Source organism: Electrophorus electricus, chromosome 17 (assembly GCF_041902795.1).
Source record: "Electrophorus electricus isolate QZ-2024a chromosome 17, ASM4190279v1, whole genome shotgun sequence".
Lineage (NCBI taxonomy): Eukaryota > Metazoa > Chordata > Actinopteri > Gymnotiformes > Gymnotidae > Electrophorus > Electrophorus electricus.
In genome coordinates, this window is record NC_137513.1 from 20703041 (window position 1) to 20768959 (window position 65919).

At 37.4% G+C, this 65919-nt stretch overlaps 7 protein-coding genes and 1 long non-coding RNA gene across 9 annotated transcripts; 6 read left to right on the top strand and 2 right to left on the bottom strand.

The window, feature by feature from the left end:
* The first annotated feature begins 4330 nt into the window (after nucleotides 1-4330).
* Nucleotides 4331-6916, top strand: LOC145651799 (olfactory receptor 52E8-like). The gene is made up of 2 exons (XM_081699716.1): nucleotides 4331-5258; nucleotides 6864-6916. Exons 1-2 carry the CDS (start codon nucleotides 4331-4333, stop codon nucleotides 6914-6916), a joined length of 981 nt encoding a protein of 326 aa, XP_081555842.1.
* A 4564-nt stretch (nucleotides 6917-11480) lies between these two features.
* Nucleotides 11481-12736, top strand: LOC145651853 (olfactory receptor 52K1-like). Its single transcript, XM_081700381.1, has one exon. The coding sequence runs from the start codon at nucleotides 11515-11517 to the stop codon at nucleotides 12478-12480; it is 966 nt and encodes a 321-aa protein (XP_081556507.1). The 5' UTR covers nucleotides 11481-11514; the 3' UTR covers nucleotides 12481-12736.
* Nucleotides 12737-31664: 18928 nt separating this feature from the next.
* Nucleotides 31665-33311, top strand: LOC145651860 (olfactory receptor 1E16-like). Of its 2 annotated transcripts, none has more exons than XM_081700406.1 (2): nucleotides 31665-31766; nucleotides 31990-33311. In XM_081700406.1, the coding sequence occupies exon 2, from the start codon at nucleotides 32038-32040 to the stop codon at nucleotides 32995-32997; it is 960 nt and encodes a 319-aa protein (XP_081556532.1). In that variant the 5' UTR covers nucleotides 31665-31766; nucleotides 31990-32037; the 3' UTR covers nucleotides 32998-33311. The 2 variants fall into 2 exon arrangements, with proteins under 2 accessions (XP_081556532.1, XP_081556533.1); XM_081700407.1 differs by having other exon boundaries at nucleotides 31670-31766; nucleotides 32013-33311.
* Nucleotides 33312-37715: 4404 nt separating this feature from the next.
* Nucleotides 37716-39451, top strand: LOC145651849 (olfactory receptor 2AT4-like). Its single transcript, XM_081700340.1, has one exon. The coding sequence runs from the start codon at nucleotides 37751-37753 to the stop codon at nucleotides 38708-38710; it is 960 nt and encodes a 319-aa protein (XP_081556466.1). The 5' UTR covers nucleotides 37716-37750; the 3' UTR covers nucleotides 38711-39451.
* Nucleotides 39452-42002: 2551 nt separating this feature from the next.
* Nucleotides 42003-43521, top strand: LOC145651863 (olfactory receptor 2AT4-like). The gene has a single exon (XM_081700417.1). The coding sequence runs from the start codon at nucleotides 42034-42036 to the stop codon at nucleotides 42970-42972; it is 939 nt and encodes a 312-aa protein (XP_081556543.1). The 5' UTR covers nucleotides 42003-42033; the 3' UTR covers nucleotides 42973-43521.
* A 5105-nt stretch (nucleotides 43522-48626) lies between these two features.
* LOC145651785 (uncharacterized) lies at nucleotides 48627-49486 on the bottom strand. Its single transcript, XR_014117761.1, has 3 exons — nucleotides 49418-49486; nucleotides 49124-49209; nucleotides 48627-48950 (listed from the first exon to the last, which is right to left on the bottom strand). It is a non-coding gene; the product is annotated as an uncharacterized LOC145651785 (long non-coding RNA).
* An 8426-nt stretch (nucleotides 49487-57912) lies between these two features.
* LOC118242563 (olfactory receptor 1M1-like) lies at nucleotides 57913-59773 on the bottom strand. The gene has a single exon (XM_081700470.1). The coding sequence runs from the start codon at nucleotides 59590-59592 to the stop codon at nucleotides 58648-58650; it is 945 nt and encodes a 314-aa protein (XP_081556596.1). The 5' UTR covers nucleotides 59593-59773; the 3' UTR covers nucleotides 57913-58647.
* A 3169-nt stretch (nucleotides 59774-62942) lies between these two features.
* Nucleotides 62943-64240, top strand: LOC118242532 (olfactory receptor 2AT4-like). The gene is made up of 2 exons (XM_035534100.2): nucleotides 62943-63059; nucleotides 63228-64240. Exon 2 carries the CDS (start codon nucleotides 63254-63256, stop codon nucleotides 64238-64240), a length of 987 nt encoding a protein of 328 aa, XP_035389993.1. The 5' UTR covers nucleotides 62943-63059; nucleotides 63228-63253.
* Nucleotides 64241-65919: the final 1679 nt, after the last annotated feature.

The window sequence follows — 65919 nt, forward strand, 5'->3', positions numbered from 1 at the left end:
ATACCCAAAGAAGACTTGTAACCTTCTCTTCAAAGAAGTTGATGAAATCCTCTGAAGTAAGAGAGGAGGGAGAAGGGGAAGGGGGCGGTTTGAGGAGAAATGAGAAAATAGCAAAATAGTGAAGAGCTCTGCAGAAGAATGATTTTGCAGATATTACTTCCAGTGAGAAGTTGGAAGGATTGGTATGAGTGGAGGTCTGAATCTAGGTGAGAATTTTCCCCTACCATTGCTCAGCAGTTTACAGTTCTCCCCTGTTACAGTGCATTACTTCTGAGAGAGGGCACAGGATGTTAACTGATGAGGAGAGTGGGGAGAGGAAAGTTTTAGTAGCTGTATCCAGGGAGAGAGAAGAAAAAGATCCAGCATGAGGAAGGGTAATCAAGACAGTAGAAGCAAAAGGGTAGAGGGAGGAATGGAGCACAGGTTGCAGCAGAAGGAGGAAGAACAAGTAGTAGAGGTGTCAACATGGAGAGTCAGGAGAGAGAGATGAAAGTGATGTTTTGAGAGGTGGGGGAGGGTGACTGTGATGTCCAGTACTGGAGTGGTCCAGCTGAATGTCCAGAATGTTGCCTATTATGTAGGTTGGTGGAAACTGCTTGCAGGTGAGGTCAAATGAGAATAAGTTGAAGGAAGCAAAATGACTGGTTTGTCTGATGACTGGTTTGTCTGGTGTAATGTTGGAGTCACCATGGAGAATGAGTGGGTTTCCACTGATGTGGAGTTGACTCATAAGAGTGTCAAGCTGACTAGTAAACTGATTAATAATGATCTTGTTTACCTTAACATTGGACATACTTCTTCATTAAAACACTCATTTTAGAGAATTATATGGGTTAATTTGGATGTAGAAATATAATACCATAACTTTTCAGATCCTTATAAAATTGCAGTTAACATGCTGGGGTCTGTCTAGGTCTGTCTTTGGGACTTTTTACACTACATTTTTACATTTGATATATATATATATATATATATATATATATATATGAAACATTTGTAGTTAGTTTGTAATAGTCTTAGTGTCTTTCTTATAAGGGCAGGTTTGGCACCTCTTTCATTTGTTTCCCTTTGCTGTGCCCTCAGCAGAGTAGGCCTAGATTCTTCCATCTCAAATGCGCTCACAACGGTCGCAAAGGATAGGGAAGGTTCTGTCTCCTCTATGTATGGGGGATATCAAGATATTTTCCCAGGTTCTCAAGGAATATTCTCCTCCTGTGAAGCTTCCTACTGTTCTTTCCTGGATCTTTCTTAGTGCAAATAGCTAAGTCATTGTATGCCAACACAGAGCTGATGTGTTGAGAGAAAAGTCTGTACATAAAATTCGAACCTTGATCAGACTGAATTAGACTGAATTTGTTTGGTCAGCCCAAACAGAGTACAACATTTGATGAGAGGCTTAGTTGCTGATTTTGATTTCAAGGAATTTGAGTGGCTTCAGGAAGCCTTGGGGCAGATCACATAAGAGTCAGTATAGTACAGCTTTGGACAAGGTATCCTTAGTTCCTATGGGAACACAAAGAGTTTCAAACAGTTCTCTTATTGCAACTATGGAACAAAGAGGAGCAGAAGGAATGACCTAGTTTGCCTTTCCAACAAGCTGACAGGTGCAACACAAATCAGACTTAATGGAAGGCCACAATTTTTAAGACATGCTGAAGTGTCTTTCTAATCCCCAGTTGGCTATATAATCAGTGTTCTTGAGCTAATGATAAATGTGAGACCTCTACAAACAGGAAACAGAGTAATTCTTCATTGGGAGCATAAGCAGAATTCACTGTGTTCATTTACAATGTCTGGCAGTGTAAACATCTCTCCACCAGCAAGGTCATTGCCTAAAATAAACAATACCCTGCTAATAGGTATATTAGCTCAATCCACACCTGTCACAATCCAAGTAATATTATCTGAACTCAGAAATACACAGTATCATTTAAGTCAGGTGTTTCATTCAAGCTCATTGCAACAGTGGTATAAAATAAAACAGCTAGCCACGTAGTCTTTACAAACATTTGTGAAAGAATGGGTCAATCTAAAGAGCTCACTAAATTTGACCATGGTACTGTAACAGGATGCTACCATTACAAGCCAGTTTGTGAAATTTCTTCCCTCTTAGATATTCCATAATCAACTGAAATTTGTATTATTTAAAATTTTGCAGCTTTTTGGAACCTGGGCAACTCAGCCATGAAATGCAGGCCACATAAAGTTACAGAGCAAGGTCTGAGGCACAAGTCACCAACATTCCACTGACTCAATATATGCAGAGTTCCAAACCTCCTCCGGTATTAACATCAGCAGAAGAACAGGAGCTTCATGGTATAGGTTTCCATGAAAAGCTGAATGCAAGCCTTACATCACTAGTACAATGCCAAGCATCAGATGGAGTTGTATAAAGCATTTGGCCACTGAACTCTGGAGCAGAAGAACTGTATTCTGTGGAGTGATGAATCATGATTCTCTATCTGGTAGTTTGATGGATGAGTCTGGGTTTAGCGAATGCCATGAGAATGTTACCTGCCTGATTGCATTGTGCCAACTGTAAAGTTTGGTGGAGGAGGAATAATGCTATAGGGATGTTTTTCAAAAGTTGGCCAAGGCACCTTAGTTCCAGTGAAGGGAAACCTGGATGCTTCAGCATACCAAGACATTTTGGATAACTGTATGCTTCCAACTTTGTAGGAATTATATGGGGAAGGCCCTTTTCAGTTCTAGCATGACTTTGCCCCAGTGCACAAAGCAAGGTCCATAAAGGCATGGTCGGGTGAGTTTAGTGTGGAATAACTTGACTGGCCCACACAGAACCCTGACATCGACTATATCAAACATGTTTGGGATGAACAAGAATGGAGACTGTGAGCAAGGACATCTCAATCAACATTGGTGTGTAACCTCACAAATGCTCTTCTGGATGAATGGACAAAAATTGTCACAGGCATAGAGTCCTAAATCTTGTGGAAAACTTTCTCAGAAGAATGGAACCTGTTATAGATGCAAAAGGGAGACAAACTCCATATTAATGCATATGGATTTTGAATGCAATGTCACAAGGTGTAGGTGTAATGTATTTTGGTCATATAGCATGCACTGGGTAAATGAACTCTGAGTGCATCAAGTTCAATTCCCTGCACCAAAATGTCACTGCTGCAATAGAAGTCACTGGAGAATGGCTGCAGACTATCCGAGATAAACTACAGAAAAGTTTATCTCACTGAAAACAAGTCTTAAAAACAAACTCGACTGTAGATAAGATTGAAAAAATCAGATTTAAAATATATTTAGAAAGGAGTCCACACAAAGCATTAAACTGAGTCAAGAACATTCCAGTGTCTCAGTATATGTCACTGCAGAACTCATGAGAATTCAATATGTCTAGATTTGCATTTAGCAAATGCAAATCTAGAAATTTTAGAAAAGCCATTTAGCAAGTAAATACACTATGTAATAACTGAATGAGCATCTAACATTACCATGCACTAGGGCCTTTTATTGATCCAGTGTGTTGCTTGTAGATTTCAGTGTGCTATTGACTCAGCAGGTATGGAATATGATATGGCGAATCAAAACTAAAATTAATTACAAATATAAAAGATTGTTGGAAGTTTGTTGAAAGCTTGTTTAAAACAACTTGCAAAGTCTTTGTATGATAACTAATAGAGGAAGATTAATTGTTACACATTCCTATATTTTATGGTATTTTATGGTAGAGAAGAAGAAGAACTATGGTGTTTGGTAAAAAAAAAAAAAAAAAAAAAAAAAAGCTTATCTTTCAAGCAACATATTTGGGAGTTGACAACTTGGCACTGAAAGTGCAAGAACTCTCAGTTTTAGTATTCAGTTAGCTGCTATGTTAAAAAATAGTGTGGCTGATCTATAAGGAAATGGATAATATTTGTAAAAACACAAAGTGACATTTCTCAGCCAGAGATTTTAACAAATAAATGTTGCTTCTTATATACGTTTCTGGAGATGTTGTGCAAAATTGTTTTTATTTTCCCTTCTTGGTCATATGAGATAATGTGACCAATATAAATGAACTGTGAGACACCATAAACCCAGCAGTTCATTCCACCATTCCACTATGCCAGTTCATTCCACCATTGCTAAGGAGTGATCTAGGTAAAGAGGGAGCATATACTGTCTGAACATTTTTATGTCAATGACAAGTAATTTGTAATTATTATGATCTATTTTGAATTAAGAAAGTAACATAATGAACTCTAACTAACAACAGGCAATGTTTTAATACAGTATGCATTAAATTCCATTGTTTTGCTCTACTTTTGATCCTGTAGACCTGAAGTTGCATTTTTTACTTTAAAGACATCAACCCATGATGTTGGAGGAAAACATGACTTTTGTGAAGGATTTTTTAATTGTTGGTTTTCCTGGACTTCACCCTAACTACTATGGCCTTGTTTCTGTAGTTATGTTCTTTGTTTATATGTGCACCTTGATAGGGAATGGAATATTTGTTGTTTTGTTTTCAACAGAAAAAACTCACCATAAACCTATGTATTATATTTTTATAAATCTTGTTATATCTGATGTTCTGTTCAGTACAACCACATTACCAAAGATAATTGCCAAGTACTGGTTTCAAGCTGGGACTATTTCATTTGTAGGTTGTTTTATTCAAATGTATTTAGTGCATTATTTCAGCACAGTCGATTCACACATACTGGCATTAATGGCTATAGATCGATATGTAGCGGTTTGTTACCCACTTCGGTACCACAGTATTATGACAAACAGAAATGTATTAATTCTGAGCCTAGTGGCTTGGGTAGTGGCTCATACTAGCATTCTAAGGATGGTTATTCGAGCTTTCCCCCTCCCTTACTGTGGAGCCAACACTATTTTACACTGCTATTGTGATCATATATCTGTTACAAGACTCGCATGCACTGACAGGGCTCCATATAGTTTTCCAGCATTTGTTTTTGCCATGGTAATACTGCTGGGATCTCTCGGCATCATTGTGTTTTCTTATGGCTGCATTATTGTTACAGTTCTGCAAATCTCAAGCACTCGGGGTCGGCTGAAGACTCTCTCCACCTGTAGCTCTCAGCTCATCATAATCTCCCTCTTCTTCATTCCTAGGTGTTTTACTTATTTGTCTGCCAATATTGGTATCAGTTTTAATGCTGATTTGCAAATATCCATTATCATGTTGTACAGCCTCCTACCTCCAATGTTCAACCCTCTAATTTATAGTTTGAAAACAACAGAGGTAAAGAAAATTTTGATAAGAAATTTCCTAACGAATCAGGAACATACAAATTTTTAAATATATATATAGTGTGTGTGTGTGTGTGTGTGTGTGTGTGTGTGTGTGTGTGTATGTGTGTGTGTGTGCGTGTGTGTGTGTGTGTGTGTGTGTGCGCGTGTGTGTGTGTGTGTGTGTGTGTGTGTGTGTGAAGAAGATTCCTGGTGAGTAATTTATGTGTACTTTAGTAAGATATTCAAAATTACAGGGAAGTACACAGGTTTCCAGAGAAAAAGGATGCTTCCAACAGATGTCTTTTATCAGCTGTGCAAAGAAAGTACTTCGATATTTCTAGGAGAAAGCAGTTTATTTTAGAGAAAAAAAAACAGATGTTTAAAACATAATATTCATTCTACACAAGTTCTGAACCTTTAGATTAGTTATTTTCTTCGAGTTTCCTAACTTTATTTGCAAGCAGATATGTCACTGAATGCTACGTCTCTTAGACCTGAGTCTGAAACATGAAACATCCTATATATTATATGCCTGGCAGTTAAATTTATGCATCCTGTTAAAACGTGCACTGTGATGTGATCAGATCTCAGCGTAGTGTTGAAAAAAATCTATACTTAGAGTTCATAAGTCATAATACTGTTGAGGAAATCCAAAAACTATAAAAGAGATCTTAGTGCAGAGGCTGCTCTGAATTAACAGAAATATCACTGAGGATTTGTTGCCATGATCAGATTACAGAGGATCAGATTAGATGATGGATCTTCACACAAGATATATTCAGATCCTAGGACATTTTCATGCTTTAACACAGCTTGTTATCTCAATCAAGAACTAAAGAATTGCCTGTCAGGTTGCATCAACTGTATATCATTTTATCCTGCAGGAAAACAGCTGAAATTGCTGAAAAGAAAAAGCAACAAACTCCCTTCAATTCCAGTATGCATTTTAAGAGTTCAGACATATATCATGTTTATCTATGATGGAAGTATGTTATATAAGATGAACAGATACCTACACGTTTGAGCAATAAAATGTATTTAAATAATATAAGCACTTTAATGTGCTGTCATCAAAGAGATGTACTTAGGCAGAATATCCCAATAAAACCACTCACAGTTTCAGAATGAAGAACTTGTTCTGATCATTGCCAAAACTAACTACATGTGTTTGGGATGTTTACACTTGTGGAGGGATTGGTCATTCTGCATGAAAGGGCCTTGTCAATGATATAGTATAGGTTACCTAGCAGGTAAGTGGTTTTATTAGACGTGGTCTAATTTATACCACTAATTTTCACAATTGTAATGTTGGCAGCCATACAGGGTGGCATGACTCATTCTCCCATATACAGACAAGAGGAAGCCTGAGTCCTATTTACATCAGTGTAGATTTCTGGGCATTTCACCAAACATTAGCAATTATTTTCCTGCGTAGGTCGTTAGAGAGCACTTTGGTGGTTTGATGGTTACAGTCATTCCTGTGTTGGCACAAGAGTTTGTAATCAGACTGAAACTGACCTGCTCAAAGGGTCATGGTATGTTTATTTAGTATATTTGAATGGAGCATACCAACAGGCCATTCACACAAGGGTTCGTTTTAAAACTACCAAAACTTTACATGACCCTACCGTCCATGACTGGTGGAAGAACAGAAGTGGGGGTGGAAAACCGACAGTTGACCTACTGGTACCTATAATTGACCCATACCTATCTCTTGCCCTGTGGTCTGTTGGAAATGTTTTTGAGATATTGACTGGGACCAATCAGTACATATGGTCTGCTTCAGTGCAAGTTAAAGTGAGGCCTTACTTTCGATGTGTGAGCAGTTTGACAACCTTCCCAAACTTGAGGACAAAGATAAACACTGCTGGACTTTCTCATCGTATAGAACAACTTTGAAAAGTACAATTTCAAAAATGTATTTTAAAAGCAATTTAATTATTCTTCTTCATTCCTAGGTGTTTGAATTATTTGTCTGCCAATGTTGCTATCAGTTTTAATGCTAAAATTGTCATGTTATATAGCCTCCTACCTCTGATGTTCAACCCTCTAATTTATACTTTGAGAGCAATAGAGTTAAAGAAAATTTTGATAAGAAAAAAAAGAGTCATGTGCATACAAATCTTTAAATATATAAACAGCTGTATATGTATACAGTACTGTGAAAACATCTTAGGCCACTATTAGATTTGTTGTTTTATCAGTGGTATAATGACCATATATAATTATTTATCATATGTTACAAACAGAAAATACCAGAAATATGTACACAAAATGTGGTCTTGTATATACTTATATATACTTATATACTAAGCTTCCAATTAATTAAACTCAAATAACATGTATGTAATGCTGAAGCATGTCTTGCATAAACCTGGTGCAATAGATCTAATAGGTCTATTACAATGATTAGGGTTCCAATGCATTCAGATTTAAAAGACCCAGGTTCCTGCTGTTGCTCAAGTGCAGTAGGAGGTCACACTAAATACTTACCACTGTAGCCTACAGAAGCTGTTTTTAAGATGTTTTTTTTTAATTAAATTTAATATACACTTCTTGTACTTTCCTGTACTTGCATTCTAATAAAGAGACTGAAATTATACCATTGCTTATACAAAAATCTAAAGGTGGCCTAAAGACATTTGAACAGTAGTAAAAGATGTAGAGATATTCAAAATTGTAGTGAAGTACACGAGGTTTCCTGACAAACAGCACATTTCGAATTGACGTCCTTCATCAGCTATGCAAGCAAAGTGCTTCTGAAATCTAGGAGCAGAAACCAGTTTATATTAGGAAAAAAAAGTATATGCTTAAAATCTGGCATTCATTCAATGGTATTTTACAGTTCCAAAAGTGTAGATCAGTTCTTTTTCTTTGGGTTTCCTAACTTCATTTGCAAACAGAAATGCCATTGAGGCAATGTCCATCAATATAAAATGAAGTTAGGAAACTCATTTGCTTGTACTTTGTCCCAACATGAAACATCATGATCTGATCAGGTGTGGAAAAAAGTTTACACTTACAGTTCATAAGTTTGAATACCGTGGAGGACCTCCAAAGACAATAAAAGAGAGCTCAGTTCAGAGGTTGGTCTGATATGAGCTGGAATATCATTGTAATTCTATTACCATAATTAGATTACAGAGGATCAGACGAGAGGATTAATGTTCACACAGGATTTCTTCAGCTCATTTTCATGATTTAAAACAGCTAGTTATTCTCAATCAAAAACTAAACAATTACCTGCCAAGTTGAGTCAACTGTATATAATAGTATCCTTCAGGCAAACAGCTAAAACATTTCTGAAATTAAAAAGGAACAAACACCCTTCAATTCCAGTATGTATTTGGAGAGCTCAGTCACATATCATGTTTATTTATGGACAAATATGATGTATAAGCGAAATAATTACCTATATATTTGAGCAACAAAATGTAACTTTCCATGTTCTATCGCAAAAGAGATGTTTTTAGGCAGTAAATGCCAACAAACTGCCCATAGGTTCAGTATGAAGAACTTGTTCTGATCGATGCCAAAAACAGAGGGGATCTGGCTTTCTTAGACAATGTTTCATTTATACCATTAATTTTCACAATGTTGGCATCCATACAGGGTGGGGTGACTCATTCCCTCTATATACAGACAAGAAGAAGCCTGAGTCTTATTTACATCAGTATAGAATTCTGGGCATTTCACCAAACATTAGTAATTATTTTCCTACTTTGGTGGTTAGAGAGCACTTTGGTGGTTTGATGGTTGCAGTCATTTTTGTGATCGCACCAGAGTCTGTCTGTAAACAAACTAAAAATGTCTTGCTCATAGGGTCAGGGTAAGTTTATCTAGTATATTTGAACGGAGCGTACCAACAGGGCGTTTGTGATTGCCTACCAAGTCTGAACACACCCTAAGGTATTTTGAATACCAAATCACTGTTATCTATTCTATAATTGACCCTTAACTATCTCCTGCCCTGTGACCTGTTCAAACTGTTTTTGAGATATTATCTGTGACTAATCAGTAGAGTCTGCTTCAGCAAAAATTAAAGTGAGGATTACCTAGCCCTAATTAGCTCCTCTAGCACTAGAATGTCTAAAGGTAATACAATTTTCCTAAGGCAAACCAACCATCTATTAGCCCACTGCCCCGGTGTGAAGAAATTAGTGTCTATTGTCTTGCTGATGACACATATTTTGTTGAAAGCACCAACCCTCACATGAACACAAAACTCATACATTACCAAAAATAACCAATGTGATGGCTGCAAGGCAAGATAATCTGTTTATCATGTTTCATATGCAATGTTTTATATGCAAATTTGCTGCATCATTTTGGTGGATATTAAATCTTTGGTTGGAATCCCGCAGAGTACGAAACATTCTTTGCTCTTATTATAAAATAAATATGTATTGTACAACCATGTTTTATTAAACACTTACACTTATATATTTATTTTTTGCATGACTCGCATATTATTACACACTGCAGAAAACATTAAGTGCTTCAAGTTATAATTTGTGCATGCACGATTTCTACTAATAACCCTGATAAAAAAACTGCTGCTGTAATATTATTTCACACACACACACACACACACACACACACACACACACACACACACACACACACAAACACACACGCACACACACGACTTTGTATTTATGAAGAAATTATACTAACAACAATAAAGTACTATAGAGAGAGATTGATACAGCTGCAGCCTCGATGCCGCTCACTCACACATTTACGTAACAAAAGTTGTCTAATGGTGCACTAATGGTTGCCAAGGAGGAGGGGTGATGTCCTCAGGATCAAGAAATTTCAGTCAGGCTAGAGCAAGGTTGGTCAAATCCGCTTGAACACATGCAAACCTTTCACCTAGACCGGATGTATTCTTTCTCAGGCACCCATTCATTTTGTCAATAAACAACCTTGCCGACTGAAGTTGGGCTAAGCACTCATCCTCTGTATTGGCAGGCCTGATAATCCATGTGGAAGCCTCTTCAACTATCACAGCCAGGTCTACTTGCTGCATCCTTTTATTTGGGTCGGTTATTGTGTTACAGTGAAGGCGAGGTGTGAGGCAGAATCCATGTGGACATTTTATTCAAACAAAAGAAAACAGTAACAACAGACATGCAGGGAAAACAAACTGAAAGAAAACAAACCAAAACCAAAGACATAAACTCAATAAAGTGAGACATGAGAAACTTAACATGAATACTCCATGAACAGGATGACAAACAATAACTGACAACAACAAGAGTGCAAAGGATATAAACCTGGACCTCTTCTTCCTCTTCTTCTTCCTCTTCTTCTTCTTCTTCTTCTTCTGGTGGTGATGATAATGATGATTTTTATTATTATTATTATTATTATTACAGATGTTATATTACTTCTGATTTTTTTTTATCAGTGCATTATGTCTTATGCATATATGTAATGTTTGTAATGTAATACACTAAACATTTTATTAAAACCCGTGGTTATAATAAAATAAAATTTAGAATATAATTATTTACTAGAGTTCTTGCTATATTGTATATTATTTAAAGGAATATTATATAAATATTTAAATGATATGCATACTTAATTAAAACTTTCTTAAGATAAGCCACAAGATGTATTAATATGTCTTCACAAGTGTGTCTTCAGACACCCCAAGACATGGAGATAGCTGGATATGTATGCTTTAGTGTCCTTTAGGGAAAACTACCGCTATGCTTGATTTTAAATGAGGGCAAGCCACAAAAACAAAACAAAAAACATCAGATCATATGACATCAAGTATTGCTGCATTAGCATATATTAAGATTACATCAACTAGCTGGACTCAGGTGTAATGGAAAACCATATATAAACTGATGCTTATGTGATTCATCTTTTGTTGGGTATTGTGAGGGTGGCTTTGAGAATTTTGTATGTCTAAGACTTCTAAAAGATGACAAATACTGTTGAACAAACAAAGGCAAGACAATACTTAGCATCTGATTACTTCTGACTACTCTTAGTTCTATATTACTGGGCATATACTATGGCTTTATAATGACTATTAATTTGTGCTTTGAAAAATAAAAGTTGTGTATTAAATAGTAAATAGTAATGTATGTACAGTAATTATAGATGAGCTCTTACACTTGAATTAGCAATTTTATCTGTATGTGTATGTTCAATGTTCTTCGAAGATATAATTTATCATTCTGTTTCTCACTTTATATTGCAGAGAGTAAACACCCCAGTGTTTCATTTGTTTCATCAGGTGTATTATCAGGTGGATTTGAAGCACTGACAAAAGTTATGGATCAACGTGCCAATTCTACATCAATTACAGAATTCTTCCTCCTTGGATTTCCAGGACTCCTTCCAGAATATTATGCAGCAGTTGGAACCCTTCTTCTCTTCATTTATCTCACACTTGTAGTGGGAAACATTTTCATTATTGCATTTGTGTCTTATGAAAAGAGCCTTCAAAAACCATGCTACCTGATCTTCTGCAATCTTGCTGCAGTGGACTTTGCTTTTGGAACCACAACAATGCCTAAAATCATTGCAAAATATTTGCTTAAAGATGAAACAATACCATTCCATGCTTGCTTTATACAAATGTTTTTTGTCCATTATCTGGGGTCTGTCACATCTTTCACTTTGCTGCTAATGGCCGCTGATCGATTGATTGCTATATGTAAACCCTTTAAATACCCTGCACTTGTTACAAACCATTCCACAGCAATTGCATGTCTAGTGACCTGGGTGCTTCCAATCCCACTGCTGACAGCTATAGTTCTAAAGACAATAGCTGAGCACTACTGTGACTCCAATGTAATAGCACAGTGTTTTTGTGACCATAATTCTATAATTAAGATAGCCTGTGGTGATGTTAAGCATGTAATGCTACTTAATTTTACTGTGGCTATGACAGTGCTGATGGGTCCCCTCGCTTTCATCATATTCTCCTACATAGCAATCATCGTAACAGTTTTAAAAATAACCAGTGTTCAAGCAATGTACAAAACATTCTCCACATGTAGCCTTCAGCTTCTTGTTATATGCATTTATTATTTGCCCCGGTGTGCCGCTTATATTACTGACCAAAAGGTTCAAATGAACATCAGTGCTCGTATTATGATTTGTATGTGGTATAGTCTGTTTCCCCCTCTTGTCAATCCAGTGATATTTTGCTTTCAAACTAAGCAAATCCGAGATGTTTTCATGATGAAATTAAGAAAGATCATAACCAATCATCAACTGAAATCTTCAGGCTGAAAAAAAGGATTTGGGACACGACTGTAGTGGACATACATTATGTGCACATGGAAATTTTCATAAAAATCTTGGTTAAATACTTTCCTTCATAGTTCTCAGATGTTTGCACAGTCAGTACTAAAAGCATATTCAGTTGAGTGATCAACTAAAAGTACACCCAGACTGAAAAAAGAAAATGTTTTCAGTACCCCACTTCAGTACACTGTAAAAAATAAAAAACAAAGTACTTAAAATTCTACTGCAAATTACTTCACAGTTTTTAAGACATAAAACTTCAAAGTGTACTTTAACAAAGGTAATGTCCATTAAAAACAGGCAAGCTTATTGTAACACAACGCAGCATGAGTTGTTGTTTTGGTGGTATTACAGCGGACTTTAGCATGAACACTTGGTCTCACCTTGATGGTAAGTGAAAGTGCTCAACATTACATTAATTGGTGGCTAGAAATGTTGCATATATGTCTATGTAGGACCAGCCAGTCAAAGGGTCAGTATAATGTGTCTTCCTTAATTTGGAACTCAGAACCATGATACCATCTAGTATGTGCCACTCTCTGAATATCTTTAAATCATTAAGTCATTAAACGCTGAACTTTTTAACTGTTATTGATTTTCCTTGTTATTAAAGCTATTGAAAATTGTAATTAAAAATAATACTTTTCCCTGTTAATTGAGATTACATCAACTGCTAACTGCATATTTAGCAGATGCTATTATCACTATCCAAGTTTAATATTACCATTAACATTAGATAAGTGATAAGCGTTTGGTAATTTTGTAGACTAGTTATACACCACGATGTATTTTCACATAACCACATACCTCACAAATGAATGTGTTGAAATAGTACAATTCTTTATATATTGAGCATTCAGATTTTGTAAACTTACCATAATGAGCAAACATTACCATAGGGAGTAAATTAAATTCTTTACTGTTGCAATGACATATTATTTTGAATAATATTGCTCTTTGCCCAACCAGCATTATTTCATACCCTTACTCCAAACCTAGCAGGTGGTGGGCATACATAGGCTACATGTATGGCATTTAGCTGACCTTATATCCAAAGTGACTAACAATTATGACTGAATACATCTTCAGCAATTGAGGGTTAAGGGCCCTGTTCTGGGACCAAACAGTGGCAACTTGGAAGTAGCAGGGTTTGAACTGTCAACTTTCCAATTACAAGTCCAATTACAAGGTTAAGTACCTTAACCTTAACCACTGAGTTACCACTGTGACGTGGTGAGTGTAGCCTCCCACAGTGCCCCTTTGGGTTGAGCCAGACCGGGATGTGTGATGTGTCCAGCCACCAGCCACTCACAGACAATCACTACAGGTCTGACTCCAGGGGTTGGTCCTTGTAACCCCCTCCCAGGCTGTGTACCCTGTCTTTTCTGGTTGTCTACTTCATAAGAGTGTTTTTTTTAATGGATGGAATTTCCTGAGAATTGAACTACAGGTACAGAGAGAAGACAGTTGACATTCTACATAACTAGTACATGAAATATGCACTTAAGTTATAATGAAAAGACAATTTTGATTTGTAGATTATACTCTAAGGACACATGTAATATGTACTTTCTATATTAGTAAGGGTTAAGGTTATAACTCAGCCTAACAGTGACTAATCCTATTCAAGCCCCAACTCTGATATATAACTGGCCACACACTCTGAAAAAGACCTCAGAGTCAAAAAAAGCTAAAATGACAATGCTATAAGGAAAATGGCAAACATGACATGTTGGAATAGTGAGAAGGCAAGGTTTATATGGTTTATACCACAGACTATAGAAACAACAAAAACCAGTATGACAAGAAAAACAGTTGGATAAAGCACATGAATTGCCCACAAGTCCATATGCTCCACAAACCTCTCTCAGCATGAAAGATGGCACATGGCGAATGGAACAGGTCCAAAAAGGTTCAGCTGTCCATATAGTTGACATGGGAAAAATGTACCTGTGACAGGGTGTGCAAGGCATATTAGTATAGAGAATTTGGATGTGGGCTCATCACTGTTTGTCGTGACAGCAGACAGGACAATACACAATATCTGGAATGTTCCGAGCATGAACAGAGACAGAATCGAAAGCAGTGTAATGAATGAAGTTTAATAGAGAACACATGTAGTCCACATTCATAATCCAAATATACTTGCACAGGTCAAAATCCAGAAGAGCAGTACATGAAGCAACCAAAACTGACAGGGAACAGGCAAAGAGGGTCATGGAATGAAATGTGGAGTTCCAATAAACCTGAAGAAACTGACACGATAACAAGCAGCTCAGAACTATAACCTGAGTTGATGAGACTTTCCATGAGTTGATGAGACATTGGGGTTTAAATACAGAGATTAATGAAGACTAACAAAATACAGGTGAAGGCAATAACATGAATAGATACTAACAAGGGGGTGTAACAGAATGAAACCAAAACAAGGAAACACAAGGAAGCAAAGTCAGGAAGTAAATAAACATACTGGCAGTGCTGTGAGAACCACGATGTCAGGTAAGGGTGAACGTGATAGTAGTCAAGTAGAAACAAAAATGTATATTCATCTGTGTCTACTAGCTTGTAAAAATCTAGAGAAAAAATACTACCATTCTATTTTACAAATACAGAGTAGTCTGTGATATCAAGAACAAGTTTAATTTTATTACTAATATGGCAGCCTTTCATGAAACAATTTTTATTTCAGTGATAATAAGATCAAGGATCAGTTTCTATATATATAAACATAATCAGGGCAATGTATTCAAAAGTTTACTTGGTCATTTATCACATATAAAGGGCTTTTAACTGGTTTGTGGGATTGGAGTAATAACTTAAAAAATGTAAAAATATATAACATTATATATTGAGTATATGAACACCAAGAGGGTTCCTTTACTTTGTGAATTACAGAGCTTCTTTAATTTTGGTTTGTGAAATAGTTGCATGATGTGGAGATTTAGAATCTGTATAAATTGTGAATGAAATAATAATTTTGTTTCAGAAAATTATTTTAAACAGATTCAAATAATTTTTCATAGAATATGGAGAGGACTTAATTAATTAATTTAGTGGCATTATACTTTCACTACTGATGTCAAGGTATGGCTAAGAGTTTATTTTGTAACTTTCTGTCTTTAAGGCGAGAGATCTATCTGGTAGTTTTCTTTTGCCTTCTTTGAGCCTTTTGGTAACTGTTCAAAATAAATGCACCTTTTATTAATATAAATACATTTGGTCATAAATACAAATACCTTAAGCTCAAAATGCACAAATGGCACATTTGAGAAAGAGATGAATCCTGACCAAGTACCGGATCAGTGACCACCACCTGGCCATAGAGACAGTTGGGTATAAACAGTTCTGGTCCACAGAGAGAGAAGAGTGTGTGCTCACCGAGAGAGCAGCGAGGTGGAAAGTGAGATGCACTTCCTCCTTCACAGCCAAAAATTCTAAGCTTTTTTATTGCTCTTTTCTTGTTATTGTGGTAATGCTTTGGCAATATTGTACTCTTTACAATTATGTCAATAAAGTTACGTTGAATTTTGACTCTTGAATGTATCTGAATTTGCTGTCCATTCAAGAGATTATTGTATGAATGAAACTTGTCTGGATTTCTCTCTATGGTTTCCTCTTTGTCATCAGTTATTTACAATAGCAAAAGTAAAGTTAAAGTTATCAGATTACATTAGCATCAAAAGTAAAGTTATCAGATTACATTAGCATCAAAAGTAAAGTTAAAGTTATCAAATCACATTAGCACCAAAAGTAAAGTTAAAGTTATCAGATTACATTAGCATCAAAAGTGAAGTTAAAGTTATCAGATTACATTAGCATCAAAAGTAAAGTTAAAGTTATCAGATTACATTAGCATCAAAAGTGAAGTCGAGCATAATAGACCATAATACATCGCCAACAAATGTGCTATCTCCTACCCCACTGCCATTAAATCTACTATTAATACCTAAAATCTCCAGCTACTCAGTTCATGGATTGCTTATGTAGTTCCTATGCTCTGATAATGATTTACAATGAGGGGGAAAACATTTGGAATGCTTTCATACACAACATACAACCTAAGGAATAAGACATACAACTCACAACATATGTGCTCTCTCCTACCCCACTGCCATCAGGTCTACCATTAATGCCTAGGAACTACTACTCAGTTCATGGATTAAACTGAGGTCTGATAATTATTTACAATGAGAAAGGAAAATATTTTGAGTTATATTGTGTTTTCTCTTTTTCCCTCCATTCATCCTTAATATTTTGTATATACTAAACAATAATTAAAAACATGTTCCCTGATTTACTCACTTAAGCTCCAGTGGTGTTTTACATATAGTTATAATGCAGGCCATGTAGTTCTCATTTTTACTGTTTGTTACCTCATGGAAGACATTTACCCCTCTATTACTTCACGTATGCCTTAGCGTCCTTGAGGGATAAATACTGCTGTTCTTAGTCGGTGTAAATTAGGACAAGCAACAAAAACAAACATCAGAGCATGTGGTATCAAGTATTATGGCATTAGCATATAATAGTATTACATCAACTAGCTGGACTCAGGTGCAAAGGAAAAGCATATATAAACTGATGTGTGGGTGAATCAATCTCAGTTGGGTATTGTCAGTGTGAATTTGAGAATAGAACTCTACAAGTTCTGTTGATCATACATGAAGGCAAGAAAATACTTACCTTCTATATTACTGGATACATTCTATATTACAGTTCTATATTACATAAAATGGATACATAAAATAGATTTATAATTTTTTTTAATTGTGCACTTAGGAAAAAAATGTGATGGATTTATTATAAATAGGTAATAACAGCTTGTACATTTCTCTTAATAATTTCATTAGTATAAGTAAGTTTAGTATTCTTGGAACATACAACCTAATTTACTGTTTAACTTGTAAAATTGTAAAATTACATCTTGCATTGTCTAAGCATTTTATCAGGTGTATTATGAGATGGATTTGCAGTGCTGAAAATGTTTAATATTGTAACCTAACCTATTTTTATTTCCCACCTTAAATTGCATTGAGTAGACACCCCAGTGTTTCAGTTGTTTGTTCGGGTGTATTAGCAGTTGGATTTGAACCACTGAGAAAAGTTATGGACCAACATGCTACTGTGACTCTAACGTAATAGCACAGTGTTTTTGTGACCATAATTCTATAATTAAGATAGCCTGTGGTGATGTTAAGCATGTAATTCTGCTTAATTTTACTGTGGCTATGACAGTGCTGATGGGTCCCCTCGCTTTCATCACATTCACCTGCATAGCAATCATCGTAACGGTTTTAAAAATAACCAGTGTTCAAGCAATGTACAAAACATTCTCCACATGTAGCCTTCAGCTTCTTGTCATATGCATTTATTATTTGCCCCGGTGTGCCGCTTATATTACTGACATAAAGGTTCAAATGAACATAAGTGCTCGCATTATGATATGTATGTGGTATAGCCTGTTTCCCCCACTTGTCAATCCAGTGATATTCTGCTTTCAAACTAAAGAAATCCGTGAGGTTTTCATAATGAAATTAAGAAAGATCATAACCAATTATCAACTGAAATCTTTTTCAGGTTAAAAAAGTCATTCGGATATGAGTGCAGTGGAAATACTTTATTTGCACAAGGGACATTTCATAAAAATCTTGGTTATATACTTTCCTTCTGAGTTCTCTGATCTTTGCACAGTCAGTACTGAACGCATCTTCAGTCCAGTGATCAACTGAAAGTATGTACACTACTACAGAGGCTCAACACTTAATGTATTAGTGTAACGCCTCGAGGTACACAGGATGTGGGGAAGAGGCACGATTGAACATACGTTTGTTACACACACGAATGATACATAAAACACAACACTCACACTCTGTACACCTTACTAAACACCTTTCAAAAACCAACAAACACATTACGACACAGGAGACATATAGACACTAAAGATGATTACACAAAATGCGAAACAGGTGGATGACACAAGAGGGCGTGGCAACATGGACGAACACACACGCACCAAGATGTTTGGGGAGGGGGCAGGGCCATACCATGACAATTAGACTAGTAATCAGAAGGTTCCTTGGTCAAGCCTCACCACCACACTACCAATGTTGGGCTCCTGAGCAAGGCCTTTAACCCGCAATTGTACTCAGTCACAATTGTAAATTTGCTTTGGATAAAAGTGTCTGCTGCATGCCATAAATATAAATCAAGATTATGTTCATTGGTGGCTAGATGTGCTGTCAATATATAAATGTAGCACCAGCCAGTCAGAGTGACAATATAATGTATGCAGACTTCCTTCTCTTGTCTGGGGACAGGACTTTGAAATTGTCTATGATACAACTGAGTACACGCTGAGTACATACTTCAATACAAACTGAGTACATGCTTCAGTCTAAATATCATTAAATTATTAAGTCATTAAATGATGAAGGCTTTTTTTTACTATTATTGAATGTCCTCATAGCAACCTAATGAAAATGTAATTAAATAAATATTTTGCTGCTATTATCACTAAGTTTAATATTATCAGTAACATCAGACAAATGTAAGGTAAATTCTGTGATGCATTTTCACATATCCACACACACCTGACAAATTAATGTGCTCAAATTGTACTTGTCCCAGTCCCCTTCCCCCGAATGTCTCCTCGTGTGTGTATTCATCAACGTGGCCACGCCCTCCTTATGTCTCACACCTGCTCCTCATTGTGTCATTGGTATGTGTATAAATGTCTATCGTTTATGTGTCTGTGTTGTCGGTGTTTAAATCCAATATCCTGCGTGCTATGTTGTGTTTTATATGTTTTAAAATAAACGTATGTTCTTGTTTCTGCGACTCGTTCCTGCATCCTGCTTAACCTCCTCGTCACAGAAACACAGACCAACGAAGGATGCCTGGGAATGGGGAAAAAAGGAAGGGTAAGAAGGGACATAAACACCTCCAGCAGCCCTTGCAGGGAAGCCCTCCTTATTCCTGGGAACACTCCTGACTCCCACAGCAGGGGAGAGTGCCACTGGGGAATTTGGGGAGTGTGGTCGGGGTGGGGACTCTGCAGAGTTCTATGGACCCAGGTCGGGCTACCGGAACTGGTACAATAATGTCTAGTACTCAGAATCAGACTCTGTAGAGTCCTACTACCCTGCAGAGAGACCTTCCATCATCCTGGCATCACTCCACGCGCCCACAACAGGGGAGGAGGCCACTGGACGATTTTGGAGGGGCCGTGAATATGGTCCAGGGTCGGACTCTGTGTAGTCCTGCAGAGCCCAGCCAGACTACAAGTCTGTAAGTGTAAGTGGATTATTTTGGTACCATTCCTTAGTTTCGTTTTCTCCACCCCTCGTTTGGTTTTCCACACCCGTCATTACTTTCACCTGTTCTTTGTTTTTAGTCTTGTTAAGTTCATGTATTTAAACCCTGTCTGGTTCCCTTTGTCTTGGCTGTTCATTGTTTGGCTGTTTGGTTGTATGGATGTATGTTTTTGCAAGCCTGTATCTGTATGCCTGTAAGTTTGTACTCTGTGTCTCCTAGTCTGTATGTTTATTGTAGCTTTCTTGTTTCTTAGCCTCTGTTATACCCTGATTCCCCTGTTTGCCTTCGTATATTTTTGGTTTGCCCTGTATTATCTATCTCTATGTTGGCTCTATGACTCCAGACTACCCTAAAGATTCCAGACTACTCTAAAGACTTTGGATTTGCCCCTAAGAAATCTTGATCTTCTCCACACATGCATCTGCCTCCTTACTGCTCACCATTACAGAATGAACATCTAAACAAGTACAAAGCAAGACAGCGAGACTCTGGGAGGTGGTTGTTCTACTGGGAGGAAATCCCGGCTGTTTCTATACAGTCCGGGTTCGTTACGTCTCAGCACCACCAAACCAGAGACAGCAAATCCCCTGGCACTGTGGGTACACGGGCATTTCGTCATTCTCAGAAAAAACAGGATCCCATGTATTTTGATGGCAACAAGATCCCAGGTAAGCACCAAGAGTCTCCCTGTCTTGACCAACGCTGCAGGGGGGAATGGCCTGCAGCGCAAGGCGTGAGTAGGCGGAGTGAATGCACAAACAATCCATGTGTGCTCAAGCGCAAATGCGAGCTCCCCATAGCCTGTGTCTACTTTGAGAATTGCCGAGAGGGTTCTGTATCTGTGTGTTCCTCCAGAGTCACCCAACCTGCACCTGGGGCTATCTCGCAAGCCACCCAGTCTGTTCCTGTTCCCGGTGTGAGGGTCACCATTCCAGTCTGATCTTGTACAGTTCCCGGCGTGAGGGTCACCATTCCAGTCTGATCCTGATCCAGTTTCCCGCGTGAGGAGGCTATCCAGTCTGATCCTGATCCTGTTCCCGGCTGCCCAGCCTGATTCTGTTCCCTGTGTGAAAGCCCGGCCTGTCTGTTTCAGTAGCCACACCCCCGGAACTCCCAGACCCGCCGCTGATTGCCGCAGCCACGCCTCCGGACCAGCCAGTTCCTATTTGTATCACATAGTGATTTAGAATCTGTATAAACTATGTGTATGAAATTATTTATATGTTTCATAGAATTGTATTATGTTAAACTGAGATTTATATAATTTTTCATAAAACACAAAGAGGAGAGCTCTCTCCCATTCCCGGGCCAAAGACTAGACATAGGACCCACTGGTGCTGTGAGGTCAAGAAACAAAGCCTTAAATGGCCTAGCTATCAAGATGGCCTGGATTCTGACCCTCAACCCAGAGGGGGTCATACACTAATGGAAGGTTAAAAGCTTTCTAGCCTGGTTATATTAGACTCAAATCCCAACCAAGGCAAGTAACTTTTCTCAGCCCACACATTCACAAAGTAAAAACTTGCCATTTAATCTACCATGATGTCAAATGACAATCAACCAGTAATGTATGGTTATTTTAATATTAAGCTGCAAAATCTGAAGCTTGCTACTGTTCATTACTTCTTCATTACTTGTTCCTCATTAATTTACATAATATTGCATACTGTAAACAAATTGTTACTCACTCCTAGTTGTGTTTACCAGAAATCCTACATGAACCAATTAGACAGTATATTAAATTGAGTAGTTTCTAAATGTAATAGTTTCTAGAAATTATGAAAATAATAAATTGATTATTAAATTTCTCTACCCCTCCCAGGGTTTGTTTACAATACTTTATACTAAGTTCAGGAGGCAGAAATTGATAGTAATATATGATTTTCTTTTTTTTTCTGTATTCCTATATTTCTTTATTTCCTTTATAGTTGATTCGTGGTGGATCCTATGTATTCCTGTATCTCTTAAATTATTTTCCCCTAATCTTGAAAACCTTTTTTCCTCCAAGATATACCTGACAAATTCAACCCCCTCTTCAATCTGTTGCAAGGTGTGAGCTGTGAAAACTTACTAAAACAAAAAAAATGAACTTTGCCATGAAACTTTGGCAGAGACAAAGGCTCTAATTTTTAATTTGCTAAAGTCAATAACTTCTCACTAAGCAGTTAGTGTCATATCACCTGATTCCTCATCTCATTACAACACCCAGCAGGCAGTTTATCACCCAACCCAGCACTCCACCAATCCTGAACTTCACATCAGATCATCATCACCAGAATATTGACTTCACCTGTGTACTTGGTTATTTAAGCCTGTCTCACACATTAGGATACTGTGAAGTATTTCCACTAGTTCTGACTGTGCATACCATTATTTTCTTGATTGCTTTCCTGTGTTTCAATTGCGTTTTTTGCTCTCCGGACTACTGATTTTTGCCTACACCTTTTGTATTGTTTGCCTGATTAGTTTTTGCTCACTGGTTATTGGACTTGGCCTGTTTACCTGCATGATTTGGATTACCCCTATATTGGCTTTCCTGGTTTCAACCCTGGCTTGTTCACCCACATAATAAACATAATAAACCTATCTATCTACATCCACGAGCATCTGGCCTCCCTTGTCACGTTACAGTTAGAAATACTCAAATCCAGGTTATCTCATTTTACCAGATGTAAATTTTGATATTTTTTGTTTCTTTTTGTTTGTAGCTTGCTAATTTCTTATCATTATTGTGTATTCGTCAGAATTTGCCCATCATGGCTTATATTGAGCACAGTCATCTAGTGAAGACTGGAATTCCAATACACTGCTGGTAACAAACCCACTCCTGCTTCAGAAAGGTCTATATGGATCTCATTCAAGCCAGCACTGAAGACCCAATCCCCCATCCAAAGAATCCTGGTCCTTATACAGTCATCGGATTTCATAGCTCGTGCACTGCCATTGGGAAGATTTCATGGAAATGGACTCTCATGAGCTACTCTGGTGACAAATTCTCCTTCAGAGCCATCACTCCAAGGAAATTGATTCTTCATTTGGGACTCTCTCTCTCTCTCCAGACAGCTTCAATGGAACTCATGCTTCAGCAGACGATTCGATAGGGTCGAACGTCAGCGAGTCACAAAAACTTGCATTTCCCGTCTACATTACCAGGTGGTATCAATAATAACTTAATTAATTGTTAATCAAATTAGGCTCGTTACCTCTTTCCTCTTGTCTGTTATACAATCTCCTCAGCACCACAATTAGCCTAGTAGTCTTGCATCACGAATTTTGTTTGATTAATAATTTCGTTTTGTTGGTTTTGTTTGGTCAATAAGAAGGTTACCCAGTTGGTCATTCCCAGAGGATGCTCCTTTCTCTTTTGTTTTTTGTTTTTTCTATTATCCTAATTAGCTATCACATCCACCTCAAAGTATTTGCATTAAATTTTGCTTGGCTGCCTGTTACATTTATATTTACATTTAGGGCATTTAGCAGATGCTCTTATTCAGAGCGACTTAGAAAAGTGCCAGAGTTTATTAAACAACATAAACAGTACCCTACAATAAGTATTAATTTAGTCAGTCAATATGGGTGCAGGGTCAGTTGTTCTTTAAATATTCTGCAAATAGATGGGTCTTCAGTCTGCATTTGAAGACTGCAAGGGACTCTGCTGTCCAGACAGCAAGTGGGAGTTCATTCCACCATCTTGGAGCCTGGATGAAAAATAGTCTCGATGCCTGTCGTCCATGAGACCTGAAGCAAGGTATTTCAAGCCGAGCTGTACTGGTAGGGTGGTTATTCTAAAGAAATTTATACTCCTGGTGATTAATAGTATTCTAGTCAATGATTGTTATGCATGTTTTTCCTACCTATGCTTACTCAATAAACATTCCTTGGATATTATGTCTGTGAGTTGAGAGAGATATTCTAATGTCTAGTAGATGCAAAATCATGTACCAAAAGTATTAAAAACACTATACCTATTTTTTTTACACTCATTATTACTGCAACTAAATCTCTTTAGCCAAATCCTCAACATCTGTAAAATCAGATTACTGTAATATGGAGAAATTGAGGTGCAGACACAAATGCAGAGTAGAGTGAGATTAATCAGGGCAAATCGATAATCATAATCCAGAGCATAGTTCATAGAAACACTAACATTGAAAAAAAACAGGGAACAAAACAAAATTAACAGGGTAAACAAAGAAAAGATACACGTTTGAATATCAAAACGTACAATTTATGAAGAGACAAATTGAAAGACAAATGACCAGCAAATTAAAAGATACAATACAGGGTTTAAATACACAGACTGATGAGAGGGAAATGAGGAAAATGGGAGGAGGAAATGAAACAAGGAACAAAACCTGGAACCAGAACAACAGAGCATGAGACAAGGATGCCAAGGTCATTGTGATGCTAGCAGAAGAGAGGCATGACAGTCCCTCCCCCCCCAATGCATGGCCCTGTAGCGCAAAAAACAAAAGTAGCAAAGGAACACCAGAGTAGACAGGGACAGGCACCGAAGACTGTGCAAAGACAGGAGACAAGACAGAAACAGAGGAAACCAATACAGGAGTTGGGGCCAAGGACAATGAGGCAAGACATGGAGCAGGAGCAGGAGACAGGGGGAAGAAGTCCTTCAACTCTGAATGAGGGACGACAGAGGGCAAAACAGGATGAAGCAACAAAACGTGCAACCAAGGCCAAACCACAGACACGAGAACAGAAACAACCAAATCCAAACCACAGACACCGGAACAGAAACAAACATGGACAAAGGCAATGGAAAAGAAAAACTGACAGGCACAGGAACAGAAACAGAGGCAGAGGAAGAAACAAGAGCAGGCACAACAACAGGAACTGAGACAGATCCAACAAAAGGAAGCTTAACCAACCCAGGCACAGGAGATGGAAAACAAAAGGGAATGGGCAACAGATTGAAGGAGTGGTCACAGGAGACACAGGAAGGCAGACGGAGAGGCCGCAGGATACACAGATGGGGACAGGATGGGTGGGAACCATGAGGTGGTGACATCATGGCAGGTCTGGAGCACACAGCTGCTGGCGGGTCTGGCAGATTTAGAGGTGTGCATTAGAGTCACAGGGGTGCTGTGGGGCAGGATACAGCCATGGGAACAGGCTCACCACTGGCCACAGCTTCAGGAGACCAGGCAGTGTCTTTCATGCTGGGAGCTGGATGCATCTTCAATCTGGAGGAACAAACAGAAACAGAACCCTCCTGGAATGGGTTTTCTGGTTGTTACTTTTGTCTACCCTTGCGTTGAGCTACAGGTTGCTCCCCCCTGTAACTTGGACCAAGATGCGTAGACCCAAGCCACTTACCTGGGATCTCATCATCATCATCATAGCTCAAGAATGGGGGAACTTCCTTGGAAGTCTGGGAATGATGAGATGCCCTTGTACCTACAACGCCAGAGGATTTGCCGTCTCCGGCTTGGTGTCCAGACTTCCTAGAAACATCCAGAGTTTCATCACAATGGAACAAGCACATACCAGAGGCTTACTTTCTCACTGCCTCCTTAGAAGGCTTGTCATTCTGTAATGAGCCATGATTGAGGGGTGAACGTAAACGTTGAGTGGAGCAGGATTTATTCAGGGCAAATCTATAATCATAATCCAGAACATGATCCACAGATTAAAGGCAAGGGCTGTCTGTAACAGAAAAACTATCAGATTGTAACATAAACAACAAAACAAGGAAAATGGGTAGGCAAAGAAAAGATAAGAGTTTCAATAAGACAAAATACAGTACAACTTTGGAATAGACAAATGCCAAGACAAATCACCAGAGGAAAAAAACATACATCACACAACAAATATGCTTTCTCCTATCCCATTGCCATCAGGTCTACCATTAATGCCTAGGAACTGCTACTCAGTTCATGGATTAAACTGAGGTCTGATAATTGTTTACCCAAGGTCTGATAAAGATTTAGAATGAGGAGGAAAAAAAATTTGATTGCTTGCCTTATATTGTGTTTCTCTTTTGCCCTCAATTCATCCTCAATGTTTTGCAGATAATATGTTAAAGCTCATTTAAAAACATGCTCACTGATTTACTCACTTAAGATCCAATTGCGTTTTATATCTAGTTATAATGTTGGCCATGTAGTTCTCATTTTTACTGTTTGTCACCTCATGGAAGACATTTAAAGGGTTAAATGTCTTCCATGAGGTATCATTATTTTAAGCATTTCTTAGTGTCCTTGAAGGAGAAATACTGCCACAGTGTTTAGTTGGATGGAAACATCAGAGCATATAACATCAAGTATTACATTACAATATATTACTATTACATCAACTAGGTGCACTCAGGTGTATTGGAAAAGCATATATAAACTGATATGAAGGGGAATCATTCTCAGTGGGTTATTGTCAGTGTGGATGTGAGAATTTTGTATGCCTAAGACTTCTAAGAGACAACAAATACTGTTGAATATACAGGCAAGAAAGTACTTATCCTAGTTCTATATTTTTTTGACACATACTTTTAGTATAAATGGATTTACAATAATGTGGATTTAGGATTTTTTTTTTTTTGATGTATTATAAAAAGTAATTACAGTTTGTATGTTTAGGTTAATACTTTATTCAGTATAAGCATGTTTAGTTTTCTTACATGTTTAGTTTTCTTTCTTTACAATGTAAACTTGTGTTTCACTTTTCAATTTGCAGGGAGTAGATGCTCCAGTGTTTCAAGTGTCTATCAGGTGGATTTAAAGTACTGACAAGTCATGGACCAACAAGCTAATTCCACAGCAATTACAGAATTCTTCCTCCTTGAATTTCCAGATGTTCATCGTGAATATTACACAGCAGTTGGATCCCTTCTCCTCCTCCTGTATCTCACAATTATAAGAGGGAACATTTTCATTATTGCATTTGTGTATTATGAAAAGAGCCTTCAAAAACCATGCTACCTGATCTTCTGCAATCTTGCTGTGGTGGACATTGCTTTTGGAACCATCACAATGCCTAAAACAATTGCAAAATATTTGCTTAAAGATGAAACAATACCATTCCATGCTTGCTTTATACAAATGTTTTTTGTCCATTATTGTGCAAATGTTACATCTTTCATTTTGCTATTAATGGCTGCTGATCGATTTATTGCTATATGTAACCCCCTCAGATACCCTGCACTTGTTACAAACCATTCCACAGCAATTGCATGTCTACTCACCTGGGTGCTTCCAATCCCACTTCTGACAGCTTTAGTTCTAAAGACAATAGCTGAGCACTACTGTGACTCCAATGTAATAGAGCAGTGTTTTTGTGACCATAATTCTCTAGGTAAGATAGCCTGTAGTGATTTTAGGCATGTAAAGCTATTGACCTTTTATATATTTACGACTGTTCTGTTGTTCCCTCTTTTTTTTCCATCATGTTGTCCTATATAGCAATCATCATAACTGTCTTAAAAATATCCAATGCTCAAGCAATGCACAAAGCATTCTCCACACATAGCCTTCAGCTCCTTATTATAGGCATTTATTATGTGCCCCGGTGTGCTGCTTATATTACTGACCAAAAGGTCCAAATGAACATTAGTGCTCGCATTATGATTTGTATGTTATATAGTCAGTTTCCACCTCTTGTCAATCCAGTAATATTCTCCTTTCAAACTAAACAAATCTAAGATGTTTTCATGATGAAATTAAGAAAGGTCATGACAAATTATTAACAAAAAGCTTCTTCAGACTGATGAAATACTCTTCATCTTAGTTCTCAGATGTTTGCAGCAGTACTGAAAGCATATTCAGATGAGCGATCAACTGAAACCACCTTTACTGAAACAAAAGTTTTTCAGTAGGCCAATTCAGTACAGTGTAAAGTTATAATCATGGTCATCTTAAAATTAGAAGGTGAGTTACTTCACAAACTTTAATTAGACTTAATTAAACAAAATGAAGTGCAAGGACTTGTAGTATTAAAGGTGAATATCATTTCATCATCAATATAAGATAACATGACACAAATGTCTATATCCAATATCCAAGTAAGTTTGAAAACTTATTGTACTTTTAAAATAAAACTGAACTAACAATGTCTTCATTGAAAACAGGCAGATTTGTTAGGTATGCTGATTGCAATTCACTGCAGCATCATTTATATTTTTGTTGATTGTTTCTAGTAAGTATTTATTCATATAACACCTTTAAAACCAAATTGCCACATGATTTAAATAATAATGCAAGCTTAAATTACCAACTCTTTGCTGTTTATCTAAACAAAAGTAAATACTGAAAATAAGCAAAATTGTTACCCTGAAACACAAGTTATTGTTTTATTGTTTTATTGAGAAGCTGTTGTGATGAAATTAAGAAAACTTGAAATTCAGAAAGTGATCAACTGAAAGCTTTAGGCTAAAAAATGTTTTTGGGACATGACTAGCTATGTACATATATTATGTGTTCATTTTTTGGTAATTCATAAAAATCTTGATTAAATACTTATGCTCTCAGTCTTCTTTCTTTTATCCAGTCAGTACTGAAAGTATCTTCATACCAGTGATCAAATAAGAGCACCTTTAGACTCAAAAAACAGTAATGTTTTCAGTACCTCACTCTGCACTTAAAAAAATAAAACTTAGAAGACAAATTACAGCATTTTGTGTTAACAGTTTGAAGGCCTCAGAGTTCACATGGCTTCTAATTTCTGACCCTTCCACTTAGATATTTTAATCCAGATTTATAAAATTAGCAAAAAGAGGTGGACTGAAAGCTCACTTGAATGTATGGATTACCCTTCAGATGATTTGTCAATGTTATGTGCATTTTGAAAAGTAGAAAACAAAAGTACAAATGAAGTTGGGTTTCCATCCATTGCAGTTATGTGAAAAATTAAAGGATTACATAACGTGCATGTCAAATCAATCTGTATATTGATTTTTTCTTTTTTTTCTAGAAGGTGTCATGTGGGTGAGTCATGTATAGGGAGTAGGGTAGGGGTAGGGTTATCTTAGGGTTAATGCTTGCCCCATGTTAATATAATTATAATTCATTAAGATGTCTAGAAAGCACAAAAAATGCTGACAACCTTAAACTTCACAACAAAAATAACATCAAAATTGTCTCTTAACTGGTGCTTATGTGAATATTTACACTACTCTGTATATAGAATGTCCTGAGTGTCTTCCCTCTATAGACAAAAGTAAGAATATTGCAGTCTGACACTCAATTTTGCCAAATGAAAATGCAGTTAAGACTGCTACGCTAAGTGGAATCTCAAGAAATACAAAACACACATGACGTTACTTTTCAGTAACAACATGTGGAATACATGCCAGATTGAAAAGCAAAACCTCTATTGTATTGTTTTCATTTCATATGACCTCTTTATTGAAAAACAATATGTAGGGCTTTGCAAAATGAAATACTGAATTTGTGTCACAATTGAATGCAATCCGCCTTAAAAAGCAATCATGTCATAACTATATTGCTTTCTACTTCAGGCATTCATACTTCACTGAAATGAGGTCATTACAGTCAACACAGTTAAATACAATGTATAGATGAGATTGCATTTAAGATTGAGATTCTGAGGTCCATTGCTTTGATTTAATGTTAATTGATCACATAACAGAAAAAAACCAAAAAACTTTATTTAAAGTGAAAAATTCTATATTAACGCTAGAACTCAAACCACCTTTGTCTTCCACTATGTGGTGTTGTACCAAAACAAAGCAATATAAGCATCACTGCAATTGAGTGAAGAACAGTGTGGTATCCATGCCGCAATGAAATGTGCCCACTTTGCAATTGTAGATTGCTGCTGAATTTAGGGTATTGTCCATCATATACGCAAATTCTGATGACATTAAAGAACTAGAAAACAAGAGGAGACATATCTTTCTGTTGACACTGAAATATATTTACTGCAATTTTACTGCAAAATATGACAAACTCACGTGATTACCCCAACATTCAAGCTGCACAAAATAACTGAAATAATTTTGAGGGAATGATAAATAAATACATGACATCTGATATAACATGCTGCAAATTATTTCATTAAAAAATACTAAGTAGAGTTTAAATATTATATTATTATTCATTGTTATCCCCACAGCTCTTGTAGCTCTTTTGAGATGAGGAGTTTTCCACCCTCCTTAATGTGAAGGTTTTAATTGGGAGAATGCATCTGCAGCAGGGCAGAGATGTCAACTTGAGTCAGCGACTTGAACTCAAGTCACACTTCAGCTCAGTTTTGCTTAACTCTCTGGTGACTTTTCCTTAACTGACTCTTGATTTGACGCGTGAGTTAAGCCTCATAAAAAGTCAAATAAAAAGTATTCTAGTCAGCTAGCTATTTAGACTGATAGCTAATAAGTGCTTTATGTTATTTTAATATCGTTAAGCTTCATATCATTGTAAGTAGTTTTTGTATTTTTTAGCTACATGCTCCATTGTCCTATTGTCATTTGCAGGCCAGTGTAAATGTAACATTCACGCACTGTTTTGTGTATTTGCAATTGAGAATGCAAGTTAGCATCCACATAAATAAATGATACTGAAAAATGTAAAAAAAAAACCAACAAAAAAAAGATCTGGGGAACAAACCAAGGGACCAGCCTGGCAGAGGACAGGCAAGCAGGACAGAGGCAATGCCCCATGAAATCAGGGCACGCTGCAGTCAGAAACATCATGAAAGAAGCTGGAAGGCGTTGTGAACTGTGGTACAGCAATGGCGCCCTCTAGGAGGCAGAAAGGCACAGGAACTGCCAGAAACAGGACACAGGGGTAGCCTCTTCCACGCAGAGTAGCATCTTCTAGGCAGAGCAATGTTTTCCACACTGTGCTCAAAACCAGAGACTGGAGACAGGGTGTCATCAATGCAGGTGACTAGAGACAGAGCTGGAAACCTGAAAATATGCACTGAGAGGGAGACCCCTGGGTGTCCTTCTAGACTAACAATCTCCCCCATGCCAGATGAGCACTAGATGACCACAGAAGATTCGGATTTAGGGGCAAATAGCCTTCAAACAAACAAAACAAAAGTACATGGTTCTCAGTGCCATAGGAACCACAACACCTTAGTGGGAAACCATGACACATGTTTTCTCTGGTACTTTCCACAGCCAAATGCAGGCTGGGTAGGTCTGATTTTAAATGTTTTACTGTTTTACTGAAAGTCTCTTACATAACATGAGGTTGATGTATTTCATTTATATTAAATATTATAGTGATTTGTTGTTTAGTATTATTAAAATGTTTTAATCTTGTTTCTTTTATATAATAGTTTTACCATGGTATTCAATTTATCTTTGTAGCACATTGAGATCTTCACCTAAATAAAAGGTGCATTGTAAATAAAATGCATTATTATTATTATTATTATTATTATTATTATTATTATTATTATTATTATTATTATTATTATTATTATTATTTTATTTAATTTTTAATAATAATAATAATAATTAACATTAAGGGTTAGCTTTAAAATTGTTTATAAACATGCTATTACACCAAACCAGTCATAGAATGGCTAAATAATGTAAATCCAGTTTTAATTTACTGTCTTGTTGTCAGTTAAGGAAACCACAGAATGTACCCCCAACTATGTATGATCAGTGTTTCTTTTCATTCCCAGAGATATGTTTGTGTCGTGATGTGTTTCTCAGATTGAAGAAAAACAGAAGTGGCAGTCATTTTGACTGAAGAACAGCAGTTTATTTGAAGTTCCACACTATTCTCTGCTGACCTCATGAGCACAGAGTAAACACAAACATCACAACATGCATTATTATTACATCAGGTAGTAGCGTGCCTCCAGTGTCTGAAAAAAATGTTTATAAGGTGGTACTTCAGTGACTTATTTCAATTGGGTTTTGTCAGTTCCAACATTTCTATAGCTACTATTTTACATAAGGAAGGCATTTACATTTACAGTTTAACTCATTTGGCAGAGGCAAGAGAGCAATATTTGGATAGCTGCTGATAGTAAGTCTATATTATTTAATACATAGTGTGGTATTTATAAAATGTGATAGAAGTATTTCACCTGTAATTGTTTCCTATCATTATTAGCAGAAAATCCTCATTAAACTGTATTTTTACATTTTTAATTATGTAACAGATATGTTTTAAATTTGGCTTAATGATTTTAGCAGAATGTTTAATCATATCAGAATCTAACCTTCTGTTGCCTTTTTTAAACATGCAGTGAGTAGACTGGTGTTTTATTAGGTGATTTTGGAACAACAAGAAAGTCATGGACCAACATGACAATTCCACAACAATTACAGAATTCTTCCTCCTTGGATTTCCAGGAGTCCTTCCAGAATATTACGCAGCAGTTGGAACCCTTCTCCTCTTCATTTATCTCACACTTGTAGGGGGAAACATTTTCATTATTGCATTTGTGTCTTATGAAAAGAGTCTTCAAAAGCCATGCTACCTTGTCTTCTGTAATCTTGCTGTTGTTGACTTTGCTTTTGGAAGCACCACAATGCCTAAAATAATTGCAAAGTACCTGTTAAAAGATGAAACTTTGACATTTCATAGTTGCATTGCACAAATGTTTTTTGTCCATTATTTTGGCACTGTCACTTCTTTCCTTTTACTATTGATGGCAATTGATCGATTTATTGCCATATGTAACCCGCTCAGATACCCAGCTCTTGTTACAAACCATTCCATGGCAATCGCTTGTGTTTTCTTTTGGGTTTTTCCAATCTCATTTCTGACAGTGATAGTTCACCAGACCACAGCCGCATCTTATTGTGACTCCAATATAATAACACAATGCTTTTGTGACCTAGTTTCAATAACTAGATTGGCCTGTGGTGATTTAAGGAGTCTTACATTTTTTTCCTTGATTGTGGCTTTGACTGTGCTGTTGGGCCCCCTTGCTTTCATCATATTCTCCTACATAACAATCATCTTAACTGTCTTAAAAATATCCAATGTTCAAGCAATGTACAAAACATTCTCCACGTGTAGCCCTCAGCTTCTTATCATATGCCTTTACTATCTGCCACGATGTGCTGTCTATATTACTGATGTAAAGGTTCAAATGAACATTGCTAATCGCATTATGGTGATTATGTGGTATAGTTTGTTTCCCCCTCTTGTTAATCCAATGATATTCTGCTTTCGAACTAAGGAAATTCGAGAATCTGTCATGATGAAGCTGAGAAAAATTCATAATGATCAACTAAAAGCTCCCTGAGGCTCAGCGCACTGCTCAGTCAGTACAGTATGTACACGTGCTTTTTATAACAGTCTCTGTCTATCCATTATCTATTTTTGTCTAGTCAGTAGTCGTAGGAATAGCATTTATTTTATTACATTTATTTATATGTTCACATATATGAATTAAAAATCCCATTACATACAAATATTTGTTTTCTCAGCTTTCTCCAGTAATTTAAACTGATTTAAATTAAATGACTAATGTGAATATAGATCAGGGCTACATGCCCTGAAGAAGTGCTAAGCAAGTGCTACATGTGCATTTTTCAAAAGTAGTTATGACTTGCTGATACAATAAAGACAATTTAAAGATTGCATTGGTTTGGAGAGTTCTCTGTCTCTCTTTTTCTATAGTGGATGTTTTCTCTGGACATCTGATTTTTTCACTACACCTAAAACAAAGATTCTGCTATATAGAGCATGCCTACAACTATTCTAAAATACTACTATTATTTCTACAAGATTATTAATGATTTCATTATATATTTACATTTCTACAGCAATCTTTCAAATTGTAGAGTAATATTTTTTTTAAATTTCAATTAATATTTATTGAACAAGGACATTCCTCAGGATTTGTATGTAACAATTAAAAAATGATCACTGAATATTGCATGAAAGTCCATGTTTGGGAACAGCCCTTCCCCCAGTATAGCTATATTGTCTGCAAATAACTAAAAGCTCCCAGTTTTGGTGCTATTAAGTATTTCAATTGATACAATGGGTTTCCTCGAATCGTCCACAAATCGCCCACTGAATCAAGCAGCTTCTTAGAGATGGTTTCACACAATTGCAGGTGAAATATTTTAGATAGTAAATACTTCACTCTTGTCAGGCATTTTTCTTAACTCACTAAAAACTGCAGTTGTAAAGCCTCTCTTAACGAAAAATTTAGAGGTGACTGTTAAAGATCCATTTCAAATCTACTGTTCATTGACCAAATCATTGAGAAAATTGTCTTGAAACAAAAATATGGAAGCCACTGTGACTATGCCATACATGAGAACCAGGTACTCACAGTCACCTTCTCTGATCCTAATCAGATTGTAGGCACGCCGTAGATCTAACTTTGTGTAGTACAGCACATCTCTAAGCTGCTCTAAAGTTGCTTGGCCCAGAGGTACAGTGTGCAGGTATTTCACTAGAAGGGTAATAAGGCCTCCGTAGTTTATGCATGACCTCAGCCACTGTGGTTTTTTGACAAAAAGAAGATGCAGACTGAGGGAGGTATGGTGGAGTGGCCCTTGGACCAAAGGTCTCCTAAATGTATTGTTCCATCACTCCTTCCTCCAAGGACATCCTGTTATCGAGGAGCCAGATGGAGCAATCTGCACTGCAATAGCGAGGAAGCTGCGTGGTCTTCATACCTATACATACATCAGCCAAATCACAATAGGGTTCAGGAATAGATGTGGTAGAGTTGACATTGTGGTGGACCAGAGAGCCAGGGCCACAGGTCTAAGGCAAATGGGCCTGATAGAAGAAGGACAATCTGATGATCTGGTTTTCTGGCCATGAAATGAGGGGATTGGGATGTTGAATAGCAATTTACTTAGGGAAAGAGGCAAGACGTGATGCGAAAACAGGCAGTAGTCAAAGGTGATGCAGAGGCTGAACAAACAGGTAAGGTTTTCCAAATCGAAGTTAGGTACAGGCATGAGTCAAAACCAGAGTAACAATAAACATGCAGCATGTAGACCAGGCAAAACATATGTATCATAATCCAAAATCAGTCCATGTAGACAACAGGAAAAAGGCAATCCAAAGATAATGCTCAGTACACATAATGAAATGGCACTACTTTGCACTAAGGAATGGTTACAGCTTTACTTAAATGTTAAGAGTACTGATACATGGTACCAGTCTGCAAACTCAATGATGCTGGAGGACAGCATTGATGTGTTGATGTATTTCCTCCCAGGCTTGCTCGCTATGAGCCATCCAGGAATCCACAGCCAGGAAATCTGGGGGTTGGTTGTCCATGGTGACAATGGTGGCTGATAAGCTAAAGTACACTCAAAAGGGGTTTTTCCAATAGTAGTACATGCTAAGAAGTTCTGTGCTATCTCTGCCCACAATATGTATTTTGCCAGGTCTGGCAGGTTATTGTGACAATATAGTCAGAGGTCTTTTCCTAATTATTCATTTGCCCACTCACATCGACTGTTAGCTTTAGGGTGGCATTACGGACACACCCAGATGCTCGAAAAAAGCCAACCATACCTGTTACGTAAACTGAGGTCCCCTATCACTCAAAATATCCTCAGGAATTCCACAGAACCTAAAAACTAGCTCACATAATGTTTCTGCTATCTGAAATGATTGGGTATGCCCTTGAAAGGAATAAACCCCATTCCCTTTGAGAAATGCTTGATGACTGTGAGTATTATGTTATGACCCTGTGAACATGGAAGATCTGTAACAAAGTCCATGGAGGCAATGGCCTGAGGTTTACAGCAGGCAATCATTTGGGGGTTTTACATTGTAAACATATGGAACAAGGTGCTACATACCAGTGGACATTCTTACATAACATATCCCACCAGTAGTGATTCAAGATAAGTTGTTGCAAGCATGTCTTACCTGGACATCTGAAGGTTAGCTTGGTGAGACCACCGTGCTTGGTGAGAGTTAAGGCACTTGTCAACTTGTCAGGCTTTTGTAGTCCGTTAATAGTACAAATGGATGCTTCACCCCCTTGAGCCAATGACACCACTCCTCTAATGCCAGTTCTAGTAACTAACAGTCTCCTATTCCATAGTTGCATTCTGCTGGATTGAGTTTATGTGAATAGAATGTCACAGGGAAAAGTTTAGAAGAGGCATCTAGTCTGTGAGATAATATTGATCCAACTCCTGTATCACAGGCATCTACCTCAACCGTAAATGGTTCATCGGAATTTGGGAGCTTTAGAACGGGGCAAACGTGAAGGCTCTTTTTAAGGCTTTGAATGCTTCTGCTGCTCGAGGGGACCATCGCAACTTTTTACTTGCCCCAGGGTTGTGGGGGGGCTGCCAAAATACTAAAATTCTTTGTAAATCTTTGCTAAAAACTGGAAAAATAAGAGACATTACTGTGACTGTATAAACAAATCTTCAAAAGGAAAGAACTAGAGACCAACCCCTTAGTGTGCACAGTCACCAGATTAGCACGCCTTTGCAATTTTTCTAGGGGTTGGCGCATAACCCGTTAAACAGCCAGCATTCCTGTAAGATGTTGTCTATTCAGCCCTTCCACAGTCAAAACAAAGCCCATAACGTCATCTATGCTCCTTATCTGTAGGATGAAGATGAAAGGAATCACATTGCATGAGCTCAGAATTACAAGTAGTTCCTAAAGGACTTGTTGGGCATTTGCTACCTGCTGCAATGGGTTGAAACTCTCTAGCATATTCTGAAAAAGAGCAATTCCCCTGACAGAGGTTGGGTAATAGCTCCCTGTAGGCTCTGCCCTCATGAGCATGGTCAAAGACTGTTCCACGTTCTGCAGTGAACTAATCATAACTGAATGTCTGAATATGTGACCACACTGCTGTCGCCCATTCCAATGCTTTGTCAGTAAGGTGAGATACCATAAAGGCTATTTTGGCTTGATCATCACTGCCTGTTCAGTTCCTGAAATAAAGGGAACACTGGTGCAAAAAACCTCTGCACCTCTCGGGGTCACCGTCGATCTTGGCTTGTTTACTGACTGGCCAACTTGGTTCCTGGAAGCAGAGGTAAGGGAATGGGTAAAACCCTCCAGTAGCAGTAGGTGTAGTACCAACAACTGACCTTGTGAAGCCTCTTGTAAATTGTTTGAATCTGCCTTCTGCATTTTAGGCGAAGTATTCAGTAACGGGTGAAGATAATAAGGACACTCGCAGATTAGGATATTGAATAGCAATTTACTTAGGAAAAGAGGCAAGATGTGATCCAAAAACAGGCAGTAGTCAGAGGTGATGCAGAGGCTGCACAAACAGGTAAGGTTTTCCAAGTTGAAGTCAGGTACAGGCATGAGTCAAAGCCAGAGTAACAATAAACATGCGACCTGTAGACAGGGCAAAACCAAAGAATCTTAATCCAAAAACAGTCCAGGTAGACAACACTAAAAAGGCAATCCAAAGATAATGCTAAGTATGCATAATGAAATAGCACTACTTCACACTGAGGAATGGTTACAGCTTTACTTAAAAATTAAGAGGATAATTAGAGTCAGGTGTAAGCAAATTCCAAAGAGGCCAATCTCCAGTGTTCTCCTGAGGCATGCTGAGATTTGGTATTTGGTTTGGTGTAGTAGGGCAATGTGACTCTAGAGCATATATTATTACCTCAAGCAGCAAAAGGCCTCGAGTGTTTTGGAAAAATGTTTATAAAGTAATGCAGCGATGACCTCTTTTTAGTTGGGTTCTGTCAATGTAGACTTCAGAATTTTCTTCAGAATACATTTCTGCAACTACTATTAAACATACATGGAGGCAAGAAACCATAATTATACACTGATTCATTTTAGCACTAAATACATAGTTATTGCAATGGTATTTACAAAATGTTTTGGAAAATATAACTTATTGTATCCTTACAACTGTATTATTATTCTTAAATCATGTTACAGCTTATTTTTAAATTCAGCTTTTTTAGCAGTATGTTTATTATATCAAAATACACAACCTAGACCTAACTGTTTCCTTTTTAAACTTGCAGTGAGTTGGTGAATGTTTTATTAAGTGGTTTTGGAACACTGTCAAAGTCATGGACCGACATGCCAATTCCACAACAATTACAGAATTCTTCCTCCTTGGATTTCCAGGAGTTCTTCCAGAATATTACGCAGCAGTTGGAACCCTTCTTCTCTTCATTTATCTCACACTTTCAGGGGGGAACATTTTCATTATTGCATTTGTGTCTTATGAAAAGAGCCTTCAAAAACCATGCTACCTGATCTTTTGTAATCTCGCTGCAGCAGACTTTGTTTTTGGAACAGTCACAATGCCTAAAATAATTGCAAAGTACCTGTTAAAAGATGAAACTCTGTCATTCCATGCTTGCTTTGTACAAATGTTTTTTATTCATTATCTTGGGACTGTGACAGCTCTCATTTTGCTATTAATGGCTGCTGATCGATTTATTAGTATATGTAACCCCCTCAGATACCCTGCGATTATTACAAATCAGTCCATGGCAATTGCATGTGCAGTGTTCTGGGTAATTCCAGTGGTGTGGTTGCCTGTGGTAGTTCATCAGACCATAGCTGTGCCCTATTGTGACTCCAATATAATAACACAATGCTTTTGTGACCGAGCTTCAATAACTAGACTGGCCTGTGGTGATTTAATGAGTATTACATTTTTTTCTTTTAGTATGGCTATGATTGTGTTGTTGGGCCCCCTTGCTTTCATTATATTCTCCTACATAGCAATCATCTTAACTGTCTTAAAAATATCCAATGTTCAAGCAAAGTACAAAACATTCTCCACGTGTAGCCCTCAGCTTCTTATCATATGCCTTTACTATCTGCCACGATGTGCTGTCTATATTACTGATGTAAAGGTTCAAATGAACATTGCTAATCGCATTATGGTGATTATGTGGTATAGTCTGTTTCCCCCTCTTGTTAATCCAATAATATTCTGCTTTCGAACTAGGGAAATTCGAGAATCTGTCATGATGAAGCTGAGAAAAATTCACAATGATCAACTGAAAGCTCCCTGAAGCTCAGCGCACTGCTCAGTTGATACAGTATGTACACGTTCTTTCCCCCTGACTTTATTTTATGTAAACAGACTACTAATGTGAATTTACCAATATTTCTTCCGTAAGCAATGTTTTACAAGTTGTGCTTTAATATTTCAAGAGTATGGATTATTTACTGAACTGTGAAACAAATACGTTTTGATTTACTATGCTGTAGCTCTTTAATTTCTATATGTTTATATTTTTCTTTTTTAACATTCTTCAAACAACATAATTCTCCTCAATTAAAATATTTCAGATTGTAGTTGTAGAACCACCAAATTACATTCTCTTCTGAATTGTTTCTCACTGGAGCCAAAAGTTCACAGTTGCCTTGGTTTACTTTTATGCTGTGCGTTGACAGCATTTTTCTTCACTGCTTGCATATATACAGTACACAATATTCAAGTGTATCTATCTATCTATCTATCTATCTATCTATCTATCTATCTATCTATCTATCTATCTATCTATCTATCTATCTATCTATCTATCTATCTATCTATCTATCTATCTACCTACCTACCGACCTACCTACCTACCCACCTATCTACATTGTGTAACCATAGTGTGGTGCTGATGGAAGTTACATCAACCAAGATGAATAAATCTCAGTGGGCCTTTCCTAGGTTCAGTTGAGTGTTTAAACAATGAAGGCGTAATTCTGCATTTAATAAATGCACTGCGACAACAACAGTAACTGTACAAATACAATTCAGTCCAAAAAAGGGAATAAAAGTTGCTACCCGGGTAGTCGTATTCTTTCTTCCGTGCACGTTTTAAATTCAGTCCCTTTTAACTACAGTCTCCCTTGCATATGTGTGTGTGTGCGTGTGTGTGAGGAAAAAAAAGACTACATGGTGAGCAAAACCTTTGCTCACTGAACAGTGGGGACACGATCACTGAATGTAACGCTTCCCTAGCATGAGAAACTTAGGTGGGTTACAATTGCATATTACATATTATTCATTTTGTTATAGAAAACAATTACAACAATGTAATTACAACAGAGTTGTACAGCCATTAATGTTATCAATGACAGTAGCAAATTAGCCACATATAACCAACTTCATCATAAATTTTTAACTGACCTTCATTATATTGGTGCCACTCTTACAAATCAGGCAGGACACGGGCAAAATAATATTTTATTTATTTAGCATGTTATTGATAAAGCAGGTTAACTACAAAATAGTGAGCAAAAGCATAAAACAGGAAGATGATCAATGAGACAAGCAGGCTACTACAGGGCATCCAGATACATCAGGAAAAATGTATCCAAATTGACCACATCATCCTCCTGAAACCATGGAGAGAGATGATCCCTGTTGCTCTGGCAATGGTGGTTCCTGGGAGAGATAAATTGGATCAGAGATTCCTAAAAGAAAACTTTAATCCTACTCTGGTTCCTTAATCCTAATCTCTGTCCCAGAAAGCACAGATTGCCAACTTCCAATATGAATTTGTGGATGTGATTTTGCCTCCATCTGGTCGCACAAACCTCAAGGCCACACATTGTAGGGTCCAATTGAGGTATTAGTGGACCCTCTCTGTCTAGTCATTTCACTGATTTGATGCCTCCAGCAGCCAGTAAAAGGCCACATAAAACTGGTTGACAAACCTCAGACTGACACCTTGTCCATTGGTAGCCCATGCACACAAACTACATGCCTGGTGTGCATTTCAGATGGCAGTTTCAATCCCCACTGAAATGGAAAAATGGATTTGGTGTTTGACTCCTTGCAGACATTGTCTCCATTCCTCCATGGCCATCTTGAATACCAAAAGTTCCCAATCCCCATTATTGTAATTACATTACATGCTGGTGAGGAAATGCAAAAAAGAAGGCACACGGGAGCAGCCTACAACTGGGGCCTATGAGAAAGTATTGTGCCTATGATAACATTGCAGGCATTAACCTCTCAATTTATCTTTCTGAATAAGGAATCATCCAATCTTACTAAGGTTAAATATGGTGTCCCACAAAGGTTAGTGCGTGGCCTTCCATTGTCTTCCTCTACATGCTATCGCTCGGTACCATAATCTGCAAGTCTGGCATCAGCTTTCATTCCTATGTTGATGATATCCAGCTTTATTATCAGATAAACCAAATGACCCTTCCAATCTTAACAAAATAAAAGAATGTGTAAAGGGAGTTAAATGTTGGATGGCAAGAAATGGCAAGTAAAAATCTTTGATTCCAATATCTCATTTGATGCACACATATGTAATGTCATCAGAAGTTTTTTCCACCTACGCGATATTGCCAGACAATGAATGATATTATCCCTTAAAGATACTCATCCATGCTTTCATAACAAAAACATTTTTTCATAACAAAAATGCGGCTGGACTACCGCAGTGCTCTTCTAGCTGACTGTTCCAGTAAATCACTAAATAAGCTCCGGTTGGTCCAGAATGCAGCATCCAGAGTTCTCGATCAAACCAAAACATTTGAGCACTTTGCTCCCATTCTCTCTGCTCTGCAATGGCTATCAGTTAAATTCCGTATTGATTTCATATCGTGTGTTATTATTATTATTAGTAGTAGTAGTAGTAGTAGTAGTAGTAGTAGTATTATAAAGTTTACTGTTATTAATATTATTTAATATTGTCATGGTCATTGAAGAGGGTACATTTAAAACATCTCTATTTGTAATAGTCTATTTAAAGTCATGTGTGGTGCTATGTAACATGTATATATAAAGGCAGAAATTATATTTAGATTTTTACTCTGGCAGTGTCCTGAGAAATTAGGCCTACACGCATCCAGCATAATAAAGTCTAGCTCAGCTCCCACTTGTGTTGATTTAGCATCCCATCTGGAAGTTAAACAGTTTAGTTGCACTAAGTATTAAATGCTGTTAAACCACAGCCAAGCTATTGAAAGAGCGGTAGCACCCAAATGTTTACAAAAACAATATCTATGAAAAGAAAAACCACTGTGGTATCCATAAACAAATCAAGAGTGTTTACTTTGTGTCATCTGAACTCTCTAAAGAATTGCTTGGATGACAGAGTTATTTGCAAGCCTACGTCAAAGAATGTTTTAATGTTCCTCCCAAAAACATGTTTTAAAGCTGCAGCCTGGCTTACCCCCTACCATGTAGGTGCAGGGCTAACACTACCAGAGCACAGAGCATAATTTAAACAAGGTATGTTTCAGTATCTCACAAATCGTGGTTATATTGTACTGTAAATGAGGACAGTATTTCACTTAATTCACTATTTATCGAAAATAAGATATTTTGTGTATATTCTATGTAGGTGTGTAAAAGTCATGTTGCTCCTTTTTTTGTGAGATGAACAGCACAATCAACATCCATGAGTTTGTCCTCCAAGGCTTTCCAGGACTCTCTGTTCAGTATTATTCACTGGTAGCAGTTTGTTTTTTCATTACATATCTGATACTGGCAGCTGGGAATGTTTTCATTATTGTATTTGTAGCATGTGAAAGAAGTCTTCAAAAGGCAACGTACATTATCTTCTGTAATCTTGCAGCAGTAGATTTAGGATTTGGGACTGCAATTCTTCCAAGAATTATTTCTAAGTACTGGTTGTCAAATAATATCATGCCATTTAAAGTTTGTTTTACACAAATGTATTTTGTCCATTATCTAGGAGCTTGCAGTTCATTTTTTATGGCATTAATGGCCCTTGACAGATTGATTGCTATATGCAAACCACTCAGATACACAGCACTAATTAATAACTCCACTATTGCCATACTTTGCTTACTGGTTTGGATAGCTAACCTCATACAGCTAAGTGTAATTGTTGGCCAGGCCCTTAGTGTGATTTATTGTGGACCAAACATTATAGCTCAGTGCTACTGTGATCATTTCTCAATAATCAGACTGGCTTGTGCAGACACAACAACCATAAAAACCATTTCTACTTCAGTTGCTATGACAGTACTATGGGGTCCTTTATTTTTTATTATGTATTCATATGTGGCAATTATTATTTCAGTGATGAAAATCCCAAGTAAAGAGGGAAGACACAAAGTCTTTCTAACATGTACTCCTCAGTTGTTCATAATTTGCCTGTACTATCTACCTAGAAGCTTTGCGTATTTGGTATATATTATCGGCTTTGATTTTGGAACAGACATCCGCAGTATGATGACAATGATATACAGTCTGTTCCCTGCTCTTATCAATCCATTCATATACTGCTTTAAGACAAAAGATATTAAAGACACACTAATAAAAAAATTAAGAAAAGACAGCTGTGAGTAGATGGGCCTGTTACATAAACACAGGGAATATTGTCTTAAAGTACCATGTTTTTCTGGTTGCTTGTTTAATAGTTTGAGGGCACATAATCACTGATCAGTAACATGTGAATAGTAAATCTGTAAATTTGTACATGCTATTTTATATTGGGTGAGAGATATATTCATTTAATAAACAGTATTTGAGTGATATAAATTAATGATCAATCATTTTTAATATTAAGGACTGAAGCCATGTTGAACCCTACAGTAACATAAAAATGATATGTACTTTCTACAGGAACAAATAGAAAGTATATGTTTAGTAGGGCTATACCAGTGTCCCAGTGCTTGTTTTCAACACATTTGTACATTTTGGCCTAACTATTATTGAAGCCATACGTGTTGTAAAAAATCATGACCTGCAGACAATACTGCAAATCTGTTAACTGTTCATCTGTTCCTGTGCTCACTCTCTCTCTCTCTTTATCCCTCTCTCTGTCTGTCTCTCTCATGTGTTTTTTTCTTTGTTTGTTTGTTTGTTTGATTGATTGATGGAGCAGGATAATTTGTAGTAAATGATCAGTTATATCTTACATCTTTAAATTTGCTATTTCAAACTATATATGTGAGTGCTATATTAATTTCTTTTTTTTCACGTTAAAATCTTATTGTTTAATACCATTGATGTCATATTGTAAAGAGGCATAAAAGTGTAAAAGTAAGTAAATTGGTATTCTAAGTTTGGAAATGGGTGCAAGTTCCTTTTAAATTAGTAGCTAACTATAAAGAAAGCTACTTTTGTTGCTAATTCATACTTCGTGTTTTAAGTGTTTTTCTATTGGATATTTGCAGAAAATATTTTATTAATCTAGACAAACGTTTTGGCTCTGAAGTTATTAAAACTTATGTCAAATGTGTCCTGAACAAATCATTTTTTAGACAACACATTTTTAAACACTATCAATTAACTATATTTATAATTATTACATTCAAATAACATTAGAATTAACTTGGGCCATTGGCCAGTGGGTCATGATCTGAAAATGTCACATCTTTCTGGCAAGCAAAACAAACCTTTCACCATATATATACATTTACATTTTTGTAATGTTTACAACTTTTAGATTCATCTTTTGAAGATAATTGATACGTGTACAGCAGTCAGTCGATGCCCTTGTCCAGATCAGCTTACAGAAGTGCTTTGTAGTTGCTGTTAAATATATTTCCTCCTTTGAGGATAGATAGGTCAATGTTAAGAATACTAACAGATTAAAGCCCTGGCTAAAGTGGAAGACAGTAAAGGGGTGTTTGTAAAAGCTTAGTGACTCAGTGAACAGATACATCTTCAGCCTTCATTTAAACACAGCCTGTAACTCAGCTGTATGGAAAGCCAGTAAAAGTTAATTCCACCACCTGGTGGCCAAGATAGAGAAGACTCATGATGTACATCTTCTTTGAGTTTTGAGGGATGATGGCTGCACTACTAGAGACTCAAAGGCAGAGTGGAGCAGAACTATTCATTAGTACTTTTAGGTATCTGGCAGCTGGTCCAGTTATGGCTTTATAAGTGAGCAGTGTTTTAACTCTGAACCATTACAGGAAGCAGTAGAGGGAATGAAGCATTTAACATTGTTAGATTTTTTTTTTCTCTGTATGGTTTTTTGGGGGGTTTTTTTGTACATTGTAAGGGTCATTTTACATAATTACACCATATAAAAATTAAGGCTGAGTATCAAGCAGCTACTTCCTGTACAATATTACCTTGACAGTTCAAACTATTTAAAAAAAATAATACAATTTGTAAAAGATTAAAAATAAAAATAAAACAACAGCAATTCAACATCCTCCAAAGGCACATATATTTTTAGAGCACTGCCAGCAGATGGAACTACACCACCAGCAATGAGCATCAAAATATCTTTGACCTGCTCAGACTTCTCCAAATGACAAAAACTTGCACAATGAGAATCCTGAGGAAAATTTTCACACAATCTGACCAATACTATTCACCTTTTAAGTCTCTCATAATTTTAACTCCAAAATAGGTCATATAGAGATTTTATTTACAGGAAATTCTTAACGATTTATTTTCTAAAAACTCTATGCCTATATAGCACCTAGGCATATTTTTGGCTCTAAAGTTATTAAAATGTAAAGGAAATAAGTCATGAACAGGAGATTCTCTTCTAGACACTGAAAACATATTTTAAAGATTATAGATTAAAATTAACTTGTACTATAATGCCTTTATAAAAATGGGTCATTATCTGAAAAGCTCACATGCTTATGGCAAATAAGTCAAATCATTCAGCATATATACAACTATAGTTTTGCAGAATGCATAACTTTTGATGAATCCTGTGACAATTCTTTCGATGCCAAATGTACTTTCAGAGCACTGCCAGAAGATAGCACTACACCACCAGCAATGAACATCAAAATATCTGATCTGCTCAGATTTCTCCAAAGGACCAAAACTGCCATGATGAGAATTTAGTGGAAAATGTTGACACAACCTTGACAAACACAATTAACCTTTTAAAGTCTCTCATGTAATCTTCCTTTAACTCCAAATTAGAGAGTGTAAAATGTTTATTTAACCTTTATTAGAAACTCTATGCATGCAAATCTTCATAATCTGATATAACCACATAATTGTACTAAATATATTTTCAAATAATCTGTTCTTCATCACTGTGAGTGTTGCAGTCACAATCTGGAATGACAGGTAGGTTTGCTATGTCCTCAAAAACATCTGAGTAGGTATTAAAGCCGACCCCTAAATTAAGGAGGCCCCTCCCCTGCTGGATAGATCCAGGGGATGTTGTATTTGAAGGGGTCTCGATGTCTCTAAAATGTGATGGGATGGCCAGTACGAGCTGTCCTCTGGACCAGTCTACAACACAGGAAGCAAGTGAGGAGAGGTGAGGTGCACTGGATCAAAGATCAGGTCAAATTCAGAGACTGAACTGTAGCCTTTCTTTATGAGCTGCTGAGTTGATATTGATAGGTAAAGCCTGTTGGCTAACAATATTACATAATTAATTAACAAAGACAAAAAAGCTAATCTAAACATTAATGGGACTGATATATTTTTCCATAAGTATCGATCCCCCTTCTTACAGTGCTCATCTTTTTCACATTATAACACGTGAAAGTCACCCTACCTTCAGTCTCAGGGCCACGCCTGTTGTCCTGTGCATTGATCAAGCGGAGTTCATTCTCGTACTCATATTCAGAGCATGTGAAAGAGCTGTGCCTCTCACTCTCTGATGAGTTCTCCGCCATCCTGGCAGAGCTGAAGGCTCTGGGTAAATTAGTGGGCAGTCCAGTGCATGCCTGGGAAGGACAGGAGGCCTGATCTAGCAGGCTGCTCAGCCTCTTAACCTCATCTTCCGAGAGAAAACGAGGGTCCTCGGCTAGCTCAGGAAGTTTTTTCTTGTAGAGGAGATGGAGTCGATGGTCCCTGCACCGACGGTCCACATTACAACCAACACTTCTCTTAAGATGAGATTTATAATGTCTTACATCAGAGGATTCAAGGCCAGTAGTGTTCACCTTTTGTGAAGCTTTTCCTTTCCCCCATGATGGTAAATTATTAGAGTTATTGCAATGACCATCTATGTCTTTTTGCAGGAGCTCTATGTTAGAGCAGCAGGTTGTGTATGTACTATCAATCTCATAGTACTCCAGCTCGCTTCTTCTAAACCCTGTTCGATGGCTATGATTATAATTCTCAACTCTCCGCAACAGTTCCCCTGCCACTATCAGATCTGGCTGCTTGCTGCTCTCACTGCTAATGTCCTGACGACTACGGTCACCATGGTCCAGACTGAAAACCACATTGTCCGTGCCAAGCTGTTTGGTGGGTGGTGTACGGCAGGACAAAGCAAAGAATCAAGATTAGCACGATGAAGGTTACAGGAAGTACAAGAGCAACGATCCACAGGGGCGAACTTTTTGAAGTTTGAACACAAGCATCTCGGTGCTCAGTGGCAGGCAAGCATTCTCCACATGATGCAGCAGAGACGTTATTGACACAAATGCAACAGAAGGTGTCAAAATACAGTCACCGCCACCTATACAAGATGGAGCAAGGCAGGTTTCCTTAACGCAAGGGGTTAGGACACAGTGGTCTGCAGTCTGACATTCATTTTTGAAAAGAGAAGCACTGGGCTTCGCGTCCACCATCTCACTGTGTCCACTGAATGGTAAGACATGTCCATTAAGTTTGATGTGCTCCACACACCCTACAAATCCTGAAAAACAAAGATGCATGCAGAAGGCATGGTTATAAACAGGCTTGCAATTACAAACCTAACCCCACCAACTGGCCAACTGGATATTCTCAGAATCCACAAAGTAAGGCAGATTTCTCAGACAATTAGCCTAAAAAAAATTAAGAATGCAACATATTTCTGAGTGGCATGACAGAGACTGCAATTTAAAAAGACATTTTGAATGATGCATAAACATATCAAGTTATAATTTATGGTGTTTAATGAATGGCAAATGGCAACAGCAGAAAGTGCTAACCTGAACTGAAGTAGCTTGGGTGCCCAGATGGAGCTGATCCCAATGTGATCATCTCTACTGTGAAGACAGCCTGGCTGATGATGGCGTGAGTGATGTTCACAAAGGGGAGCTCATCCAGAAGCACACTGGCACCTTGTCTGTGTCTGCGCAGAAGGAGGATATGCCACCGACCGTCTGACACGCTTTTATCCACAGCAAGTTCCCATTGCTTCCCAGATGTGACATTCATGAACACATAGCGAGGTTGCCCATCAGATATCTGAGAAGGGAAAACCCCAAACAGCATTCAAAGTCAAATCATGTTCAGAGCTTTACATGTTACAGTCCTACCGAAATTAAAAAAAAAAAAAGTTTATTTGCCCTAGAAGTATTACTATAGCCAAGGCAATTTGCTTACCTTAAGTTTTAGTTGTAGTGTCCTGCCCCAAAATAAAAATGAAAACACAGGGTTTTTTTATTGTCCTGAATTTGACTTCAAAACTGACAAACCCTTGAATGACTCCATTTTTTCCATCCAGAAAGAACTGAAGCAGCTGGTTTCTGATATAGTTTTCCTTGACAAAAAACTCAACATAGGCCCCTTCACTAAGAAATAATGCATGATCCTCAGCGTTATCTATTAGATACACAGACACATATCTGTTAATTCACATACAAGGATTGCAAGTTACAGTAGATTATATGTTCACATCATATTAAATTAACACACAAAACATGTTAAGGGGTTTATTTTTTTTATACAAAGAAATGATTGGAACATCTTTTTATACTATATAAAAATAAACAGAGGAGAAAAAACAATTGGCATTACAACTAGCACATTTGGTTCCTGTGAAATTCCTGGGACACTGGCAATAGTGATAGGACCAGAGATCTTGGCAAACCCCTCCATTCAGACATTTATTGGTTCTACAAGGAGCAGCATCTGCCCATGGATATCTATAAAATGCAGAAAAGGGGTATCACATAAAAATAATAAGACTAAGGCCAATTGTTTTAACATATATCTAATATACTTGCTTCATTTTTGGTGGTGTCTGCCTCATCTTTCATCTCTTAATGGAAAAAAAATGATCTGAAGTTTCTCCAAATTAATATTTAGAATCTGAGAATCAACAGTCTCCTTACTCTGCATTGCCAAATTTCTTACAGTCTTCAGCTGGCTTCTAAATTTTCTAAAAGGCACTGCAGTCTGTCACTTTACTTTATTTTACTGTCTGAAATTTTTAACAGGGCTTTAACATACACTTTTAATTCAGGTCATTCATTATAATCAAATCCTACCTGTCAAGTATATTGCTAGATGCCAGGGCTTTTGAAGCATCAAGCTGGACATCGTTTACTTTCATATTTCTCACACATCCAACAAAGTCATGAGTCATGACTTGAGATGGCCTCAGTAAAACTACATCCATAGACTTCACGCCTCCCAGTGTAAGGTTATTAGTCCTAACATCCAGAGTCCTACATGCAAAAATGTCAAAGTTTCATAGGTTTAGTCAGTTGTATTAGGTTGAACAGTGAGACAGAAAATTGTTAGGAAAATGAATGAATTAAGACTATATAAGCATCATAAACAACTATTACCAAGTAAATTTTAAATGATATTTGATCTTGGGTGTAATATGTGATCCCACCTCTGGCTTCCTATGCCTTCATTGTGTGCCAAACAAAAGTTTTTGGTCTCATCAGCTGAGCAGCTGTCTACCTCTAGAGCAGCAATCTGCAAAACATGCAAACACTTAAGAGGAGCAAAATTATCTATGGCATAGACCAGAAGTCTCTGACTTTGTTACGGTTTGGGAACAAGTAATGCTTGGTCAGACGCAAGCCCTTATAAAGATAAGGTTGGAGACGTCTAGTTAAATGGTGCAGACTTTAATGACAGAAATAAATGCAATAAATATTTGGCATGAGGATGAATGACCTACATTTCCAGTTCTCCTAATGGTAATATTATGAAAGCTCCCATCAGCCACTGGTTTTCCTGTCTCCAGCCTTGTTACCCCTGACCCAAGGTCATAGGAGAGGCGAAGTCTTCCATCTACAATCTCAAGTGCAAGGAACTCTGAAGTTGATGGGTCTCCCGGGTTGTATAAAAGCAAAGAGTTCTGCATCACAGTTGCAAACTCCAGAGAGATTAAGTTGTATCTTGCATCTAAAGGGGGAAACTCCATATAGGACAACTCCTCAAAGCCATAGCTATGCTCTTCACAGTTAACTCCTGTAACACCTGAGGAAGAACAGGGTGTTCAGTGCATGGTCAGTGTAACTGCTTGGCTGCAACAGTGCCAGATATGAAAATTAATCGTCTATGAATTGTCTGTGAATTGTCTATGTAAAACTACATTGGTACATCTTACCAAATGGACAATGACAAGTGTATCCAGTTAAGAAGTTTGAGCAGTTGCCTACATGACAAGGAGATGACGCACAATGATCTATGATGAAGTCGCAAAATCTTCCTAAAAAAATTCAAAGAGACAATTAAATAACCTGTGACGCCTTTATGCTTTAAAAAAAAACAACTTTTGACTAAAAAAAGCCAGACACAGACTGACTTACCTTCATAACCAGGTCTGCAGTCACAGAAGAATCCTCCTTGAATGTTCCAGCATGTCCCACCATTGGAACACACTACTGTCTGACACTCGTTATCAACAGTGGAGCAACGAAGCCCTGAGAAACCCTCCGTACAATGGCAGAAAAATCCTCCAGGGCTGTTATAGCAGGTTCCCCCATTTTCACAAGGGTTCTCTATACATTCATCTATGTCAGACTCACACTTAGTTCCAGTGAATCCGATCAGGCAGGTACAGTTATACACTTCAGCATAATGCGGGGAGACGAATATAAGACGCGAGCTCTCCAACACAGTGACATCCTGATTGATGTGGATGTTTTTGCTGCAAGTAGTACCATTTTTGCAGGGTTTGAGTGAGCAAGGGTCACTGGTGATGTGAGAGATGCTAACATTGCTCTGTGCTTCAAGTAATTTCTTATGCATGCTCGAGATGACACTCGCCATTTCTCCAGTCAGGTATAGTCCATTGTAACTTTTCACTGCTGCTAGAAGAAGCATTTCATCTCCTTGTAACCTCATTCCAAATACGTGAGTTTTAGATGCTTGTAGATTAAAGAGGATATCAAGTGCTTTGACAAACTTCAGATACTTCAATGACAAAAAGTCCTCAGGAGTTGACACAGGCACATAGAACAAGATACAGTTGTCCAATGACAAATTAGTGAAGCCTTTGTAATTCACATAGATGCTGTTTTTACTGGTGGATGGAATTGGTCACTTGCTTCTACAATGATATTGTATGTTGCCTCGCCTTGAAATGGAAAGGACCACAGGTCACACATACCAAAGGAAAAACTAAACATTCTCACAGATCCGCTTATGAGACTGCAATTGAACACATTCGATTCATCCAGATTGTCTGGTTTCACATTACCAATCTGCCCTCCATTGAAGGAATTGCCATAATACTTGACCAAAATATTGATGTTTCTTTGTACTGGTGGATTGTCATTTTCATCTAAAACTTTAACATGAAACACAGTTGTGGAGGACAAGGGAGGCTCACCAGCATCTTGGATTACCATATGTACATAGAAAAGAGGGTTGCGTTCACGAACAAGTGGTCTTGAAGTGAAGAGAACCCCATCAGATGTGAGGGTAAAACTGTTTCCCGTGGCAGGCCTCATTAGCCAGTAGGTAAATGGGCCTTGGTTTGGAGGGAGATCATCATCTGTGACTGTCAGTGTGGCCACTAATGTGCCATGAGGCTGGTTTTCCCTAACATAGCCCTCTGTGGATGTAAGCTTAGGGGCATTATCATTTATGTCAATGATGGTAATAGCTATAATGGTACTGCCTGTTACAGGAGGAGAGCCTTCATCAGTGGCAGTGACTGTGAGGTTATAAAGAGACCATAGCTCTCTGTCCAGCTGATGGTTTACTCTAATAGTCCCACTGATAGGATCAATAGTGAATGATTCATTTTCATTTCCACCTTCAATGTCATAGGAGAACCTGCTCCATTTTAATACTACATCCTGGTCCAAAGCACTCACTTTGAATACAGAGGTCCCAACTGAGGTATCTTCGCGTACAGCTGCTGTGTAGAAAACAGATCCAAATTCTGGAGGATCATTTTTATCGATTACATGTATGTGAACAAGAGCTTCATCAGCATTGAAGCCAGTAATGCTTCCTCTGTTTGTGGCAAGAATGTGGAGCACTGCATGATTCTGCCCCTGATTTTTCAAATCCTTGGAAGTATATATTTTCCCACTGCTTTCATCAACTACAAAGCCTGCCTTTTTACCTTGACCAAAAATTAAGTAAAGCTTCTGGCCATTACACCCAAGATCATGGTCTATAGCCACAACCTGTCCAATCTCAGTTTGTAGAGGTACAGTCTCAAGCACAGAAAAGTTATAAAGATGTCTCTGAAAAGAAGGTATGTATTCGTTGACATCTGTAACTTGAATGTGAACATGTGCTATGTCATATAAATACTGATTATCTGGATTAGAGGCCTTGACAGTAAGTTCAAAACTCTGCTGTTGCTCAAAATCAAATATTTCCAGAGTGGTAATGGTGCCATTTCTGGAATCCAAAGAGAAGGACTCTGTATGTCCAGACAGTAGCTGATATATTATCTGAGCATGACTTCCAGAGTCCTCAGTGGCTCTTATCTGAATTACTGTTGATCCAATCACAGAGTTTTCAAAAATAAAGCCCAGGTATTCAGTGGATGTAAAGACTGGTGGGTTATCATTGACATCTGTAATGTTTATTGTGACTATGATTTTCCCAGTTTTAGAATACCAACCTCCATCCTTAGCAATGATAAGAAATTGATCATTTGCAACCTTCTCGAAGTCAAGGGGATTGACTATCTTGATTAATCCTGACAAAAGCCCTATGGAAAACAATCCATTCCCATTTCCATTTTCAAAAGAGTATGAAACTAATCCATTTACACCATCGTCTTCATCTCTGGCTTGAACTTTCCCAATGACTGAGCCCAGCGGTAGATCTTCAGGGACTGAGAATGTAACATGATTTTCTGAAAAATGTGGGGTAAATAAATTTTCCAGTGTTACTTCAAAATAAATGTCAGTCTGGGATGAAAGAGGAGGTAAGCCTTTGTCTTTTGCTGTAACTATAAGACTTAAGCTACTGTTGAAACTTTGCCTCAAAGTTCTGTTTAACCACACCCTCCCACTGTGGGGTTCTATCCCAAAGTAACGTGATGCATTTCCTCCACTGATGAAGTATTCAACATTGTTAGTCTTTGCTGGAAAATCTTCATCTACTGCTGTTAATGTGAGAAGCTCTGTTCCTACAGGCAAGGTAAAAGGGACTGACAAAAGAGTCCTGAAGGGTAAAAAAGTGGGTGGAAAATGATTGTACCGAACAAACATCACTATGACATTGACTGAGCTGTTGAAAGGGGGAGTGCCACAGTCAACTGCTACAACAGTGATATTAAAGATCTGAGTTTCAGACTCATAGAGAGTGATTGGCTATTTTGTTGAAATGTCTCCAGTTGATGCATTTACAATGAACCTCTCACTTGATGGGTCTATGAAGTAGAGGATTTGTGCATTTTGTCCAAGATCCCTGTCCATGGCTTGAACTTGTAAGAGGAAAATTTCCTGAACTTTTGTCTCCGGGCTGATCACAGAGTATATTGTCTGAGAAAAAACTGGTCTGTTGTCATTGATATCTGTAATGTCTATGGTGACATCTGTGCTGATGCTCCAAGATGAATCATTAGCATTTACCCTGATAATATAATGTTCTTGCTGCTCTCTATCCAATGCACCCATCAATATTATATATCCACTATTTTTATCAATATTAAAAGGAATATCAATATTAAAAGGAATCGACTCATTTTGGTGCAGAATGTTATATGAAATGATCGCATTATTACCAATGTCTTCATCCAAAGCAGTAATCTGAAGGACCGAAAAGCCAACAGGTGCATCCTCTGGAATTTTTGTGAAGAAAATCTGTGAGAAGTGCGGTGCATGGTCATTTGTGTCCAAAACAATTACACTGACCACTGCGGTGGAAGTATGGCCACTGTCATCTGTATCTGTGGCTTTAATAGTAAGCCTGTACTCTGGTATGTCCTCTCTGTCTAAGCTCTTTGTTGTTGTAAGAGTGCCATGAGTTTTGTCAATTATAAATGTACCATCAATGTTCCCAGACAAAATGATATATTGTACTTGTCCGTATAATGCAGAGTCAGCATCTGTAGCTAACACGTCACAGACCCAGCTTGCAGGAATGTTCTCAGACACCTCGCACCTATACTCCTCTTGAGTGAATACAGGTGGGTTATCATTCACATCACTGACATTCAAATAAATTTCCACATAAGTGGAAAAAGGTGGGAGACGTGAGTCTCTAGCCTCAACTACAATATGGAACTCTGTGTTGGTCTCAAAATCCAAAGATCCTTTCACATTCATGTCACCAGTCCTTGGATGCAGCTCAAATACTTCTCCAGTGTCTTCAGATGCCAGATAGAAAAACACAGGTCTGGTTCTGTATGTCTCTGCTGAAGCTACAGCGACCAGAGTCCCAGGCTGTGTATCCTCATAGAGTGAATACTTATGTACATGCATTGTAACACTGGGGAAGTTTGAAGCATTCTGAAATCGCACTGTCAAGGTGGTGGTGTCTGTTTTGGGGAAGGCTCCCCCATCTTGCACACGAACATTGACTGTGATGTCACTTGTTCTTCTAAGGGCCTCCCTAGTGTACACAGTTCCTGTGTCAAGGCTGATGGTGAAGAGGTGGACATACTGTCCATGCAATGAAAATTTTAATTGTCCATTCTTTCCCTCATCTGGGTCCTTGGCTGACACTGCACTCACTATTGATCCTGAAAGACATGAGCTCATGAAACATAAAGGTTCAGATAATAATCAGTATAATGAAATATAATGTACAAAAACCTAAGTACACAGTAATTAATGTGATTAATAATGTATATAATAATATATAATAATATATCCATTGCTATAGCAATAACCATATGGTAGCACAAACAAAGAATGGCTCTCATTCATGAAACATGAGCAGAATGAATTTGCATGTACATTGTTCATAAACTATTTCTCCATGCTCACATTTATTAAAGTGTTCATTAAAGTGTTCATGAAAGTGTTCGTAAACATAAAATGCTCACATTCATTAAAGTGTGTGTAAACAAAATGTTCATAAACACAAACAAATTTACATCTGCTCCTTCAAATTTACATTTGTTTCTTGGTTCGTAAACTTAAAATGCTCACATTTATAAAAGTCTTTGTGAACTTAAAATATTCACACACACAAACAAATTTTACATATGCTCCATAAGTGAGCATAACATTTGACATTTGACACTGCATTTTTAAATAATGCATCAAAAAATTACATGAAATACTCAGTAAGCACTGTTACCCTAATACAGCCTGTTATTTGCAGCTACTTTCAATAGCCTGTACAGGGCAATTATCTGCTATAATATAAAATATTTGGTTTGACATGTGGCTAAGTAATTAGTTAATTAATCTGGATTTTTTTCAGTATAATAATTTAGATCAATAACTGTGGAAATGGTTGATCAGCTGTTGCTGGATGTCGCAGACAGAGCTCTGGAAGAGAACATGTCTAAAGATCATCCAGATTTATTGGCTGGCAGGGATGATTGGCTGCTTAGTCACTTTCAGCTACCAAGATTCATTCTTTCGCATTTATGCAACATTTTAGAGGCAGCTTTGAGAAGGGAGTCCAGTATATCCGATGCTATTCCTGTATCTGTACACTTGCTGTCCAGTAGCTTCTTAGCTACTGGAATGGTCCAGTGGGAGATTGCGGACAGATCAGGAATTTCTCAGCCATCAGTGATTCACATCATACCTGGGTTCTAGATGGCACAATTCATCTAATGTCTCACTGTATCAAATTCCCCTACAGCATGCTGGAGGTTAAACAGGATTTCTTTACAAATTTCCCAAACATCAATGGGGCTATCGACTGTGTATGCCTTCAATTCAAAGCACCTAATGATGCACCTAATAATAATTTAATAATATATTTGCATATATAAATAAAAAGAACTATCATTCAGTCAACATGAAATTGATATGTAATGTGAACTGTTATAAATATTGTGTCCCAGTGGCCAGGTGGAACTCTGACAGCCTCATCCTGTAAAGCTGCTTAAGCAAATTGTTGCAATGTTAACAGTTATAACAAGAATATACAGTATGAGCAAAATAACACCAACAGCCACTGGACTTTGCACAGTGTCAAACCCACCAAAGACAAATTCGGTGATTGCTTTTCTAGAAATATTTTGAAATGACATGATGTTTTACCTTCACTAGCAATGTTCTAGTAATTAAAATTGAATAAATTAATACATGCTTTTCTAAAAGTCAATAAAACTCTAATGTCAAATAAGCAATAATTACTGAACAAGTGTCTGTGCAGTGTTTAATCTATCTATCTTTCAGTAGACCTAATGCTTTATCTAATTTGGAAGAAAGCTGTTGAGTCCATCTTTATACAGATCAGCAATGTTTAATGAAGAAGCTCATTGGTTAATCAGACATGTGACTTTTACAATGCCCCTACATTGTATGTGTTCCCATGACATACAAATTAATGCAATTACATTTAACATTTATACTAAAAAATGACTCTTTTGATTTTTTGTTAGGTTTGCCACCCATTTTTGATTTAGTCTTGGCCATAAGAATAAAATATATTTACAAAATTTAAATTCAGTTAAATTTTATTCATATTACTTCCCATAACTAATGACTAAAATAGCTAACAAACCATTACACACTGTCACTTTCTTTCAAATAAATTATACCTTTTTCTGCCATACCTTTACATAATTGTAATATTTAAACAACAGAACACAGGAGGAAGTGTGTTGTCATGAAAAACTTCACAGCTGTTATTTGGTTTGGGCATGAGCCTATATTGAGTGCTATAGATCATATTTCTTTTATACAACAGTTCTACAAAATAAAGAAAAGATGGTGTGAAAAACCTGTGCTGTTATCATACATATCAGTATGGTTAGAACACTTCTCAACCAATCAGATTGTAAGGTTGGGACTAACTGTTGTATATTCATATTTATGGATCATGGAAGCGCTTAATGCTGTGAATTTGCCTCTTTCATAAGTGTCCTCATTTTAAAGTATCTTTCAGTTATTGTGATTTTAATATATAGTCACATGAAAAATTTAAAGAAACACTTGAATAAATAAGTTGGCAAAGAGTGCATTTGTTTCCAGAAAGGTGTGCTGCACCATACAGTTTATATATTGGCATGCATCAGAATCAAGGAAGGTATCGCAAATGATTCAAGTGACTTTGAAAGAGGGTTCATTCTTCAGTCATAAGGACTACTCATATGACTAGTGTTGACATAGAAACAAACTAAAGAGATATAGAGATATTTGCATATAGATCTATGACAAATACATTAGAAATAAGGTGTTCATGTATTTGTGTGATATGTAACATAAAACAAAAGAGTAACTTCTTCAGGTGACTGAGAATGTCAATACAGCACATGATCAGACCTTGACAGCACAAGCAGACTGTTGAAAACTGCACAGGTAAGGAGCTTGTGTCTGGGTTGCAGTGGTAGCCTAGTGGTTAAGGTATTGACTTGTAATTGTAGGATGGCCAGTTCAATCCCCATCACTGCTGAGTTCTCACTGTTGGGCCCCTGGGCAAGGTCCTTTACCATCATTTGTTCATGGTGGATTATATCATAAATGTAATTCACATTTGATAACAGTGTCTGTGAAATGAATGCACTTTTGGGAGCTCAGTGGTAACATTGCCACTAATCTACAAATGTGTGGGAAAAATATGATATGGCATGACCAGATGAGTCATCAATCACCATGTTCTTAGTACAGGTACTTGTTGGGGGATGGGCAGTGTATTTGCTGGAATTATTTGGATTAACTAGTTCCCTTAAAACTTAGACAAGGGAAATCAATGCATATCAATACACAGTTATTTAGACTGATAAGCTTTGCCCTGTGCTGGAAACCTTTGGTCCTGATTGGACTGATTTCTTCCAAGATGACTATCACCATTCACAGGCCAAGGGGGGTTACTAAATGCTTTGATCGCTATAAAAATATTTAATTCATATGCTATAGCTTTTGGTATCACTAGATCTCAACACATGGGAGGTTTTGGACTAATGTTTTATTTAGAACTTTCCAAAACCACGTCAAGATACAATTAAGCCATTCGGGACACTTAAGGTTGCCTAACACCTTAAAAAGAGACTTTGTGTTGTTATTTGGGTTTTTTTCCCTTTAATATGTGCCTGTATGTATAAATGTTTATACAAATAATTTTTATACTAAGCATAAAGTGACTGTGTCTTATTAATCTAATTAGCAAATAATTTTCTCTACATGTAGTCTTGTAACTAAGGGTTAAGTATATAAAACGTTCAAAGGAAGAAAATCAGCTGATTTATTTGAGAGTTTTCATTTCTACTCCTACCACTAGCATAATTGCTCCTATTATTCACAAACAAGTTTAGATGTATTGCATCACATAAATGTCCAAACCACATATATTTTACATACATGTAGCATTTTAGATTTGACACAATTAAGTTTCAACATAAATTATACAACATAAATGCTGAAAACATTTGGATAGTTTTAAATGCTAAATACATTTTGATTATTATTTCTGTCCCTGTATAATTGTTTTATGTTGTAATCAGATGACATGATCAGAAATCTTGTCAATAATTGTAATCATTATTTTCATCAATGAATTTTCCTATATAAACAGACATCAACATACTGATTTTAAAGTCACCTCTTACACCCTTATAACACTTCCATGCAAATAACCTGTGCCCCACAGTCCTATAAAATTAATTGTTTCACCTGGAGAAAGCAAGTTTGACTAGTTTGATGAATTATGTTAGTAAATGTATTTTATTCCAATTATAACAAATTAATTGTATCAAACAAGGATCCTCGCTGCTCAAAGCTTGAAGCCACGTTTTGCTGATAAGCTTAAAACATATAGGAAGAAACAAACCACTTTAATCTACATCTTATATGTTTGCTTTCTTCAAAATGCTGGTTCAACTTTTGAGAGAATTCTCAACACTTTGTTTCTGATCTCCTTGGTCCTAAGACAATATATAAAAGGATTTACTAAAGAAGGTCCAAGAATGGACCCAACCATCAACCCATGCCGTTCTTCCAGTGATAAAACTACACCAATTCTGGTCAAGACAATAAGTATAAATGTAGGAGCATAGTAGCAGACTATAACTATCAAGTGACTAAAGCAAGTATTGAACACTTTTTTCTTGTCACTCATTGAGGACATTTTTACAACAACAATAACTATCTTTAGATAGGAAAAGCAGATGAACCCAAAGGTTACAAAAATGATAAAGAAGGATACGACAGATATTGTGTTGAAATATGGATTAGGATCCACACAACTTGCCCTAACAATAGCCGGATAGTCACAAAAGACATATTTCAGAGTTGACTGACATAATGGTAAAGGAAGAATAGTGACAGGAATTATACTCAAAACAGCACAAGCCACCATCCACAGTAAAACAGTGATTAAAACACAACGAAAATTGGTTAGTATAGACCTATATCGTAAAGGGCTTCCTATTGCAATAAAACGATCAAAAGCCATAACAGCAATAGCAAACGTCTCCATGATGCCACACAAATGGAAAACAAACATCTGAAAAATGCAAGGCACATAGGATATGGTTTTACAGCCAACTACAAGAACACCTATCATAGTTGGACATGAACTTGTACAGTAAAGCATATCTACAAATGCTAAATTGCAGATAAAAAGGTACATTGGCTGGTGCAGACGTTTATCTAATATAATGAAATATATGTTTGCAAAGTTTGCAGTCATAACAAGAATGTACATTATCAGCAGCACAACACCAACAGCTAAAGGTCTTTGCACGGTGTCAAATCCTCCAATTACAAATTCAGTAATGCTTCCTGTAGAAATATTTTGAAATGACATTGTGTTTCTTTTCCCTATAACAATTACAACTTCTATGTGATTAGCCCTCTCTACTCTCTATAATGTGATCCAGTGCAGTGTAATGCACAAAAAAATCTAAAAAGTGCCCATGTCTTTCAATTCATCCAATATTGAAAGCAATAAAAGAAATGTATGCATTTCTTTAAAACAAATTTGCAAATTTGCTCTGGTTTGTCACATCCCCAAAGTCCCAGGTCTCAAAATCTGCCAAAAAGTACAACTGTTGGGTTTATATAGGGAGCAGTATGTATCTATGAATGTGCTCATTGGTTTATCACTTGTGTATGTTTTAACAACAACAAAAAAGAAAAAAGCTTGACCCTGATAAAACTTCACAACACCAGGAGAAGAAAACATGAGGAATCAAGGGAGAAGAGTTACATTCACATTCTTCTACTCATCTTATGCCAGCCACCTCCATCCAATAGGCAGCAGAGGAATGGATGCTTAATGATGTGTCATTCTTGTTCTGGGGTCACAGAAAATAGTCCAGGAGTAGTGGAAATATTTGAACTGCACTTTCAGTGTAGTACCTTTATTAGCAATTTTCACACTGTTTAGAGTTGCCTAGGGTTTCCTTCAATGACAGCTACAACATGTTAGAGCAGTAAGTCTGCAAAAAGACTATCCTGGTGTTAGAGAAATAACCCAGCACTAGTCCTCATGAAAATATTTATTCAGTGTGTGGTTGGTTTCATTTCAAATAGTTTTTGTAAACAGGTTTTGATCTCCCATAGTAATTGTTATGAAAGCCTTTTCTGACTCATGTCAGTATTGAGTCTAGAGCTGGTACACAAACTGTGGAATAAATGGTCACTTTGGGAGCAGTGATGAGACTGAAATGTGCAACATGTGCAAACACATTATTGTTCAGAATTAACCTCTTTAATTGATGCATGCTTCACTAACTCTGAGTCAATCAAGGTCAAGAGAGTGGTGGGATCAGCGTGGTTGTAGGCCTTAGAGTACCAAATCAAATACTAACCATAGCAGTTCCTCAAGTTTTACATTAGCTTGGTCTTTTTATTCTAAATGTTGCAGGATTGCTGAGATAGCTAAAATAGTTTATAAATTTTTATGGTTTATTATTTGTGTCATCTCTTATAAAATCCAGACAAACAATCAGCAGCTACACATAGTTTTCAGTTTGTTTGCTTGTTTTCTAGGGGTTTTGTTGTTGTTGTTGTCATTGTTAGCCTTTTTATTAATCCTGATCAATAATCTGTCAGTTGATTTTGAAGGATCACATTTCAAATACACCTTATTATAATACAAAAGTTTCATCTTACATTTGTTTCAGAATTACTCTGTGTGTGTGTGTGTGTGTGTGTGTGTGTGTGTGTGTGTGTGTGTGTGTGTGTGTGTGTGTGTGTGTGTGTGTGTGTGTGTGCGCTTGCATGCGTTTATGCTTGTGTTTGTGTGTCTGTGGGTGTTGTGAGAGTTTTGTTATGTTATGCTCTCTCCTAAGAGAAGGTATAGAGGTCTCTTTGTGTACCAGGTAGTTTCAAAGGCATTGAATCATAATGACAGATAAACATGTACTAATGAGGACTCCAGGGAACCAGACTAATTAGGACCTGTTTGTGATACTGACAGAATGAAACCTACATGCTAAAATTTCTAGTTTGGTCCCCTGTCTCACACCAAGCAGAGAGGCATAAAGTCACAAAGCAAATCATATTTCCAGAGGGATTCAGAGGACTGCCAATTTGCTGTTCTGAAAGTTCAGACTGAAACCTTTTTTCTCTCATTGTAGTGATAATTATGAATTTGGAATTCCATTGCAACAGTATATAATTAAAATTCCACTGTTTTTCCCAGCCTAATAGCATGTGTGACAAGGGTATGCTATTTAGTGAAAACACATTCATAATTCAGAGCACTGGGGAATATTTTTTTATTAATATCAGAGTTGACCTAAGGGGAATAATGAAGAAAATCACTCACAATCCCAATGGGGTGATAATCACACTGGTGAAAGAGACTGGGAATTTGTCCATGCTAATATTGCCCATTGACTGCACTGAATGCAAGAGGGACAAGAGGTTCATAATGATTTGCACATACATAACTAAATGGGGAAAAAAATAAACTCATGATTTCATTGGGCCTAATCACAGTATAGTGGCCATTGAATAATGTTGACCAGGCACCATGCAAAGATTTTCAAATAATACAATTATCCATGTTAAGACATTCCTCACATGGCCTAAGACAGCGAGTATTACATAAAGGCCTAGCTAACCTTCCCCCTCCAATTAACAGTACATGTCATAAATCACCTTAGACGGCATTACTTCTCAGGCTTCTCATTGGGGATGTCAATTAAGCAAAATGGTAGTTCGGGGTGGGGGGGGGGAAACATCCTTGACAACAACCTTCCCCCCCCCCCCCCCCCCCACAGCCCTCCTAAATGGGGACTGAGTTTCCTCACTCTTGCAAGCACATGGCCCCTCTTACATAGCCACTGGCCCCAGCCTGCTCCCTCCCACCCATTTCAAGTGGTCTTGATTCACCATTGTGTAGGCACGCTCCTTTACAACACCTCCAGACCATGAGATCTGGCAACCCAGACCCGCCCCCCTCTAAGCCCACTTTGTAATAAACGTATTCCACTGGTGATACTGTAATGACATTCTCAATGACTAAGGCCATATCAAGCCTCACTGGCACCATTAATGAATGCTCAGTGTCACCAGTTCCACAGTTAGGCAACTGGGTACTTATGGCCTACATGGGTCCCTTTCCCCTGCCCATGCAGTCTGTAACAGAGATGCTGAAAATGGCAGCGAAGTGCAATTCCAGCACCTGCAGTGGTATCAACAGCCAGGTTGTTCTAAGGATGATAAGTCTGGAGACACAGGTCTGGGGAGGCATGAGAATATATTTTGAGAACCTTAGGCCTGGTCTGGAGCCAGGGGTCTAGATCTGGACACAGCTGTGCTGGCAAGAGTAACAGAAGAGTCACCACAGACTTTAGCCAGTGAGCCCAATGAGTTTCTCATCCATTTTAATGTTCAGTTCCCTGATTAACAGCTACTTACCATAGATAATTCTTTAAAGAAAAAATAAAGTTTGGGAGAAGGAACACACCTAAAACCACTCACTAAGTTTCCCATGTGTAATATCCCATTATTAGGAATTATGGAAATTCCCATCTTTTCTACATGGCTGTGTTGTTTCTTTATGCCTTCTTTAATTATCATGAAATACTTATTTAAAGTTTACAAACATGAATATGTATCACATGGTAATGTCAATAGGGAAAGTCCACAGTGATTATAAAGGGATGATTTTAGTTTGGCTGTTAGTGTCAGAAGGAAGGAAACAGACTACAGCCTCTATAAAAAACTGCTGAAGCTATCCAAAAGATATAGAGTAGAAATGGTTTGCTGAATGTTGTCAGCAGTAACATGTTTGCTTACATTGTGAACAAAACTAAAGAGGTAAGATTTCATGAGGTTTTTCAGCATTCAAATTTTACAAATTACTTTGTAGTTTCCAAAATTAAGTATAAGAAAATTACATTATATATTGAGTATACATAAAGAATGTTTGCTTCATAAAAATGTATAGTTTGAATAAACATGAGCTTGTTTTTTTCTGTGTACAAGGTCAATCTTTCTGTCATCTGACCATCATGTCTGAAGGAAACATCACCACTGTGAAGAACTTTATAATTGTAGGTTTTCCTGGACTTCACACCAACTATTACGGCATTGTATCTGCCATTATGTTCCTTGTTTATATGTGCATCTTGATAGGAAATGGAATATTTCTTAAATTATTTTCCAGTGAAAAATGTCTTAGAAAACCAATGTATTATATCATCTTAAATCTAGTTGTATGTGATGTACTATTCAGCACTACCACATTACCAAAGATTATTGCTAGGTATTGGTTCAATGATGGAGGCATCTCGTTTTTAGGCTGCTTTATTCAGATGTATTTTGTGCATTATTTAAGTTCAGTTAACTCATTTGTACTAGGCATAATGGCATTTGATAGATATGTAGCAGTCTGCAATCCACTCAGGTATACTAGTATTGTCAAAGACTCCACTATCTTTATTTTATGTATAATAGCCTGGCTGTTGGCTGAGCCATGTGTCTTAATGATGGTAATTAGGACATACCCTCTTCCTTACTGTAGTGCTAACACAATTATCAATTGTTACTGTGATCATGTATCTATCACAAAACTTGCATGCACTGACAGAACCCCCTATGGTTTTCCAGCATTTGTTTTTGCGATGGTTGTGTTGCTTTGCCCTTTGGCTTTTATTTTGTTTTCCTATAGCGCTATTATTTTGGCCATCCTTCGAATCTCAACTCCTCATGGACGGCTGAAGACTCTGTCCACCTGCAGCTCTCAGCTGATCATAATTGCCCTCTTCTTTCTACCCAGGTGTTTTAATTATTTATCTCCTTACATTGGTATCACCTTCAGTCCTGACATACAAATACTAGTTATTCTGTTATACAGCCTGCTGCCACCCATGATCAATCCACTCATCTACTGTATAAGGACCAAAGAAGTGAAAAAAATCTTAAGCAAGAATTTAGCCAGTTCATTTTTGTTTCAATTTGTTAAACAAAAGGTGCATATATCTACTATATGCAATTGATTCTTGATAACACCTATACTGTAAGAAGAAAATTATCAATTATTTTATTATTTGTAACCTTGTCAGCCAGTTAGCCCACAGACAGAACAACTGAACTATTTCAATGCTTCCGTTGTTGTGTTCAGTGGAGGGGGTCAGAATTCCACTGATGGCCTATATTAATTTTTTTCATTTTATTTAGTGCCAATCATGGACAGACTAATCAATTCCATGGTAAAATAAGACTGTGTTGTTCATTTACTGCAGAATTCATGGGACTTGGTGTAACGTCGGCCCGAGTGCCACAGGGCGCAGAACAGGACACACAGACTTCCTTGATTTAGTGAGACGTTTAATAAGACAAAACATTGATGACACTTGTGGCACTGACACATAACGACAAACAGTGTTGCCAGGAACAACGACATCTAACAGTAACAATGCCTACACATATACAATAACAGAAGCAGAAACAGTAACAATGACCAACCAAGAGGCACACACAGGTGGGGGTTTAAATAGACAGACAAACAACCCCTGCACAGGTGTGTGCCATCACGGAGGGTGTGGCTACAAACAATGGTGAAACCCCCTGCACGCCGCAGGCCATACCACGTGACTCGTGGGGGGGGAGTGTTCTGTGACACTTGGCCATGCCATGATTTGTTAATGTACTATTATACAGGTAGACACACTATAGATCAGTTGAGTGAATGTCTGTAATTAGAACATACAGAGGTCCAAGTTCATTCTTTCAATTATTTAGGGTGAACCTAACTTTAGTGGGTACAGAAAAAGATTGTTTAAGAACTTGGATAAATAAGATGACTAAAAATCCTTTTAATTTTTGCCAGTTCACCCTTTAAATCATCTAGAAAACACCTTTTTGCATTTTCTTTTGCATACATAATTTGTCATATATTCATTCTACTGTGCAGCTAGTCAGACAAGGCATGTTTTTGACGTTCCACTATAGTAAGTGACTCATAGGTAGGACAAAGAACATTATAAACTGATTTAATGACAGTGTCTCTGACTGTGTGGCATTCTGAGATTCTGCTCAAACAAGTCATCTTCTTCTGTGTAATCCTACTATTGCAGTTGCAATAGTAGGATTACTGCAGCCATACTTGCCATTAACACCATGTTAAATCTAGCAGTATGTATTATGAATTTGGCCCAAGGTGTCAACAGCAGATGTGAGGCCTTGGAGTTGTTGGAGTCGAGTGCTGTAACATGTGCTAGATAGTAGTACTCAGGAGAAGCAGTATACCAAGGGCATGCACGTTTAGAGCAATCTGTGACAATGAAGGACAACAGATCAAACTTTAACAGTCTTAGAAACATGAGGCGCTTAAATAATAGAAATGTTGCATATGTTGAGTAAACAGGGAACAGACCAACCCATAAAGGGGGAGAGTAAAGAGCTGGGATTATGTACCTATGGCAACTAGCAGGCAGGCTGGGCTGCTTGTGGCATGTGGCCCTAAGCAATGCATCAGATGGTATTTACCTCAGAGGTAGAGAAGGGGATTCCCTTACCTTGGTTTTTAAGGCTGACTCTGGTCCAGTTTGAGATGGACTGAAGATGTGATTTAGAGGTATAATAGGTACAAAGACACCATGCTACAATGGGATGGCAAGGTGAGTCAAGTTCTGGGACATGGGGCTGTGGAGACCATAAATGTCTGCTGAAGGGT

What these genes read in the sequence shown, in the direction of transcription:
- LOC118242532 (XM_035534100.2), top strand. Translation starts at nt 63,254, where the DNA reads ATGTCTGAAGGAAACATCACCACTGTGAAGAACTTTATAATTGTAGGT.
- LOC145651860 (XM_081700406.1), top strand. Translation starts at nt 32,038, where the DNA reads ATGGACCAACATGACAATTCCACAACAATTACAGAATTCTTCCTCCTT.
- LOC118242563 (XM_081700470.1), bottom strand. Translation starts at nt 59,592, where the DNA reads ATGTCATTTCAAAATATTTCTACAGGAAGCATTACTGAATTTGTAATT.
- LOC145651799 (XM_081699716.1), top strand. Translation starts at nt 4,331, where the DNA reads ATGATGTTGGAGGAAAACATGACTTTTGTGAAGGATTTTTTAATTGTT. An exon ending in AATTTTGATAAGAAATTTCC is followed by an intron (nt 5,259 to 6,863) that starts TAACGAATCAGG and finishes CCATGACTGGTG; the next exon opens with GAAGAACAGAAGTGGGGGTG.
- LOC145651849 (XM_081700340.1), top strand. Translation starts at nt 37,751, where the DNA reads ATGGACCGACATGCCAATTCCACAACAATTACAGAATTCTTCCTCCTT.
- LOC145651853 (XM_081700381.1), top strand. Translation starts at nt 11,515, where the DNA reads ATGGATCAACGTGCCAATTCTACATCAATTACAGAATTCTTCCTCCTT.
- LOC145651863 (XM_081700417.1), top strand. Translation starts at nt 42,034, where the DNA reads ATGAACAGCACAATCAACATCCATGAGTTTGTCCTCCAAGGCTTTCCA.